Below are 56801 nucleotides of genomic sequence, written 5' to 3'. Positions count from 1 at the left end.
TGTTATAACAAAGATGAGCATTTACTCGTATAATCCCAAAGAAAACTATGTCCCTACACATGGGCGCTATCTTGGGAGACTCAAGGGTGATGATTCCTCAATGCAAGACATCGTTATTGACACAAAGGGATCCTCATTTAAGGTTAAATTCCCCAACATCTTTGTTGACTATGAGTTCCACTCCGGGGCGGTGTTGAATACCTGGCAAAGCCAACCTTTCAGCCTCTGGTCCACTCAGCTCAATCTTGCTACCTACTGCGCAACTTCAGCTTGTGTTATTTCTATGCAGCATCTAACCACATCCCTACCTCTTGTTCGCTTCGTTTACCGTTTCTACGTGTATTCGTAAAATACTTCAAGATCTCGAAGTGTCTCTAAAGGGTTCCGATAGGTTTCGACGTCTCAACAACCCTTTCAACATGCAAAAGTTCCAGTAATTAGCACGTGAATTCGGGGTAAGTAGTAGCGAGCAAGAGTGGAGGAACGAGACTCTCTTCAGTAGCTGGCAAGCTATTCGTGAAGACTACTTCGGCAGTGGATCGAGCTATTTCGATGGAGATTCATGGAGCCGGTGGATTCTCGAAACCTTTCAAGGTCTTACTCGTATAGGCATAGAGAAGCTTTTCCAAAGTGTAAGATTTCATGCTTACCTCATATTTCAAAGCCAAGCTAACGCGAGGTCCAACATCATAGGCAATCATGCTCAACACTTGTACTTGACGACTTTTGAAGAGCTGATCCTCCGGCCTAGTGACACGGGTGAGGCAAAAAAGCGACTCCAAAATGTGCTCAAGTACGCGCGGTCCAAGGTCGATTTCAGCGTTGCTCATGGGGTATACATGATCCCTTCCGATCTGAGTCTTCATATAGGGAATGTCGTGAATTTCACGAACAAGATACTCATCAGCAATGAGTACTTCTCGATTGGTGTTAACCCGCAGATTAACGCTGCCAGACCGCAGAGTTCCAAACATCAAGCAGCAAGGGAAGAAATTGTAGGGGAGGGTGCCACCCTCCCTCTATCATAGTCGCACACTGCGCCAGGAGTTGATGCAACTCAGCATGAGAATACCAAGGCTACCGTTATCACCGTTTGAGTAAGGCTAATCCTCGCTTTCATTTGGATGAAGAAATAGGTCTAATGTGTTGCTCAACATACTAGACTCTTCATCAATTCTTTCCCTTACTCTTCCTGTTACCTACATACGCAACAACAATACCCACAGCAGCAGCCAAAGCCATATACAAGTGCTTTGCTGCGAACTCGACAACTCTCGCTGCAACTCTGAAAAAGAACGAGACCACGCTGCCAATGATCCCTGGTAACGCTGCAACTGCCTTCCCTGCTAGATACTTCAAAAATCTCCCGAGTCTTTCAAGCTGTTTTCGTACAAAACCTTTCCCATCTGTACTTCCTCCAGCAGCTCCTCCGGCAGTGCCTCCACCTCCCAAAACTGCCAGGACGATGGTAGAGACCAGCAACCCAACAGCTGAGACGATGCTCGCGATAGTCAAGCCTTGCTCCCGGAAAAGGGTTTTAAGCTTTTCAAGCAAGGTTTTATCGTCTCCAGCAATCTTCATCAGCTCGGACTTAATAGACCTCAGTTGCCTAAAAACCTCGGAGGAAAGACCGTGCTTACCCAGTTCATCCTTCTTATCTTCCTTCGCACCCCGGGCTTCTGCTTCTTAAGGCCTTTAAGCTTGGCCTCTTTCGTATTTATATCGCTATCATATTGTACAAGTTTATCCTTCACCTCCTTAATAGTCTTCTGCAAGTTTTCGATTTCGACCTTTAAATTTCTCATATCAGGGACCTCGATCTCATCATCGACGCCTGCGAACGAATTATCTACATAACCCTCTACGTCACGAGCAAAATTTTGAATGCTATCAATTGTTTGCATTTCAATCGTCTCACCCTCCTCTTTACCCGAAGCCTCCTCCTCACCTCTATTCAATACAAGAATATCGACCTCATTCGCGAGGCTCTGGGCCATAGTATTACTGCCCTTGTGTGGTGTAGTATAGTCGATGAACCCCATGGCCCGCAAACGATTCGTCCTCAACCTCCGTTGTATCTCGGCAACACTCCTTAATTCACCATTCATTTTCGTGAGCTCTATACCATCGTAAAGAAGCCGGTTCCCGCCGACCTCAAACTCGTTATAGTATCTTGCACTAGGCTCCCCCAGCTTCCCACTAAGTGCTTCGTAAAGGCTATCAACTTTTGATTTTAGTAGCTCCTGCCTTGCCGTGAGCTGTTGTTGTCGCGTCGTGGTATTTCCTAAAGGTGGTGCGGGCGTAGTGCTTGGTAAGGGAATATCCTCGGGTCGAAGGATCTCACTCGCGCTGCTGAGTTCCTCAGGCTTGTCTTGAATATCTTCCTCTTGTATAAAGCCTACGTTATCGTATCCTGGATTATCATCCATTTATTCAACCTCTGCAACCCATTAATAAATGTACGGAACGAAGTTAGATCCTCACAAGGAATTAAAGACTATGCTGGCTATGAAAGGCAAGAAACAGCGTGTCAAAGTCTTCCACAACCCCAGTACGATTAATCAAAACGAAGACTTGTATGTGGACGTACCCAATTTGGAAGAAACCGATGTAATGTTCCCAGGGTCCCTTAAACTCCTATTCGACCTGAAACTTACTGACACCAACACGAAACGCACCATCGTCAGCAACATCGGCAAAGCCCTCGTTCAAATTCTTCGCATAAGCCTGAACGGCCACGAAGTGCAAAACATCAGCGATTTCAATGTGTTCGCAGTATATAGGGAAAGTTTGACCGAGAGATCAATTTGATTCTTGAAGGCATCAATCCCAACGATGGTAGAATCCGCGTGCTGCAAGTAAAAGCTAGTGACCCCCTCCTGTTGGAAATGATGAAGAAGAAGCGATCGTGGTAGCTTACGGCAACACCTTTTGCATCCTAATCGGCAAATTTTTCGAACTCACCAGAGGCTTGCCCTTCTACCAAGCAGGCTTCTACCAAGCACGACTTGCTCCAGTTTGCCATACATATCGCACCCCATGACCAAGTCATCAAAGATGCTGGTACGGCTGCTGATGCTGAAAGCACGGCAGCTAAACCAGTTTATGGCGCTTATAAAATTACCAAAATCTGCTTCGAGTTTGATAAAGTGACAAAGGAAGGTCTCGCGAGTCCTATGATGTCTCAATACTCGAGGCTCGCTCTGCCCTATGAGCGTGTACTTCGCAGCAAGGTTATAACGATGAAAAAGGCTGATACCAGCTATAATCTCCAGACGACACTCCTGCCAAGAGCTTGAAGGGTGTATTACTACTATTCGTGGATCCGGGGAAAGTGAAACCTTATGCTGGCACTAACGAGGTCTTCTACAACCCCTAAGATCGAGAAAATCGCGATCACGGTAGAAGGTGAGCCGAATGAACTGTATAGCCACGCCATGCTCCCGAAAGATCATCTCGAGCAAGTCTTTAAACTTTTCGGGGATGTGAATAGCAAAATGACCATTGGACAGTTCTTTTATGAAAGATACGCGCTCTTCATCGATTTCCGTGCGACACCCGATCACAGCTTGCACGGTTCTGGAATGCCTCTACAGAGGTTGTCGGATGGTGTAACTCTCCACATGACGAAGAAGGCTGACGGAACTGGGGATATCCGCTGCTACGTGTACTTGCTCCAAGATGCGCAGCTGAACATCAAAGATGGCAGATGGTATAGCACGGAGTACTAGAAATAAAGATGGCTACCTTAGCAGTAATGGCAGGAGGAGCGTTGATTAACGCGTTGGCATTTAGCGGGTCTAATTTCCTTTTTAGCAAGCTCTCGGGGCATGGTGAAGCAGAACGTAAGAGGCATGACAAAGCTATTGAACAATTACAAGCAGCTCAAGCACAGTGGGTTCGGGATAGGCAAACGAAAATCGATTGGTACAGCAAGCAGCGAGAGCTTAAGTGTCAAGCTGGCGAAAGCTTGAAAGAGCTCGACGAAGGCATGCGAGAGTACTACATCGGCACGATCAAAAAAGCTCCCAAGCTCTCCGACTTCTATACACCAAGCAAACAGCAACAAGACGGCGAGCTGACGTTCATCGTAGGATCCTTGGCTCTACAGGGTTTTGCAGCGTATAAGTATATGTAAAGAACTTTTTCGACATGTAAAATAAACATGTCGAAAGCAAAACATCCTCACGGAAGATCTACTACACCCCGGAACATCTCTGGACGGGATGGAAAGTCATTAAATTACTCTCCGAGCAGAGTGGTCTTTCTAACAAAAGAGTTACTCACTGGTTGACTCGTCAACTCCTGTGGTTTAGACATATTAAAGGGCCCAAGCGCATCAATTATCCGCATTTCACCATCGCAAAGCCCAACGAAATGTACCAATTCGATTTGCTCTATATGCCTCACGATAAAGTCTATGGAAACACGTACAAGTATATACTCACGGGCATCGACGTGGCTTTGAGGTACAAAGTAGTGAGGCATTTACGTACGAAAAAGGCTAGCGAGGTTGCGGACATGCTCAACATATACAAAGCGGGACCTCTGCGTTATCCGAGTATATTCCAGTTCGATAATGGTTCAGAGTTCAAGTCAGACGTGAGTAAGCTGCTAGAAAGCAAAGGGGTCGAGATAAAGCGCGCAACTACCAAATACCACCACACTTTCACGGCGTTCGTCGAATCGTATAACAAGGTGCTCGCCGAGAGGCTCTTCAAACCTCAAGATGCTCAAGAGTTGGTCAGTGATGAACAAAGTAGTACATGGGTTAAACACTTGTACACTATCGTCAAAAGTTTGAACAACACCAAAACAGCTATGATCGGCATAAAACCAAGCAAGGCCATCAAGCTCGAGGAGGTGCCGCAAGGTAAGGAAAAGCATGAAGAAAAGCCTCTACCTGATGACGGTCCCTATCTTTACCTGCTGCAGCCCGGCGAAGAGCAAGGTGATCAAAAAAGACGCGCTACGGACGCTTGGTGGAGCAAGAAAACGTATAGACTCGAACGTATTGTGACAGGTACACGTCTCCTGTACTATTTGGCTGATGGGCCTGAACGTAGTTTTGTGTCAGAGGAGTTGATGCTAGTACCAGAGGATGTTGAAGTACCTCCGGAGCATGTTAAAGAGTGGTAATTTTCTCGATTCCGAGGGCCATTTCACTGGTTCCCCTGCTGCGGGCGAACCACTCAGTTAAAAATGTTTCGGTGCCACCGACACGTATCAATTTTGACCACGTGGCTCGTGGTTCCGTCAGTAAAACTGTGTCTGCTTGGGTGTACTCCGTGTCTGGGTGTAGGTACTTGGATCTAAATACCTCCCGGAGATCGGTAATAGCGTCCCCAAGCCGTATTTTGTACTTGTTGGGGACATGTAAAAGAGTGGTAAATTTCTCGAGTCCGAGGGCCATTCCACTAAGTGCCCCGCTGCGGGGGACTTGCTCAGTTGATATTTATAGACGTAATTAAAATCTCATATATTGCTTATATTATGCCGATGTCGAACTTTCCCTCGAACAACTCACGTGTATCATCATCAGGTAGGGTAAAGTGGTTTTTGTAAGAGTTCGCAGCACCCAGAGTGTTGTCTCTAAAACGCTTCCACGTATGCACGGCATTTGGGTTGTCACATCTCCCGATTACAGTGCCCTCAGGATATTTTGTCAAACTGGAGGCAATGCTCTTTCCCAGGCATGTACGCTGACATCTGATCATATAGTAGGGATGCTTACCTTTCTTTCCACACTCGTGAGGATCATTCTTTTTAACAACGCAGAGCATATTGTCGTACGGGTATCCTGGGGGACATATCTCTCTCGTAGTTCAATGATTTCTTCGTCCCTCTTGTCTGGATCTTCCTCCAGCATGGTAACGGCAATATCTCTGGCCTCGATGGTTTCCGTAAGTTTTCGAATTTCTCTTGGGAGTAACTCCTCAACAACCCACCCAAAAAATGATTCTGCTTCAGGTCTGCCACACCTCAAGAGGAAGCAATAAAAACCTGCTTCCGTCAGTAAAACTGTATCTGGCCATGGGTGGACTCCGGTTTTCACCCCTTGGAGCTCAACAACAGCGTCACCTTTCCGCATTTTATACTTGTCAGGCACATATCGCTGAATAGCTTTTACTCCCGCATACCGCCTATAGCCTGCAGCTCTCCAAACATCGGAGGCCACGATGCATTGGCCTTTACCCTTCACAAAAAAGGATCGGACTTGTTTTCCCTGAAAACAATCAACTGCTACAAGAGACATATCTACTTGTAATTTTTTTTTTGGATTCGGGGATCATGGTGCGAGGACGGTGCTCGTAAATTTTTGTTGCTTTGATAAACCACAAAACAGCGACTTAATCTTCTAGCGCCGTAACGTCCGGGTCTTAATATTTCATCATATAGTGGATCATGGTAAGAGCCAGCGACGAAACACAGGCGATTAAAGCGATCCGGTCGTTGTATTTATTCCTCTGCCTCATCATCTCATACAGCCCACAATCTCTAATCGCGAGTTCCTCATGACTCGCTTCCAAGTTCTCGATTGTTTCCTCCAATTTCTGGATCTCTCCCTCAAACTCCTCTCGTAATATTTCGATACAAGACATATTTGTTCAGTTGAAAGTCAATGCAAAATGCGTGTCTGATCAGTTGTACCCGCCGGGTACACCTGATGTCCGCGTCACTCCAAAATTTTCCAGGTCCGAGGGTGTTCCAATCTCATATACAAGCACGCATGTTTCGACTTCCTAAGCTGGGTCTTGATCCCTTCCCAATCCGAGATCATGTTCGTTTCCTCATCCACTAGCTTCATATCTGACCTCTCCCGGGGTGGGCAATTGCTTCTTTTGACGTCTTAAGTTCTTAGGTTCTTTGGCAAGGCCGTATAACACTGTGTTAATAACCAGAGACTATGCTTTCTATGCCTCCCACTGATAGCCAGCTCGAGCATGGGTTGACGCTTCTTATCCAGGCTCTCGTCCGATATAAGATCGTCAACAATGAACAGAGTCTTTTTACCCGCTAGCAGCTTCGATAGTTGCTCAATCTAGTAAAAGAGTTGATCACCCGGCTCTATCAAGAACACATAGTCATTTTGCCACAGTGCGGACCTTTCCAAGTAAGTCCTATAAGAGCGGATCGTTGGACAGAGTATGACAACGTTGTGGAAATGGTGCTTGTACTCGTTCTCCAGTACGTCGAGCACTCGTTGGGTCTTACCGCACGAGGTAGGCCCTGTGAAGATTGCTGTATGTGGTTGAAGCACCACATCTAGAGTCATATTTATTCTATCTGCCTTGAGTAGACAGAAGCCTTGGATGTACTTACTTGGGCTTTGGTACTATGGAGGCGGGAATCCAGCCTTTTGGTACCGCCATTTCACGGCTTCCCCATCCTGCTGTGAAGTATACCACCATCTTCATGACATCGTTAGTATCCATCTTGGTGCTGGGGCTCGAGATCCCGATTTTTTCCCAGTCAAGGTGTAAGCGAAAGTAAAACCCAGGTCCACGACTGTTTCATATACCATGTCTATAATCTCCTTCTGTTGAGGCGTCACGTTAAAACTCATTTATTATGGGGCTTAGTGCATGTGAAAAAAGTCGTTATTAGGCTGGGCTGTAGGCTCTCGCTGGGGCGCACCTACCCCTCCGTATCCGCCAGGCGATGGCTCTGGTGTGGTGGGCTGCTGAGTCGCTGCGGGCTGCTTACGAAAAATATAGAATCCAACTCCTGCACAGGCGAGTATAGCAACGATGCCTCCACCAATGTATACACTGCCTGACTGTACAGAACTCATCCCAGAAGAGGTTTTGACTGTAGATTCTACTGTGCCCTCTTGTTGCTTCAGTTTCTTCTTTTCGTCTTCAGTGCCGCCAATTTGTGACCCCACGCGACTCTCCCGGGGTGCTTTGCTGGCTTTGTGAAGACTGTTACTTCTTGTGGTTGTTGTTCGCTCATTTCTTGTAAGTCATGAGACTTACAAAATCGCACCCTCCGCGTTAAGAAGACCCCTTCGAACCAAATCTCCCCTCATACTCTAGTGAATTCTTTTAAGATCTCGTCTCTAGAACACAGACATGTGGCGGGAAGCGAGCCGCTGGAGGTGTTATGATGACGGTATCATGTACACCCAAATTAGCAGATGTACTACACCAATCCGAATAACGCAGGGATGGTAACTTGTATAAATCTAGTGCCATGCTCGTAACGTTCACGATTGTCCATGTGTATCTTTGATAGACTGTTTCCCATTGTTTTCTTGCTCTTCATCAACCTTCTCTTCACCACTATTGGACGTTGAGAGCTGGGTGTGATTAATCGTATGCGCAGCAACTAAAAGAAGTGCCAGGAGCTTCCCAAAAGCTGAATAGTATACCCAAGTATATATATAGTATACCCAAGTCAGCCATACTGTCCCGGATAATGGGATCGTCTTCAATATCCGCCCTTAGACCTTCGGCACTATCCAACTGAACCATACTCCCTCGGCCTTGGTATATAGACTGATCGCCTGTGAGGACAGAGCCTTGGCTGTTTTTTCCCCTTTTTCCTGGAGTTCGCGTTAAATGAATTCAGAGTATACTTTATCGATTACCTCATCTGATGCTTTGTCACAGAAGACTTCTGTACACTTCTTTGGTAGGAGGTGCTGTTTACTTTTACGTGCATCCTTCAAGGCTTGGCGCTTGTCGTGGGGTTTTTCACGTTGCTCAAAGGCTTCTGCTGGCGTGTCGGCTTCATCAAAAATAGCGGCTAGATTAGACATATTTATTAATAGCCTCCTGTACTTCAGATAACAGAGCACGAGAGCCACATACGGTAGGAGTATAGAGATCAGTAACAAGGCTTCCAGCATTTATTGACACCCCTTAGCCGCTAAGCGATAATGACCTCTGGCGAGAGTTGTGATCTGGTCTGGTTGCACTTGCCGTTCGTCATCTGCCCTATTTAGTGCTAGCTTGTTCACTTCCTGCGTGTAGATTTGATGTCCCTTGTTTTGGATCAGCACCTGGCTCTTGTATATGACAACGCCATCCTCTAGGCAGCGCTGATAGTCTTCGAAGGTGATGGATTTTTTGGTTACGCACTTCTTTGCACCTTTCGCTTTGCGATCACCGCCCTCTTTCGCGACGCTCTTGTAAGCATAGAGTTTTGCTCTCAGATTGATGAACTCTATCAGGATTTTACCATTTAACTCATCCTTCATGAGGCCTACTACCTTTTTGTTTTTCCCGATGGGGAGAGGTCTGCCATCATCTTTGCTATAGGTACTCGTATCGAAACGTGTCTCGACATCATCAGCAATGTCGCGGTAAAAGTCCTCTGTTCTGATGTGATAGACGAAAGAATCTATGTCCATATAGCAGACCCGCAGCTCGCTACCGTACTTGGGCTGCATGTAGTCGTAGTGGAAGTCGTACATGACGGTCTTTGAAAGATCTAAAATAGCTTGCCCAGTATACACCGGCTTGTTCATCTTTATCTCAGTCTTACCCATTTCCACGCCCATGAGATGGCTGCTGAAGTAGTTTCCACCCTTGAAGTTAGGTTTCATGACGAGCTTCCCGTACTTGTCGTCGTTGGTAACCAGCTGGATGTTGCGGTGGTTCCTCAGGTTCTCCATAGTCTTGCCGAATACCGAGAGGTTCATGAGCTTGTAAAAGTCCTTCTCGAAATCATTTTTGGCGGCTGTTCTAAGGCCTGTGTTGTGATCGATATAGTCTCTCAGCCAGGGCTTCTGGTTAAACTAGATCACTCTATACACCTTCTTAAGCTCGAGCCCATGCTTTGAAGCTTGATGAATGGCTATGATGTGCACCACGTACCTCCGCTTGTGCTCGAGATTTGGTATCAATTTTTCGACCTTGTGAATCACCTCGCGCTCCGGCAGGAAAGGTAGCTCGTTGTGCTTGTCGTGCAGGCTCTTTGGATAATCGATGTCAACCTCCAAGATGTATCCATGCTTGTTGTCAGCGATGAGCCTTTCGATCTTATTCTCCGTAAAGGTCTCAACGTTCGATAACCATTTGAATCCATGCGTGGGCAGATCTTGACACATAGCCCAGCCGTAGAGGTTGTTGGCTTCGAGGTACTGCAAGTATGACGACTCAACCTCCGGATCGTATTGCTCCCCCATGTACTTGTTGTTGGCTTTGGCATACTTGTGCGCATCTTGGGTTATACCTTCACGGATACCTCTTTCAAACATCAGGAGCATGTCGGGGTCCGTAAGGAGCTCCAGCTTGATTTCTGTGTACTTCAACGCTGCTTTCCATGCCAGGCCTGGTGCGCTGTAGAAATGGGCAGGGTCGAGCTTGTAGTTCTCTAAGCACACGCTTCAAAAGCTCTCGAAGATATCGACCAGCAGCAGGACGTTTGTAGTGAGGTACAGGTCGTGATAGTCTCCCATGGTGACCTCAGCACCTTCTGGAGTGATGCGCTTCCATACTTTTTGAGCATGCTTGTAGTCGTTGTCGCTGATCCCCTTCATGTTCAGCTTGCTATAGAAAGCCTCCTTGGGAGGTAGCTCCGTCTCCTTGAATCGTCGCCAGCCATCCATGTACTCGTAGGGGTAGACGCCTTTTCGAAGCATCAGCCTGGAGACATCATCTTTGTCGATGAATTTGGCCATGGATGGTACGTTTGCCTTTGCCTGCTTCATGTCTAGCTTCTTTGTGGTATTCGAGTTGCAATTTTTACACTAAAAGCTTGCCACATACTTGGCGTCGATGCTCTGAAATTTCAGACATGTATCTGCGCACTGCTGACATTTCATATCTGCCGTGTTTGTACCGATGAGGTTGCTTGCCAATTTGTCCAGGCTCGAGGCCATGAAGCGACAGCTGTCTATGAATCTGATCACTATGGTCTTGTACGTATCACCATCACCGTGCACCATGCCTGCAATGGGCACCCTGATTTTAACGTTGAAGGAGATGTACTTTTCGTTGTTTTCAGCGATGCAACCAATATCCTGGGTGAAAGATAAAGGGCATGTGGCTAGGTATCTTGTATCTAAGGTTGCAAATCGCATGCGCTGCACCTCTATACAACCCCGTGTAGTGACAGCGGTCCCGAACTTTACGGCTATACTCGTCATTGTCAAAAGGTTTCATGCAGATGTGACAAGTCGTGGCGGAGTCGTGCTCCCTCTTTAGTTCCTCCGTTAGTGGTAACATGTCCTGCTGAGTGTAGGTGATATAGAGTCGCTTTACCTCATCCTCTAGATGATCGACGAACCTCTTCACGCAGTCTTCACCCCTGTAGACGGTCAGTGGGTCTGGCACTGACCCGTAGGCAAAGGTACCGTACGTGTATCATCCACATGGTACGTGATTGTTTAGCTTCTTCGTCTTGGTCCCCCTCTTATCTACTACCGGGACTAGCAGGCTTTCGACGTCCGCATAGATGGCGAAGGGTACCTTAAATTGCTGTTGACCATCCTTGTAGTAGAGCCACTTTTCCTTTTCGTTTGGCATCATGATCTTGACCGCTTCGTTGTCCCTGCAGTAGGTATAGTGCTTATCACGCGATTCGATTGTTGGAAAGGCTTGCAAGCAGTTCAGACAGAAGTGCATTTTCGCCGTATTCTTCGATGTCTCGCTGCCCAATAGCCGTGAGAGATTTTTGACGGCTACATAGTGTGTCTTTTTGTCATCCGTGAGGAGTAACAGATTAACCTGTTTCTCGCGTCCGTTGTGTGTAGATCGACGCAGAATATTGAAAGTCTTCCCCGTCACGTACAAGACGTTATCCACAATGTCGGGGTTTTTCTTCTCAAATTTAGAGATGTCCTTGATGCTTGTGGGAAACTCGATGCCTTGCCAGTTATTCTGTTCCATGTAGGGTTTCAGCTTACTTATTCTCTGGGGGTTCGTTCCTATCTCCTCATGATGTAGAGCAGCAATACTGCTGCACTTGAAGCGCTCCTTATCTTCATTCATAGGTTTAATAATGGGCTTTTTCGTGGCTATCCACTTGGGTGCTTCGATATATGAGGAACTCCTCGTCAGCTTAAGCTTGTGAAAGTCCACGTCGAGGTGCATAATTCGACTGATTGTAAAGCCACTTTTGGGCAGCGCTGGGTTCTCTACATGCGTCCTGACTTGAGCAAACATTATTCCAACACTTCATCCACGACGCTACCCGGGAAAACCGATGTCATATTGCTGTGGAAGACCTTATCGACTTCGATAAAACTCGTTCGTACCCTCCACTGGCTTCTTCCATAAAATCCAGAGGGAGCACTGCACCTTCGCAGACCCCATGTCTTTAACCTGCTTCTCGACCAGGGTTTTCACGTGTGATCGCACCATCCACAAGTAACCATCGACATCCCTACCGTCTATGCCAGGGATGCGAAAACTCCTGAAAGTCCTATGATGAACATGCTTATGTTCCTGGAGGGTGAAGTCTTGCTCCGATTGCTGCTTATCTTCAGCATGATCCTCCCTTGCCTCTTCTTTAATTTCACCCATCAGGGTCTTCCTTGCTCCATCATAAAGAGCAAGGATGCGATTTTTTACTGATGCATATATACTTTGCACCGGCTTTCTTATACCCTCTAGCACATAGTTCACAAGCCAGTCAGACCACTCTCGCAGCTTACTCTTCACCACTGGAGGAGTCTTTGTCATCTCTTGGTGTTCAAATACATTCATAGCTTCGGCTGTGGGGAGTTAAGGCTCAATCTTACTCTTAATAGGACGGGTTTTTGCCATCTCTTGGCGCTCGAAAATATCCAAGGCATCTGGTGTAAATGCTCCTGGAGCAGGAACGGGTTGTGGTGGTGCCTCCAGGAGTGCAACAAGGTCGGCTTTGCGTAGCTTGGAATAGCCCGTAAGTCCACGGGTTTTCGCGATAGCATGTAAATGTTTCACGGTGTATTCATTCATTTATTATATGGATTTTTTGATTTCAATCAATAAAATTTCTAGCACGGTCACACCTTTGAGTATGAGAATTTCCCCTGCTCAATTCCGCATGCTCGAAATTTTGTTGATGTCAGCATAATTCCCTTTAGTTGCCTATTGTGCATGCTCCAGAATGTTGGTTTTCCCGGAATTGTCGGATTTATCGGAATTGGGATATCGGATTTTGGGAATTTCCCTTGTCGTCGTCGTCGACTGTGCTAGAACATACATTTTACTATCTAAGTTGGTGTGTTTATTGATTTTAGCCGGCAAAGGCGGAATCTCTAAAATCGCCTGGGGAGATAAATAGATAGAGACGGCCCAGAGCCTGGACGCCTAAAACTTATCCAGGCTAAAGCTTAAATCCTCGTTTTGAGAGATTTTTTTCTGAGAACGAGGCTAAAATGAGTTTTCAGCCAATAAGAATCCTAACAGTGCAACAAATTGTTTTATTATCCAATGAATAAAACTTTACTTTAAAGTTTATAATCGAAAGTTAAAGCTCGTGCAGTGTAGCATAATGAAGATCGTCTTATAATGCGCCATCTTTGATGTTATTAACGTTTCCCTTTAATAATTACGTCATTTCCTTCTGTACAATTTCGCAAGCACGTAGACTAAGGGCTAAAATACACGGTAAGTTTAAACGGACCGTTTAAATGTAAGAAAAAAAGACTTACCGTGTAAACAGCAAAGATGTACAGCTTTTCTCGGTTTTATAAGTTTTTTTAAAAGTTGGACATGTTCAACTTTTGGTAATTTTTTTTTATTGAAATTATCAGAATAATTAATGAGCTATTGTTAAACTAAAGATTTGAGCATATATTTTCGGTTTCTAACCAGTAGTCCGCTTTTTTTCTTCTACGCTTACCCTTTCTGCTGCTATAGCAATAACCGCAATGAAAGATAAACGTGTTTTTTATTTAATATTTATTGTAAAAAAATTTTTTTTAGAAAAACTTATACATATACATTTTAACTTAACGTGTAGACAGGTGTAGTACCTGCAACTGAACTTATAAGTTTTTTTCTTACAACTAAACGGTCCGTTTCAACTTACCGTGTATCTTAGCCTTAAAGGGGGATTTTCACGAAGCAAATTGAACGGCGAATTCGACGGCGAATTGTATCTGAGCATGCGCAGTTTTGTTTGTTTTGATTTTGCATCGAAATAATCGCTTCGCTGAAAAGTAGAAACAATTCTTACTTTTTCGCGGCTAAAGGTTTCGCTGCTAGTTTTTGACCAATCAGAACGCGGTTAATTATTGTACACAATGAATTTGGCGCCTAATTTATTTTGTCATGAAAATTGAAAAGCGAATTCGGCATCGAATTCGCCGTCGAATTTGCCATTCAATTCGCTCCGTGAAAATCCCCCTTAAAGCTATATTCAGTAGAACTAATTAATTATTCATGAATTTTATTTTAAAGAGGAATTGTTAAGGCTGGATATTTTTGGTGAAAGATAATGTATTATAGCTATAAAATCTTGACATGGTGTCACGATTTTATATCATTTTCAGATTATTGCTAATGGCGGAGATCTTAAAGTCGCAGGGCTTCTTGTGTCTCTTTGATCTAGCCGAATAATACATGTCTTACTTGGCAACTGCCTAGACGTTACGGCATATGAAGTCTCTAACTTTTATGTTCAAGGCCTTATATCTTGAAAACAGCTGGAAATAACTGGCGTCTTCTCCCCTATGGGTAACTACTAGGGGGATCACCGGGACCAAATTGAGCGAGTTCCCTTAAACACCTTTTAACCCCAAAATCCCTTTAACCTATACATTTTCTTCATCAGTGCGCATCAGGATCTATATAATGAAGACAACAGGTATACAAATTTCTATAAACAATTTTTTTGTACTTTTGATTTGTAAACCACTGCCTTATATCTTCTTAACCGTTCGTTAAAAGCACATGATCCTATACATTTTCCTATACATTGCTAACGTCATCAAAATTCAAATGACGGTTCTTTTCCATTGTTAGCGGTTGTTTTCCATTGGGGATTTTAAAAAAATAGTATTCGGCGAATTTTAATAGTAGTTAGAGACACAGAGTATTATATGAGCAATATTAGTCTAATACTATACCTCTTAAAAAAGTTGTGGAAAACCAAAACCAAAAGTGTTTATGCTAAAAGAAGTTAATAGTGATCAGTATTTATAACTGAAAAACAACTGAAATATAATGACCCCTAGGTAATAGAAGAGTTATAAGAAAACTCGTAATGAAATCAGCTATTTGAAGCTACTTTCCATAAAAGCGTTCATAACCGAACCTCTTCAGGGTTTTAGCTCAATATGCTCAATTCCCGTGATAGTCTGCCATCATGTATTGGCTTTTAAAAGTTGTCCGTCAGTAACTCCTCAAATTTGATCAATTCCGCATCTAGTGCGCTTGAAATAGATTTGAACATGCGCAGTTCCTTTATTTTTGTTTTAATTTTTCTTTGAATTACTAACTTCCGTATTCGTAAATAAAGTAGAAATAGACGTGAAAAGGAGTGACTGAGAGTAGTCTGAATTGAGTTTCAGCGTCGGCAGGACACTGCTGCATCAATCGCACTCAAGTAGCTTGTCGTGGTGCATTCTTGAGCGATTACAGGTAAGTATCAATGATCCGACAGATCACATCTTTTACTATAGCCCTGTATCGCTGTCAATTCCACACTTCTTATTTCGACCCCCATCACGGGGAGAAAGCGACATTTGTCTCAGACCTTCCCGGGAAGGACAACTTCCTTAGATGCACTTCAGCCACAACTGCACAAGGCTCTCAGCTTTTTTTAATACCACGATATTTTCTGGAAAACTCTGCTTATGGGAAAGCCGCTAACAATGAAAATTGATTTTCGCAAAAGAAGTCGCAAACTAGCAATGCGAGCAGAACAACAGCTGGGTTGTCCTGGATATAAACGCCTGGCTGACATCTTTTTCGTAAATTAAATTACCTAAACTACAATTTTTGTTAATACTACTAAGACTAACTGCATAAATAGATATAAAAATAAATAAATGAAATAAAATGAAAATCTACAATAGAATATAATAGAATTATTAAACAAAAAAAACATAAATAAAAAAACTAAAAAAAAACAAGAAAAAAACTACGAACCTTCAATAAGGGTCGAACCTTCGCACATTTTTTTTGGAACTGAATTTTGTCCACCATGCTGCAACATTATTCTTAGTCATAATTGTGCCCTAAATTTTGATTGTCGATGTTCACACCGTTGGGATAAGACCGTTCAATAGAGTTGAAACTTGGAAAACAAAGCTCCTGAATCTTAGTGTAAGTAAATTTCCCTGCAGCTTTACTGTAATTTTATCTGTTTGATGACATTGGAGATCATTTTGGTAGCTAGGATATAAGCTAGATAGCTAGGTGTGCATATTTTACATGGCTCTAGCTAGCCTCACAAATATCGAGGGATATAACCTGTCTGTCATTTCCAGGAGGGGCAATGGCTTAGAAGGGAAGTCCTAGAGTATAATGCTTATTTTACGCTACGTTGACCCTATATGTTTTTACAGAATTAGCGTGCAGCCATACTTAATTTTTCATGAGTGGTGTAAGTTGGACTTTGAACCCTCCGTTCTCCTCAGTAGTGAAGCATACATAAGGTGCTAAAAAGGAGAAGCTCTTTATGAGAGATTTATCGCCTATCTTTGCACATTTTTGTTTCCATTTGAGCACTAGTATTAAATTCTGGACCCCTTCTAGACCTCGCATAATGTGATAAGCTATATACTTCTCAAATTTCCTTGGTTTCGAAATGTGTTGGAACTTTATATAATTTTTCTATAAAACAAGACCTGAGAGGCGTAAAATAAGTTGCTGATATATAAGATGATAGATATACCCTGTGTGTTATTTCCAGGAGGGGCCATGGCTTAGATCAGGGATCCTAGAGTATTTAATGCTTATTTTAATCTTTACCAGACAACTCAGTGCAATATTCAGTGGCCTACATGGTGTGCCATCTCCCTAATTTCCCTTACATGGCTGGAGTTAACCAGAGGCTATGGTAACATTTACTTGCCCATATTGAATTGTCACTAAGGGGAATCGAACCCCAGTCTCTTGCACAATATGCGAGAGTTATAACTACTAAACTACCACACCTAAAAGAATAAAAACATAATATAAGAATAAGAAAAAACATCCCAAGATGAAATGTAAATCTCTAAGCAGAGCCACTACATTTTGACACTGTTTTATAGGTTTTGCTACCGAGAACAGAGGGTTTAAAGTTCAGCTTGCACTATATACTCACAGACAGCTCTTAAAATTAGAATTTTTTGACGTGAGATACATTTCAACTGATTTGTGTCGGCATTGCGTTGGCAATATTTTTTGTAGCTAAATTTTTTCAGCTGGTAATAACTTCTGTCGTTCACTTTTTATTAGAGCTTGACCTCTCATAACTCGATGAGACGGGTGACATGCTTCGAAAATGCTTGTCACCGGCACAGTTTAATATGAAGCAAAACTGTACAGGAGACTCAATTGTTAGAGTCTTAGCAGAGCATTTCTCCTAACAAAACCGAGGGCAGGGCTGACTTATGCCTGCTGTGTCGTGTGGAATAGAGAACTTCTTTTTAATACGATATACAATTTTTTCGATTATTATAACGAATCAAATGGTACCACAGTATTTCAGTAGCCTGAGTGATTTTAGTTAGTGATAGTGGCCTAACTTACTAAAAATCGAATGTAATTATTTTGTAGTTGCAATGAGTGGGAGTAGCTCAAACAAAATCAAACTATTGTTATTTAAAATTTTCACAACAAAATTACGTCGGCAATTTTTTTGCCAACACAACTACGATTTCTTCGTATTTTACGTCCGCAATTACGTGCGGCAGTGCCAACAACTTGTCAACAGGACTATAGGACAGGAGCTTTTGTCAATGGTATGTTTTGTTTATAGCGGGATAGTTGGAACATATCAAATATATATAGTATACTGGTAAAAACTGTCTGTCAAATATGGGACATTGCCACTGATCAGTAAATTCTGTAGTAGAAAATTCCATTGAGCTATTTTTATTCTTTTTTCTTAGTAAATAATATTTTAAGTCTATTTCTTAAATGAGTGAGGGTTCTTTTCAAGAGGTGAGGGATATCTTCAAGGGATAAGGGGTATCCTTGTGAAACAAGAGATCAGTTAAATTTGCTCCATCATATACTTTAGTTTAAAGATGTGATTGTAAAGGTCCTGTGACAATAAAAATGGCATGCAGCTTTAAAAAGTATGCTAAAACTACATTAATGGCCATGAGAACAGTTGACCACACGAATTGGGTAAACAAGACTGGAACTCTAAGAAGTAAAGATGTTGCACACAGTTTAGGGCAGATTTTAGGTCTCACATTGACTGATACCCAAGTATCAAATAGATAATGGTAAGTAAGCAGGTAAAATAGTTGAAATGTTAGAACACAGATTTGTTGATACGTATTGTGTTCAGGTCATGTGCATTAGAGCTTCAGTGAGATACTTGAAGTTATATTGACATATTTGTAACAAGAAAGTGGGTAGACAAAGTAATATAGATGTAATGCCTGTTTATAATTGTGATGGTGATAAAGTATAGTTTATCTTCCAATTTCTGTTTACAGGGTGGTACAAAACTTAACGGTGTTGCTGCTTAACAATCCTGCCTTTTTGAACATTCAATTTGGTCAACAAAAGAAATTTATTTAGACTTTGTTTTTAAATTTCCAGGGCAATTTTTGGAGAGAAGTATTTAGGTAAACGAGTACAAAAAGTCATCGAATATCTGCACTTTAAAGGGTACAATTGCCTCGCGGTAATGAAATTTTATAGTACATAAATTGCATCGGTTTTGAGGATAAAACAGTTCAGTTTGCAAAATTCCTGCCTATTAAAGAACCTTGGGTAGGCACTGTATCACTGTCCCACCTCTTTCATGCAGTGACTATTTCTCTCTTTATTTTTACAATATTTGTTTTATATTTAGTTTCAGAGCAATATAGAACGAAATGTTTACATCTGAATTATCTCTCCTTTGCAGCCATGCAAAGTTAGAACGAGACAAAGGAAGACTGGCATTAACAGCCGAGTTAACGACGTTAAAGAAACAGAAGACCACAACTTTACACAGTTTCGAAGAAAAACTTATTAATTTCTTGACAAATGAAGCAGAGCATGCGCAGTGGGAACAGGTATTTGGATACTTACAAGCCTGTAAAGTGCTATTAGAAAGTGAAATGTATTCTTCTGAATACACGTCGAAACTTCTTTATTTGGGATTGAAATTTTTGGAGCATGATGAATTTCGTGTTCGAATTTTATCAGGAGAGGTATTAGGTGCATTGTGCCATCTTGTGGATTCGAATATATACAAAGAATGTGAGAGCGTACTTATCGAAAGTATTCGAAAGAATTTGACACGTGACATGCCATCTGATTCGCCAAAAGGTCAGCGAGACGCAAAAGATATATTTCACGACACAGCTGGATGGAAATGTTTGGAAACAAGCATGAAGGGATTGCAATGTGCTATCGAAGGATGTGGAGAAGCGTTCATTCAGTTTATCAACTTGCAATTGTTGGATCTAATATTCGACACTCTCCACCACACGAATCGTTTCGTCAGGGAGACTGGATACTACCTTTGTGCGTCTCTTGCTCGGTATGGCGTTACATCCAAAGAAAAAGCGAACAAAAATATTGCAGATAAGCTTGTGGTGCATTTACATGCAGGTTTATCTGACAACTGGAGTCAAGTCCGACTTGCTGCATCGGTTGCTACGCGTCAGTTTTTTCAGGACCTTAGCGACGACGACAAAAAGGTTCATTTTAAAATCCTACTTCCACCAATGTGCTTGAATCGATACTATTTAGCAGAGGGCGTAAAGCTCTACAACCAAGAAACATGGCGGATGGTGCTAGGAACAGAAGGAAAAAAATACGTAGAGACTTACATTGAACAGATTGTAGAATTTTACATACAGCAAACGGAGAGTGACAATCATGCGGTCAGAGAAGCTGCTTGTCATTGTATGGCGGAATTAGGCTCGAAAATCAATCAAGAGGCTACGCGTCCGTTTGTTCCTCGAATTTTGGACGCACTTCATGTCTGCTTCAAAGATGAGAGCTGGCCTGTTCGTGACACTGCCTGTGTTGCTTGTGGCAATTTTATTGCTGCGTTTCCTGAAGAGAGCAAGCCACTCCTAGATGTCCTATATCCGTTATTTTTCACAAACTTGCAAGACCCAATTCCATCTGTCCGGCAGGGTGCCGCTGTAGCGCTTACCAACGTTGCGAAAGCCTACGGTGAAGACGCTGTCAGTGAGATATTTGGGAAAGTTACGATCGGTATAAAGTCAATCGAAACGCAAAGTGCTAATTCTGAAAGGTACGAAGGTTTGGAAAAAGGCGTTGCAACTTATGGAGTAATCAAACAGATGCGAGATAACGATTATGATTTGCATTCCAACCAGCAAATGTACTCCTGTGGTTCACTTGCTCCCAAAATGAACCGTGGTGGTTGTATGGATCATTGCTTTAAGCGTGCTTCTGAGCCATGGGAAGTAGCTGACGGTTGCGTTTATTTAGTCAGTGAGATGGCGAGTTATCCGAAAGCTCATACTAACGTGCAAAGCTGTGTGAAGTTAATAGCAGAAGCAACTCGTTTCAAGCATTATACACACTATTTGCATTTCTATGAAACTGTTAATAAAATCATTCCAGTTATCGCGAAGGGATTGGGAAAACGTGTATTCAAACAGTACGTTGAAAGCTTCTTCGAGATGATATTTTTTTCACTCACTTGTGAAAACGCACTCACGAGGACTGCTGCGGAGGAGTGCTTGCGAGATTTAAGTCAAGCACTTGGTCCTAACATTTTAAAAGGTCGAGTAGAGCAGTACAACCCATCATATGTTCGCAATTTAGAAGATGCGTTGAAAGAAACCAGTCCTCATATGAGGTTTGGTGGGATGTAGAAACAACCTTTGTGATAAGCTTTTATTTTCGCTAAATTGGATTTTTATATTTTAAAACAAGTTGTTTTAAGTCTTAGTATAGTATCTGCCTGATGTTTCGGAGAAAGACATCATAATAAATTATGATATTTACGTATACTAGTCGTTAACCTGTGGTAAAAAAACCACAAGTTCACCGGTCCTCAGATTTTCACCCATCGTATATACTTTCTGTATCGGTATTTCGTGGAAATCCGAAGTCACTGTCTTGTTATTGAAAACTTAAGGGGCCTGGTGCGAGTTAATTAGCGCTATTCTGAGAGTGGTTTTAATGGTTTCCATATTTCTCCGTCACTTACCTACTGCTGTTTAGGATCCAATTTAAATCTAAAAAAAGTTTCTTATGAAAAAACTGTGACGACTAGTACGTGTATGATATCATAATTTATTCAGAATAATTATCTCATCATCTTAATTATGAATATTTCCAAACGAAAGGCCTATTCAAAAATATTGATACCAATTGACTAATTCATAAATTCGATTTTGTTACCGCTAATACTGATTTGATGTTTCTTGTGAAATTTCTTTGGTTTATATTTGTGTATTCTTTCTTAAGAAGCGTCCGTATGGCACTTGTTCAGAACAGATATTTGCAAAACGATCTTGTTCTCAAGTTTTTCCCATATTCATCAAAAATAAGGCGAATAAATTTTAACATGGAGAAATTTTAGGGAAGTTGGCGAATATTTTTACACGCACAACACTAATTTTAAAGTATTCGCCAACGCTGAATAAAAAAACAACGTGTCCAATGGGAAATTTTTGATTCTCCAAACCTCCAAATTTAAAGCACGCCAACTTTCCCCTTCTCAAGGTATTATTTTCGCGAAAATTAACTACTGATTATTATAAAAAAAATTATACTTTGAGTGACAGAATTTTTACGATTGACTTGACACGCAAGTTAATATATTAAAAAAAATAGTTTATATAAAAAGTAGCTAATATTTTATGTTTCTCCACGAATAATCAGGAGGTCTTGAATTTGTCGAAGGTCTACCTGGCTCTCCAACGTAGGTACTTTTGTACATCGTGCGTAAATGTTGGGGCGTGGATGCAGCTGAAAAAATAAAAGTCTATATACATGAGTTTGTTTTGACAACTGAGAAACATTTGTATTCCCAATTTTCAAATGACGATTTGTTTTATATTTTTTTGAAATACCTACTCTCTATACACGATCGACTTTTTAATTCTATCCTGTCCCCTCTCTCATCTAGTTGACTATGAGGCTTGTTTCTATGTTGTTGAAAGGGTTGCAGGCGTTTCGTGTCAAAGTAGTTTTGATAAGTTGTCTGTGACGTGGTTTTCCAGTTGTTTTCATTATACTGGCGAAGCAAGGAAGGGGCGCTGTATGGTTTGGATTGAATGTTGTTGGTGTCATCAAGAACTTTTGGTTTCCAAATCATATAAGACTACATGACAAAAAACAAAAAAAGGTTCGAATTTTATTATTCTGCTAAAAGCGAGTTTGTAATACAGTATTTCCTCGATTATCCTTGCTTCAATTGACTAAACAGTATTTTAAAATGACAAAAGTTTTGGAGCTTTAAATTCCTCCATACGTCAGAATCTGTAATTCATCCCTTAAAACACAACAGGGACAATTTAAGTCTCATCTATATTCTTATTTAATATTGCTCTTTCCCAAAATTTTATCCAAAAACAATTTTTACATTGTTTACGTAAAGTTCTAATAGTGTTGCCAGGAAATTGCTGGTATTTTGGAATACCCAAACAGATTTTTAAAATATGTTGATCCTGGGCATTTGAATAGTCGAGAAAATACCGTATTTGGTCATTTTCTTCTGTAGTAAGCGAGCTCATAAATATACTTAATTTGAATAATTTTGTATGGGTTAAAGTAAATATTTACTTTATTTGGTGCTAGTGGCCAAATTATGTGACTAGGGTGCGGTCGGTGGTTGCGGTGTGGAGAAATTTTATCGATAACGTGTCGGCTGAATGGTTGTGGAGTGAAAAATGTTTCGCTGTAAGAACTCCGGTGACGCCAGTTTTGAGGGTCGAAATGATTTGTCGTGTTATTTCTAAAAAAAAGGATGTTTTTACCTGGATGTTAAATACCAATGTTGTTTGAAAAAGTCAATAATCCCTGGAAATGACGTTGATAAGCCCCCTTGCGCTTACGAAATCTTACTAATTTTACGTGTAATAATTTTCGCGCAGTGAAAAAAAAAACATTTTACGCGTAGCTACTACTTTTCGCGCAGTATGATCGTATTAATTTGCACAAGTTATAATTATTCCACAAATAATAAAAGAAAAGGTAGTAAACATTAGGGTTTCAAACAATTACGGTTAAAAAGCCTGTTCGCAATCAGTTCGGTTCCTTCAGAAAGAAAGTACAAAATGTTTTACATGTAATTTATGTAAGATAGTCTTGTTTGTTTAGAAAAATAGAGAAATAAGAGTAACTATTAAAAATTAATAAGCTCGAAATCAACCAGCAAACTTTGAGAAGATGTAAATCATAAAACTATTAATTTTGCATAAACCAATCTCGTTCCCAGGACTTGTAAGGTTTTTATATTCAAACTTTTCAAATAAAAAAAATCTTAACAAGTCCTGGGGGCGAGGTCGGAGGTTTCTGCCAAGACGTACCTAATTGGTTGGGCTGGCGGTCCCGCCAGTCCTTGAAACATCAATTTATTGGTGGTCAACAAACCGCCCCCTAGAAAAGAAATTATATTTACTTACTGTAAATGCTTTACTTGTTGTATTTATTAGAAATTTCAACCATGGCGCTTATTCGGCAGAGGAAGTTTATTCACTTAATTATAATAAATTGTAACTGTCATTCAAGCAGTTAGTACATAGTTTTTCCGAGTTTTTGTTGTTTTTCGATGCATATGAACTGAAAAAAAACTTAATATGATCGGCTGTTTCGTGTCGTAAGACCATTAAAAAAATAGTACTTTTAGATTTCGTATCCTACCCTTTTGAGTTTTTTCGAATCCCCATGGTGGCTCTTCGCCTCTTCTTTCTTTTCCATGAAAATGATGGGAAAGGTACGGCATCACAAATAATGTATTCTTATTGCATCTACCATTTTGAAATACTTCATAATAAACAAACTCTTATTGCTATGACAACTCCGATTTGTCACTGCAATTAAATTTTGAAATTATTCAACAAAAAGAAACGATTTCGCGTGACAAAAACGATTGTTAAAACTTTAAAAGGTAGAATCAACTCTCTCCGCAAACAAATATGTTAAATACTTAAAATGGAAGAGAAAAGTGAAAGTTCTTTCAACGAACGAAATCTTAGCACAAGATGTTTGTCAACACAGCAAACAGAGTCGTCAATAAAAAGTCGCACGTCACGACAAACCGGTACGTCGACATTTCTACTTGTGTTTCATTTCTTATATTTTAACTAAACAGTTCTACATATTCATTTAGGTGAATCCAGGGAAAGTAGTTATGTTACAGGCGAATGTATTAACAATACACGAGTTCGAACTTTATCTGAATTATATCGCCCAACCTTTCACAAATATCCCACTTTTCCATCGATCTATGAGACAAAATATCAACGCGATTTTCGGTATGCACCATTTCCTGTCCCACACAGCTGGAAGTAAGTGTTTTTAATACCTTTAGGGTCACATTTCTTGGAGTTGGTCCTATAATTATAAACAAGTTCCTACATTGCACAAGTGGAGTGCTTTTCAATTATTTTATATTCGCAAGTAGGTTTTTTTTCATGTAACTGCAAGATATAAAATATATAAGATATAAAACTGACAATACTATTGGTATGACGTAGGGAGTATAGGGATAATGTTTTGTTTTCTAATGCACCCTAGCCGTCCAGGATGCATTGCGAACCGGGAATTACAAAATGGTAAAGTTAAGGCCCAAGTATTATTGGGGCTACCCTAGAAAATTAGAAAAAAGAGCTCCGAGACTATTCAAATTCTAATTTTTTACTGTCTTAGAAGGGAGGAAATAGCGCTCTCTCTACCTTCGCGATTTCGTCGACCTTTTTTCCTCGCGCCAATCTCGTCCCTGTTTTTTTGCTTTTTTTGCTTTTTCTGATCTGAATGCTGGCGCTAACTATATATTAGAACGCGAAAAAGAAATCTTTGAATAGAAACGAGATTGGTGCTAACGAATCGTAAGTATATTGAACTTGTGTTAAAATTGAAATTTAATAAAGTGAAATAGTTTAGAATATCACTAATGGAACTGGGACAGCTTTAAGTGACTTTTTATTGCTTGATTCATTTCAGGGATGCGCCAGAGAGAACTCAATATGTAGGATGTGGTTTTGGTCAAACGACGTACAAAAATGAATTTCAACATGCAAACACTGAACTTCGCAGAAAACCACTTCCTTTCTCACCCCACCGGAAGAATAACCCTCAACCAAAAATGACATTCACACATTATCCAAATCAGGTTGAACAAATGTTCTTTTCGTGTTCTTGCAGAATTTATTACATTTGATATACGATATCAAAATAGGATAGTTGGCCCTCAGGCGGATCATTGAACTTTCAACCCCCACTTCAAAACAAATTTCCGTTTAAAATACCTGTATAATAAACATTACTTTCATTAGAAATTTTCGCAACCGATGTTTTTACAAAATTTCACCATAACTTTAATCAAATTAAAATATTATACGCCCAACCTCGGTCCAAGGCTTTTTGCGGGACAAGGTGCTATACGCAATCGTTAGGATTTATTTCTTTTAAAAGAAAGCAGAAAAGAAAAACATGCTACAGACAACGCTGATGACTATAATAACTCAACCTCGATCCCAGGGCTTTTTTTTATGAAAAAGAGAAAAAAGCCCTGAAGTTAAAGTTGGATTATAACTGTGAATTATTTAACACACACTATGTAATTAAGAAATAAGGATATATAAAAACATTTCATTTCGTTTCTTTATTGAAAAAACTATAAACGTCGGTAAAAAAATTGAAGGTTTAGAGTTCCAAAGTTTTTTTAGCACTAACACATCTCATCAAAAGCCGGACCTTTTCGAAACTAACTGCATCTTCAGGTTCGAAACATGCTCACGGTATGCCTGGACATTAAACTCACGTTACGGTTACTTTTAAGTAAAGTTGAGCGTAAATATGCTGTGAGTACAGGTGTTTTTTTTAAAAGAAACCTACTTCTTGGGTTCAGCCTGGATTTGGGGACAATTTTGCAAATTGAAAGTACCTGTAATCTTAGCCCCAAATTAAGAAACATTGTGTTTCTTATATAAAAATGGGATAAGTGATAGAATAGGAAATAACGCAATAAATGGCAATTTCTCTCCATACTTGTGACGATTTTTTCACTTGAAAGTTTCAAATTTTACATTGCCAAGTTTTATCTTATAGACAAGATGGGTATGGAGCAAACTTGAAGGAAAACAAATAAACAACACGGGTAATTAAATCCTTTATGACAATCTCGTTTTCAAAAATATATCCCCAAAAAACTGATTTTAGGCTTCTCAATCGTAAAAATCAGTTTCAAAAGTTTCTTCTTTCAGATAACACAGACAATAACTTGTTTTTTGTATGTTTTAGAAATCCTAAAGAGCTTTCCAAAGATTCATCGATGGAATTCAAGATAAAGGGAATCATATATAAAAGACATATCTACAAAATGAATTTACTTCTCAAATAACATAATTATTAATACATTTTTTTAATTACCACGCTCGTTATTATTATTTTTTATTTTTTTTGCAATAGCATTTATATAAGAAAGTGAATACAAAACTGGTGCAGGAGTGTGAGGTTCCAGCAGTTGGTTCAGAAACCATATTTTCAACACAGTTTGAGTAACTAAAAAATAAAAATAAGAAATATTAAAACTGTCAAATAATTTGATTGTACATATCTAAAATATAAAAAACTGACTAACTTTGCAGACGCGATCTGGTTGGATCTGTTGAACGATAAGTTTGATCAATTCATTGCCATATTCTGTGATCAGGGCGTCACACTAATAAAAAAACGAACCAAGATAAATCATGTTGCTTCTAGAATAATGCTATACGATCGTAGAAAAAAGATAAAAAGCTTCAAACCTCATTTTTGAAGGCTTGTGGTAGCTCTCCACACAACTTTTCTACAACAGTCTCAATTTCAGCCTCCGTTGAATTTTTAGTCAACAAGCCATCAAGGTATCCCATCGCGAACTCACAAGCTTCGCAAGATACTCCCTTTAACGATAGTCGCATGGCTGAAATAAATACAAATCTTGAAGTCCTGATCGCTGGTATATATTATATGGTATAAATATATTAAGTGAAGTAAGGCATACCTAACATGTATTTTCGGTTGGCTTTTCCTTTTTCCGCCTTACACAAGCCTATTGTCTAAATCAACAAGATAAAAAGTCCAGAAAGTACGATGCAAAAATAAAATAATTATAAATAATTATCCCGTTTTTACTAACCTTACACACAACGGATGGATCCATTTCTTGAGCTAACACAGTAATAATCACATCGGCATATTCATCCACCAAAGTTTTGCACTGCAAGAAAATTCATCAATTTTTATTCATCCTTAGTTGCTACAGTAGAATTTTGATTTTAGCTTCGAAGGTGTGAAAGTTAGTAAGCGTGGTATTTATAATTAATTTTGCAAATTTTAATTTGCAAAAAGTTGTTAAAATTTAACTTACTTGGCCAGACGCTGAGCGATTTCTTAGTTTTAAAGTCAAAATATTTGATCTGAGCAACTTGGTTACATACGTAAGAACTTAAAAAAAATACTTACTTCGCCACTAAGGTATTGTGGTAGTCTTCCACACAGAGAGTCCAAAGCTTGTTTAATTTCGGCTTCCGTCGACTTATCCTTGAGAAGGGAACTAAGTTCCCCCATGGCAAACGTACAAAATTCACAAGTCACGCTACCGGCAACCGACTGTTTCGCTACTAAAAACAAGACATTTTATTAGTGTTCCAGTTTTAACATTTTTGAAACATGAAAGTTTAGTAGGCGACACTTTCTGAAAAACCTCCCATCACCGGCCAAAATAAAATTAATATTGAATCACTACAGAAAATAAACTCACTCTTTCGTTTTTTTGAAGAGCACAATCCAATTTCCTAATATTATAAAAATAATTAACGGTTAAAAATTTTCGTTAAATTAGCAAAAATAAAACCCTAAAAATAAGACTGCATATTTTTAGAGGTCTTACCGTGCACACAGTTTTAGGATCGCCCAATTCCGCAACGATGATCCGAACAATCTCATCAGCGTACTCATTTACCAAGGTGGTGCACTAGTTTGAAAACATAAAATACAAATAACAATAAAAATAATAATAACAAAATAAATACAGGGAACAGTAATATTCTACCTCGCTTTGAACTTCGGAAGGCAGCAGACTACAAACTTTATCCAAAGCTGCTTTTACAGCAGCCTCTGTTTGGTTCCCCTTTAACAAATTTTCAAGGTAGCCCATGGCAACAGTGCAAACTTCGCAGGTAATTGGATTTCCAGGCTGAGACTTAACGACACCTGAATGTATTGAAAAGATACTATCACTTGAAAGAGAAGAAAAAATGAATACTTTACAAATAATATCATCGCTACTAGCTTGTTTCAAATCCCCACGTTTGAGTGCCAGCTAAATTTCTACGTTCGAAGTAAACATTCGTTCCTACCTTTGCTTGCGCTGCATAGTTTTATTTCCTTAAAATACGAAAAGTTATAATTATTATCCATAACAAATAAAAATCCTCTCGCTTAACTCTAAAAAATATCGTCCTACCTTGCAAACAATAGCTGGATCAGCAAGTTCATTAACCAGTAGATTAATGATTTCATCTGTGTACTGGCTCACCAAGTTCGAGCACTGAAAAAGAGGGTTAACGGATTCGTTATGGAAGCATTTGCTTGATATTTAAAAAGAAGCAAACGTTACTTACATCTACTTGCAAGTAAGTTGGTAGATATCCACACAATTTATCTAGACCTTCTTTAACAGCTGCTTCAGTTCGCTTGCCCTTTAAAATACCCTCCAGGTAGCCCATTGCGACAGTACAAACTTCACACGTGACAGCATTATTAGTTGGCGTCTTAACAACTGGAATGGCTAAAAGAATAAAAAACACCAGTGAACAAAAGCAATCCATTGTAAGGGAAGAAGTTTTCGCGGCTAATTTTTTGTTAGGGTTTTTTGAAATTATTGTGGGAATAAACTTTCGCGTATGCAAGTATTTCGCGATAGGTTCACATTTTTTTTCGCAAGAATTAATGTTTGCATTTTTTTCTCCTAACTTTTGAAACTTCGCCGAAATAAACTTGCGCGGTTGATCACCTTAGGCTTGTATTGCTGAAGAAGCTCCTGCGAAAAATGAGATTAAATTACCGCTAAACTTTTCCTTAACCCTCTGTTTTGCTTTTACTGCAGGGGCGAAATTGATGTCATTGAGGCCGCAGTGTTCATTTTGGTTAATAAAAACACCGCTACAAAAAATAAACACCAAAGAAATACCAGGAACTTAAAAAAAATACCTTTTTTCTGCGATGTACACAATCCCAATTCCTACAACAAAATAAACAGACAAGTTACTTTTGATCGCAAATTAGCATTGAAGCTACATAAAAGCAGGCAACTCCTCACCTTACAAACTTGAGCAGGATTAGCAACTTTTGAAACAATCAGTTTGATGATTTCATCTGCATACTGGTCAACTAGACTGGTGCACTATAAAACAAAAACTAGTCGTTGGTCCTTGAAAAATCCAAAATATATCGCATTTGGCCTAAAAAAATTTGATGCATTCTTAACACGACATCAGCTCATGTGAAAGACACACAACAGGTTTTATTAATATAGAGATTTAATCAGCCATGCTTGCTTATGTTGACATGACCCTGATGTAACGGTGAACAACAGTGAACACATAAAACTACCTCAGATTTTAGAGATGGTGGTAAATAGGCGCACAACTCGTCTAAACCTTTCTTCACTGCAGCTTCTGTTGTTTGATCTTTTAAAATATCGTCTAAGTATCCCATGGCAACTGTGCAAACTTCACAAGTAACCGTGTTTGATGGCTGACTTTTCTTTTCTACTTCCTTAAACATCTCCTTCTAAAAGAGGAACAATACTCTGGTTCACTTTTTTTTTAAAAAAAAGAAACGTTCCACAAGCATCTTGTTCCTAAAAACAATCATACGTGGTGGCCAACCAATTTAAATATTAAAGATTTCTTTTTTTATCTTGTGTCTATTTAAAGTATTATTGCCCCATTTCTTTTAGTAACGATAATTGCAAGTTGTAAATATTTAACAATTTATTTATTTACATGTGACTTGCTGTTCCTTGTAAAATGATTGACTTTATTTGGATTTTGATTATTTCTTATAAAAGAAAACACCAACAGCGTCGTACATTTGTATACATCTCAGAGTTCTCAGGTGTAAACGCATCTTTTGGTTTTTCATGTAAATTTTGGCCCTCACCTGATATTCTATAGAAGTGCAAAGATGATACTTTTGACAGACAAATGATGAATTGGAAGTCTCCCATGCCAAAATATACAAGATGGAAGGTACATAGATATCAACAAAAGCCTTGCATTGTCCATTCAACGGAGAAGGTAAAAGACCACAGCCACTATCTAATAACGACGCAATTGCTTTTGTTGTTGAATTTTTGTTTAAGAACAAGTGCAGTTGGGAAACACCATATTTACACAAAGAGCAGACTGGTGAAAACTAATAACAAAAAAATGCATATAAAAACATAGGTATTTTTATTTTAGAAATGTAGGTTAGTTGATGTTGAACTGAAAAGCATGAAATGATGATGAAAACAATTGGTATGGTTTTTAAACTGCTTTGTTAAGGTTTAAATATGAAATGCCATGTACGTTCAAGCCAGCAAAAGAAAAAGAAAAACCTATAGTTGTACCTGAACGAAGTTTTTTCTTGATTCACTTTTAGGATTAGAGGCGCACAAAGTCAGATACACACACGTTTTGTTTGGCTGAAGTTCTCTGATAAGTTCATCATAATATTTTGGAACTGTGTTGACCATGTATGCCATGCAAACAGAAAAAAAAGCTGGAGGCAGAAAGGAGCAAAGATTTTCAAATGAATCGAGGACCACTTCTCTTGTAAAATTATCTTTTAAGGCCTCTCGAAGAGATTCAACAGTGCTCAAACAAAGATCGCAAATGGGGTCGGTGCTGAGAGGATGATGGTGCTGAAAAAAAAGTGACTTCAGTTGTATTGATGTGTAACTGTTCATGCGGGATTATTTCTGATTATTATCAACACATGATGAGCAAGACATCTGTTACAAATAAAATGCTAATTTACCTCCAAGTCTTGTAATTTGGGGTATTCACGATGGAACTGTAATACACCACTTGCAGGACGTTGTCCAACAATTGGAATAGATGAATGCCCCTTGCATAAGCCAATCATTGTACAGAATTTACTTGGATCAGCTGTGTAACTGACAAGCCATTTGATTAATGTTGGTCCATACAAAGTGACGAGAGCATTGCACTAAAAGTAATGTTCATCTATGTTAAGAAATTTTTGAAGCTTGAAAATACATGCTAAGATGAGGAATGTGAAATAATTTATTTTGTATACCTCAGTTGCAAATGTGGAGGGTGCTAAACTGCATGCAGACTTCAATGCATTCAATATTTCAGCTTGTGTTGCATTGTTTGCAATCAACATGTGAAGAGTGCCAAGGTATTGTTGACAAGTTAAACAATAATCAGTGTTGGTCTAAACACAAATTATTTATTGGATTTTCTTTTGCAGCAATGAAACAAATTAGAGGAACATTCTTCAAATAACAAAAACATACTTTGACACCAATTAATTTCTTAATCATCTGGAATCGCTCAATGTTCAATGTGGTTGAATTACATAAACCAATCAAAGAGCAAAACTGCTTTGGATTAGCGGTGTACTGCACTAACATATTAATGATTTGTTGTCCATAAAGTGTAACAACCTCTTGACACTATGACAAAAAGAATTAAATAATATATCAGTACCTTGTGCTATATGCATTTTTCAGCAAAAGGTCAAAAGTTTTCGTCAAATCTCAAAAGTTCACAGGATAGGATGTATTATATTTTCCTTTTTAAAGAATTTCATGAATACTAAGCTGTTTTTATTTGCTTGGATTAAATTTGGCGAAAAAAATGCAACAATTTCCAAAATGAGCAAAAAATACAAGCAACCGAATAATTTTAGCAAGGACATCGTTTATTCTTAAAAAAAGGGAAAGATTGGATTGAAACATTCATATGACAATTTAGAAAAAACTTACAGCAGGTTGGTAAGCAGTTGGAAGAACAGAGCATAAAGCTTTCATTCCCACCAAAATTTCAGCTTGTGTTTCATTATTAGCAATTAACAAGTGAACGGTTCCAACGTATTTTTGGCATGTTGTACAAAGGTCATTACTCTAAAAATATAATAAATTACAAGTTAAAAAACTAGCTTTTTTCTTTTTTTTACAACGGCATTTAACAATTAGGAAATCTCATAATTTTAATTCTTTCAGACCTAGACACCCACAGTGCAAAACAAACAAAACAGACTGAAAACAAACAAAAAATCCGTTCTATGCATCACTTTTCATTAAATTAACATATTTGTTCAAAATATCAGTGTGCATGCAGTTATGTTTTAAAGGATGTTTGCAGAAGAAAAAAGCTATACAAGTTAAGATCACATGACACCATGTTTTAATACTTAGACTTGTTGCAGGGTATCTAATATTCCTAACAATGAGAAAAGAGTGAACATTTCAAGTAAATTGAATAAGTAAGGATTATAGTTTATCAATGTCAGATACTGGAATTGAAAGGGTTAATGTAACAGCAGCATGCATTTTGAATTTTTGGCATGTATAAAACAGTAAACAAACAGGCTTAAACATTCTGATCGTGAAGGGAGTTTACCTTTTTATATACAACTGCCTTTAGAACATTAAGCTTCAAGGTACTTGCATGAGACTTTTTAGAACTACATAAACCAATCATGGTACACAGTTGTTTGGTATTTGCTGTATACTGTACCAAAACATTGATAGCTTGCTGCCCATATAAAGTTACAGCTTCTTGACACTATTGTAAAGCAAAACTTTTTATTTTTCACAACATTATAAGTAGATCACAGTTCTGATAAAGTAATATAATAAGACTTGCTTACTAAAGCTTGGTAAGTAGTTGGTAAAATGGAACATGCTGCTTTTATCCCTCCTAAAATTTCAGCTTGTGTTGATTTATCAGCCAGAAGCTTGTGAAGAGTTCCAACTAGTTGCTCACAATCTTCACATATACCATTGCTCTACATTAAAAAAAGAAGTATGATCTTACGGACATAAATTGTTGCAGACGAATTATTGTGCATAATTTAAGGTGCTTTTTGCTCCAAATTGCAATAATTTGTGTTGCGAAATCATAATAATTAGTTCCAAATGTAAAAAAGGTTTTTAATCCCTTATTTTGTGAAAAATAACATTCAGGGGTCAATTTTTCTGATTAAAACTCATACAAATTTCAAACGAAAAATGCAGGTGTAGTCATGAAAAACATTGAGAAAAACTGTATGGAAATGCCAATAGAAATTAATTTAATTGCAATAATTTATGCTACAAAATCATCAAATTATTGTCAAATCGAAATACTTTTGTGTGCAATGATTTTGCACTTTAGGTAGGAGTGAAAAAAGGAAATTACCAAGCTAAAAATATGTTGTTTTTCTGAGCTAACCTTCATTGGTATATACTGCTCTGACTACAAAACTTTTTGTAGGCAGTCATTTAAATGAAATACTTGGGCATAAAGGAAATGTTGTAGTAAAATTTGTTAGCATTTTTTCTGTTACATCATTGGAACACTATTTTTTTTTCCAAAATACTATAATATTGATTGCAAAGCGACATGCAGATCCCAAATTAAGAGGCCTGGAACAAGCAAACAAGTGTCATCTTGGCAAAAAAAATTTCGTTAATCAATTCACCTTTAGAATATATATATGCATTAATAGAGTTTAAGTGCACCTTAGTGGCGCCGTAGATTAGTGGTTATAGCTCTCTTACTCTGTGCGGGAGACCGGGGTTCGATTCCTCTTGACGGCGATTCAACATGGGCGAGTGAATGTTACCATAGCCCCGGGTTAACCCAAGCCATGTGAGGGAAATTGGGAAGATGGCACACTGTGTGGGCCGTTGGATGTTGCCGGGAGTTGTCTAGTAGAGCGCGGGCTCTAATTGGGTCTGCGTAGCTCAAAATGAGCATTAAATACTCTAGGACTCTCCATCTACGCCATGGCCCCTCCTGGAAATAATAGACAGGGTATATCCCTCGATATTTGTGAGGCTAGCCATGTAAAATATGCACATCTATCTATCTCACCTGCCTTAACACGTCTACAAATTACTCATGACAAAAAATGTAAAATTTGCTATTGCTTATATATGACATCATAATTTTTGCAACATAATTAAATCTGAAATTCTTCAAATGTGAAATCTTGAAAACAAAAAGAGCTTTTTTAAAAATTTAAAAAGACTTGTTAATCAACTTTTAAGCTCTAATATATAAGTCAAACAACATTTTATACCTTGGGTTCCCTGTAAATATGTTGCATCGTTTTCAAGAAAACAATAACTTTATTAACCAATCCGCAAAAAATATAAATTTTGGCACAGTATAATTAAAAAATTATAAAGTATAATTTTTTAAAATTTGTTTATAATTATAACTATGTTATAAAATATATCTTTTTAATGATATGTTTACAATACAATTATAACTATGTTATAGTGTTCGTCATGAATGGCGTGCGATCACACCCGCACACACCATGTGAAATCCGGGCGTGCTCTTTATCACACGCCTTGTTTAGCTGGCAAAAAATTTCGTCATTAACCTTGTATTGCTCTCCTTAAGACGATGAGAAATGAAAATGAAGTACAAGTGCTATTGACCTAACTACCCGATGGTGTACTTCTTAAGTTAATAGTTCTGTCCCAACTAGCTCTCTATGTGTTAAGATGAACTGATTAGGAAGTAAGTTGTACACTTGCTATTTACGAAATGAAGGTCAGGGCATCATTATGTTGAATATCGCAGAAGTCGCCGGTGACATGCTTCGAAAATGCTTGTCATAGGCACAATTCAATGCAAAGCAAAACTGTACAGGAGACTCAATTGTTAGAGTCTTTGCTGTGTCGTGTGGGAGAGAGAACTTCTGGACTTCTTTTTAATACCATATACAATTTCTTTGATTATTATTACTAAACATATTTGATATTTCTCTTTTTTCCTTTTATTAAACTTTATTGAACATGTTTTTTCTTTGGTATTATTACATCACGAGAAAATTCGTCCGAAAGCTGTATTAAGGTACAAGACACATGGGTGCATGGGCATGGGTGCGCACTCTTCTCGCAGTATTCTCTGTGACGATGAAGGTCGGACCGACTTGTGGCATGGTTCCAAATAGCAGAATGAATGCATATTTGTTTCAAAAACTTATTTATGTACTTAATTCATGTACCTTTTATTATGTTGTCATGGGTAGCGAAAATTGTTGAAGCCACCAGGATTCTTGTTTCAAATTTAAATTTGAAGTTTTTGATTAGAAATAAATTTAATTTGACATTGTTTTCTGATTGGTCAAATGTCAAAACTTTTTACATAAAGCTTTCTGCAGCTTTATAACTTTTATTTTTACTGTGAAACCTATACTGTGTTCTTTGAGTTAAGTAAAGTAAGAATGGACTTACCTTTGTTTGTTGTTTTGGCCATACATGCTCTGCACAGTAGGCTGTAGCTTGACATTGTTTGGCAGTAATTTCATCTTTACACCAAAATTGTGGGCCTCGTATGTAGCATTCTTTTTTATAATCAGCCTCTTCCTTGCATGAGCCTAAAGTGCAGAAAACAGTACACAGTTCCTTAAAAAGGCAAAATGCAGCCATAAAATATATTCTTGTCAAAATTTAGTGTGAATAAATAGCAAATTATATTTCAATATAATTTGCTAATTGGCTTAATCTAAAAGTATACCTGGGGAAATTTCGACAGGCTAATAATCAATCATCACAACTATTACTGCTTATTACTATCACTTTCAACAAGCTTAATTTCTGTCTTTTAAAAGTAAAAGTGACAGAAGGAAAACAAAACAAGGATATCTAACAGTATTCTCAGATCCAGGTTAACGTTCTTAAAATTTTTGATCAGTTTTTAAAAAAATGACTAACATTTAAATTTAGCATTCCAATTTACAAAAACACATAATTTTTCAAGTTTATACACTGAGCACAACTGCATTTATTAGGAGTCAAACTTGTGATGCTTTATAAAGAAATGACCATGCAAATTAAGTGCAGTAAAAATGTTTTACTGCAGTTGAATATTACGTTCAAACTCTTAATTCAAAACTTAAATTATATTAAATTTTGTTCTAAAATCTCATGCTTTCAATTTTCCTATCTGCCACTGATTTCCCTAACAAAGTTTCTTGTTTTTTTTAATATTTGAAATGTTTGTCCAGATCCGGGATTAAACAAAAAGCATGTCAGAAAATAATATTCTTTATTCAGTCCCTTGAAAGTAGTTTTGATAGTATATTTTTAGCTAAAAAAAATTGTGGAGACTATGCAACAGATACTAAAGAGTTTATATAGGTACTCAACGAACCCACAACATATATAATTAAGAATAAATATATATACCTAGTACAAAAAAGGCTACCAGAACTGTAAAGAGAATCATCTGTTCCAATATTTTTGACAACGTTCTATATATTAAGATTCTATGCAGGACTTCTCTGTTTTACGTGGTTGGACAAGTGTTTGTTGAAATATCGTTTTCTCATTCATCATACCATAGTCACAAGACCTCCAGCATGACTCGTTTCCCTGACTAGTTCTCCCCCGTTGATTCTCTGCCAAAAAAAAGGATTTATATCCAGTGCGAATAACGTGCAAACCTTGCTCTAAGTTACACACTGTCCTCACTGGAGGACAGGTTACTTTATTGTATCTACGGTGGAGAAAGACTAAATACAGGACCAACAGCCCCAGGCCTGTTCGAGCTTCACATCTCATAAGGCTTACCAAGGAATTTAGCACTTTGATTGGTTTTGGCGGGAGCGGTTTAAAAGTAGAACTAGATAGAAGGATTGCTCTTTTCTTTTAAATGGCGAAAATTTCTGCCAGCCATTAATTTTCTGATTATTTCACACCGCAACCGACTTCACAAAAAGGGAGGGGTAACGCATAAAAATTTCAGACTATACGAATCATTACATTTTTGAATAAAAAAGAAGTATTTGGAACAGGGTTTGTTGTCTCAGCGTTTACTTAGAATTTAGCTCTGTGTTTAAGAGCTTTTTTTGAAAATTAAAGAGCTGCATATATCGGTAAACATTATTTGCGTAAAAAGTCTTCAACAGCGTTTACAGGATTCAACTAGTTAACGTTGAAGTAAACACAAAATTTAAAGCAAATTCGTCAAGTTAAAACCTTTTTTCAAGTTGAAAAAATTCAAATTTTTAATTTTCAAGTCCCTTCTTAGCTTTCTGTTCTCAGGTAGTTGAATTGATGAAAAATTCTTTTTTTTCGTTTGTAAAACGTTACATCGTCAAATATAATTACTTACAATATAATTACTTATAATTACTTCAATCAGAAAAGGTCACTAGTATCAAACCAAATCAAGAATGACAAACAGTATAATAATTTCAGGCGTTCGTTAACCTTGTTCCCAGGGTTTTTTTTCTCCTTCTGACAATTTCGCGTCCGAGATTGTCAGAAAAAGAAAAAGAGCCCTGGAGACGAGGTTGTCCTATAGTATTAAAGATACTTACTTATTGACAAATTTCAGAATTCTTATTAAAGATAATCCTTCTTAGTTTTTAGTTTAGATTTGACCTATTAACACGAGTTGCTATAAATAACGTCACTGAAATTGATCAAGGTAAACTTGCACAGTTTTCTTTCAGAATAAATTTATAAAAGGGAAGACTGAACACGTTTATGATTAGAAATAAGCTAAAAAGCCCTGCAGACGAGGTTAAGCTAAAGTAGTACAGGGTAGTTGTTACCACAAAACCAGTACGGTAAATTTAAAGGAGAAAGTCAACGCATGCTAGTTGAGATTTTATTAAAGGTTTACAGTAACGACCGTGTGTTTACACTTTACACAGATCTCTCGTCTAATCAAAATAGACGATCAAGCGATTAGTCGAATCTCATTTTAAGTCACTTGATTATGAAACATCGAAAGTCGCTGATTTTATACGAAATTTAGAGCAATTGTCGTCAAAAGAGAGGTCCGAGGGTTCAAATTTCACTTATCTTCGCAGCACTTGGGAAACTAATGTACAGGTTTTAACAAAAACATTCTCTATATTGTTTCTTTTTAAATATATTTGAGAAACAAATATTTCCCATCACTTTCAAAAGGATTAATTCACAGCTATGAATCATGCAAAACTTACTAGAATTGTCAAATTATGTTTTTAAGAGTTCTAAAAATAAAACTTAACTTAAGTTAATAGGGAATGGTTTTTGTACAATGCAGTTATTTCTTGTAATTATTGTGCACATGACTGTTTTCTTTGAAGACATTTAAAGAGAAATTGAAACTAGTAAATTTAATAAGCAGATTATGTTTCTTCGTACTCATTGGTTAATTCTTGATCTAAATCATTTTAACTGAAAGTTCTCACATCTAGCAAGATGTTAAGGTGGATTTCCACTTACAATTGTGCTTCCTGGAATCTAATGTGTTGATAGAATTTTTCGTTTCGATTCAAATTAAAAGTTGAAATCATTTCAACTTTTCTTGCGGACAGCAACGGAAAAAAAGAAAGTGGAAATCCACCTTAACTAGTTCAAGCAGTGGACTTAGGATGGTTTTCTCCTTTTGTTTACTTCACTTTTAATCTCTTGCTCATAATGTTAACACTATAAGATTACACAATATTTGTCAGTTTCAATGCATCATTATTTTTAATGCTAATTGGACTGACAAAAACACAATCAATACGACACTCCCATATCAAAGTTGAAAGAAAAGACAGCTTTTTAATTGTTTCTTCTTGGAAACATAAAATGAGAAAAAGGCTACTTCATTTGTTGCTCCCGCGACAGTCGAACGAGAATTAAAATCCCACACAAGATCATAAAATTTACCAGCATTGATAATTCGTGTCGGCTGACGTAAATAAATCCAAGCAAATTTTGACCGCCAAACGGTCGCAAAACTACCTATTTTAATATAACATAAAAGTTGGTTTTATAAACCTCTAAGTTGATATTGTTATTATTATTTATTATGGATAGCCTCTTCCGTGCCTATTGGTACTGTTATCAATGAGGGCCGTTGCAATTTAAGGCTCTGATTTGAGCAACGAAATCCGTCTAAGCACAGCTAAATAACCGTATGAAATATCAATTCTATTGTCATGTTGAACTGTAAGTAGAAAGGATCAATTCACACTTTTCATAATTTCTAGAATTGCTCGGCCAGGTTTTGAACCAATCCAAATATCAAAATGTGCGAGAAATCTAGCTGCAAAAAAAATGTTTTTTCAAATTAGTTTAAGGTTTAAGGCAACAAACTCATTAGCAACATTTCCCAAGGAAATTTTGTGAGTCAATTTCTTATGAAAAGCTAGTATAGACAATGCATTGAATCGTTTTTGACATGGTAAATCGATGCTTTGGTTTGGATGTAGTACTTGTAGCTGCATCAACAAGGTCTAGCATCGTCAGATAACTGAGATGACTTGCTGTCTTTACACAAGGAACACTAAGATTTCAAAAATAGGAAACCATAAACCATGGTTTGTTTCAGTTTCACTCTTACCTTCGTTTCGTAAATTTGAATTTTTCTCTCTCAAAAAAAAATTTTTTTTGCAAAAAGGAGTAGGGGCATGGCCCCCGGTCCCCATGGCCCTTTGATAGTGTGGACCCTGATTATAGTCGTCTTCAGGGTTTGTTGCCTAACGGTATAACCTTACTGAAAATCCAACTTACTGAAAAGAAAAAAAGAAAAACAATATATTTAATTTTTAATTCAATCTAAGTGTGTTACCGTTGTACACTAGGTGTATATTGGACGAATGCAAGCTTAATGAGAGTATGTACAAACGTGTGAGCTGTGTTACTGAACAACCGATTTATCGAACATATAAAGGGTGGTTTGGGATCATGATAAAGTTACGACTATGAACAAATTAGTAGTCACAGTAGCAAAGATGGAGGAAGATTATCCGAATATCGTGTCGCTTCACTTTGAAAGATTACTGAACGAACTCGTCAGTAATGTGAAAAGTTTTGTTGTTATTATTGACGCTTTAGCTGTCTTCGTTCACGATTTTTCCTTGTCTCTTTTGTAAAACTCGTTTGGATGCATGACCTATGGATATAAAAAATTACACGTTAACAGGTGCCGGGCAACGCTACAGATGAAATCAGCACATATTACACAGAAGTTTAGAAATTGTCTTAGAAGCATGCAATAGTGAATGCTCGCTGACACCTCAAATGATAGTATCAAAATCACACAAGTATCAACTTAGACAGCGTTTACATGGAGCCCATAGTGAGTTCTTCATATCGGTTTGAGATCTCAGTACGATGTATGATCAAGTCCCTAACAGCGTTTACATAAGTACGAAAGTCAAACGGTTTATACATCTCGTGTTAACAGGACCTCACTGATCGATCAATTTTGTAGGTGATAGAAAAATACCTGAATTCTGAAGTAGTCTCTTTAAGAATTTGTTCACATGATGATGTACCTTTGATTTACCTTCTGAAAGAAAACAACAACAAGGTTAATGCTATAAAAAACACCCGGAAACATTTGTATGAATTAACAATCTGTAGTGTGTGTCTGTGCGTGTGTGTGTGCGTGGACGGGGGTATCTTTATTTACCTGGAGTAGTTTTTATTAAGTCTACTTTTTGTTTCGTCGTTTTGTTTTTTTCTATATTATTGTTAGTTGAATTGAATTTTGTTGCCGTTGAATTGCCATCTTTAAACGTATCTTTTTCAGGCTCTGCAGTTGCGTTTGTAGTTCCGTTGTTAGTCGATACAGCTTGGACGGTTTCGTTTGCTAAGTAAGAAAGAGTCTAATAAAAAAATGTAGTTATGGGAACTAGTTTGTGCTAAATTGATTGATTTCTGACAGCATAAGTTCAAAATTACTCTTGTTTTACTGCAGATGTTATTAGTCTAATACTTTCTCTTTATTTTGTCAAAATGTTTACAAGAAAATAAAAAGCTTGAGTCGACAAGCCAAACTTACCTCTGTCTAAGGAAGAAATGTCATAACTAGCAGCTACTTGTTTTGCATTCTTCTGCTCGTTGCTATCGTGAGCATTTCCTGAAAATGGTGTATCGGGCATCATGACATCATCTGTGCTGACAGCTGTCAATGAAGATCTGTCCTGTCCTTTACTTGGTGCTCCATTTACCGAAGCTGTCGTCAAACCCGATGTGGTTTTCGAATTATACGCTGATGATGATGACGATGATGACGACGATGAAGATGAGGAAGAAGATGAGGAAGAAGAGGAAAGGGAAGAAGATGATCCACCAGTAACTAAATAAATTTAAATATCTTAAACCAATCAAATTTTGGCACACTTTTCACTAATTAAAATATGTACACAAATTTACACATGACTGCTCAACTCAAATTTTTTCATGTCAATGATTTTTATTGTTTTGTTCGATGAGGTTTGTTTTCTTTGAAGCTGCTTTTTCCTTAGGCATTTATGGCCGCAGTTTACCTGTTGCTCATAGCAAAGATTTTAAAGATCAGAAGTTTTGTGAAATTTAACTGCAATTTTTGGTTGAATTAAGGTCAATTTTAAGGTCAGGGACGGGGAAATTTAGTTATTTTCATACTTTCAGCGTAATGAGCAGACCATCCTCCTTCAATCCTTGTGTTTTCTCCTTGTCGACCAAACAAAAGTTGTGCTAAAAAAATTATACATTACTTTCACATAATTACTTATGTATACATTGCATTTTTTTTCAGATTTGCCGCCCAGTCGACACAACGTCGAAATATATTTCAAGATTTAAAATTTACCATCAACGTCGAAATATATTTCAAGATTTAAAATTTACCATTACTTACCGAAATACTGTCTCATTCTTTTCGCTACTTGAACTAGCTTGGACATTTCAGCGTGAGAATGTACGTAAAAGTCATCAGAATCACTGGCAACTTTTGCTAAAGCTTCTTTTCCATTTTCTGCATCAGCCTACGTGCATTATATCAACGAGGACAAAATTTAATAAAACATTTAAGCTTATACTCAAATAGTGTTAAAAAGGCATTAAAAAGTAAAAAAAATATTAAAAACACAAGATTTTTTTGTTGTACTATATTTTCATTCTTTTCTTTACTTAAAAGCGCCACAGATTAATCAACTTTGAACTGAGGGTTCTTTCGTATCAAACAGGGTTATCCAAAAAAGAACTCGAAGAACAAGAATTACAACTGCCTAACACTTTTGTAACATTTATTTATGCCAGATAAAAAACAAATGTTCTTTATCTGACATAACGTGTTTAGCAGTCAAATAGAAAAATAACATAAGGATAATCCTACATCTCCCCAACCAACAGCATGCACTATGACACCATGGTCTCTGAGTTTTTTACTAGCATCAAGATAGTCACCATCCAACATGGAATCAGTTATAACGACGGTGACATTGATGTATCTCCAAAATTGACCTTTCCTCGGTTCATTTTTTTCTTCCAAGTAATATTCTAAATAATATCAATTTACAGTCTTTAGTTTCATTTAAGTATCGAGTTGAAATTCTCTTTTTGCTTAATTCCAAAGCGGGAGTTCTTCAGTAGACAATGAGCGTTTTTCCAAGACAAAAAAAAAGCCCTGGTGATGAGATTGTGTTTTTCACAAAAACAAAATTCCCTGCTGTTGACATTATATGGTGACATAAATATGGTGCAACCCTTAAGCCATTTGTTTGTTTATTTTCTATTAGCGAACAAATAAAAATAAAATAACAAACAAATAAAAAAAACATACTTAACGCAGTTTCCATAGCTTTTCCTGAATCAGCAGTTTTTCCAGCCTCATCCTCCAATTTGTCGACAGCTTCAGTAAATTTTTCGCGTTCCATTTTGCTACAAAATCCAGTGAAAAGTGAAATAACCTTTGCTAAATTTTTTGCAGTTAATGTAATGTACAAGATCTTACCTCATTAGGTCCCAACCCTCTTTGCTTCCTTGACCTCCATACCCCACTACAGCGATGTGACTGCCCCATTGCCCCATTCCAAATTCTGCTGTTGAATCCTTTATAAATGATTTAATCGCAGTCATTCTATCTGCGTCTGGTTTTTTCATGTCGACCACGAATATAAGATCCACTATAAAAGAGAAATAGGTTACGAAAAGAAGAAGAAGAAGAAGAAGAAGAAGAAGAAGAAGAAGAAGAAGAAGAAGAAGAAGAAGAAGAAGAAGAAGAAGAAGAAGAAGAAGAAGAAGAAGAAGAAGAAGAAGAAGAAGAAGAAGAAGAAGAAGAAGAAGAAGAAGAAGAAGAAGAAGAAGAAGAAGAAGAAGAAGAAGAAGAAGAAGAAGAAGAAGAAGAAGAAGAAGAAGAAGAAGAAGAAGAAGAAGAAGAAGAAGAAGAAGAAGAAGAAGAAGAAGAAGAAGAAGAAGAAGAAGAAGAAGAAGAAGAAGAAGAAGAAGAAGAAGAAGAAGAAGAAGAAGAAGAAGAAGAAGAAGAAGAAGAAGAAGAAGAAGAAGAAGAAGAAGAAGAAGAAGAAGAAGAAGAAGAAGAAGAAGAAGAAGAAGAAGAAGAAGAAGAAGAAGAAGAAGAAGAAGAAGGAAAACTTACTCCTGCAAACTTGGTTAGGAATAACACTTGCTAAGTGTTGCGGATGCTCAACTTTTTCCGTTGTTCCCAATAATTTTTCTGCGTCAACTTGGAATACATGATGTTTATCTAAGTCAGTTCCAATCTTTTCCATCTGTCCAATATCTGCTTTACTGTCAGAGTTAGCCAAGCCTGGTAAAAAAAAAGATTTAGATAACTCATCGCTACTTCACAAGGCAATTAACAAATAGAATATATTTTTTTTAATTGATGCAAACGATCAAGACGGGGATCTCACGCTCTTACCAATGACATATATGTTGACAGTGGAGTCACGGAGTTCTTGTGCCCATTTTTCAAATTCCCCTTCCCCTTTTGAGTCAGTTAATATAATCAGTGCCTAAAAAAACAACAATAAACGCATTATAAAGAAAATTTAAGAATATTTTACAAAGTCTAAAATTCAACATCAATTTTTTCTACCTGGTACACCCAATCTCTTCCAGTTTTATCAAACAACTGTTCTTTAGTTACTTTCAACCCGTCACCTAATTGTGCGTCTTTGTCTTTTGGATATGGAGTTTTTATCTTTTCCAACTCGCTCATTACACCACTGAGTTCGTATGATCTAAGTGTTAAATTTCATCACGGTAGCAAAGTTACCATCATAGAATTTTCAGAAGAAAGACTTAACTAACTCACTTTTCAAAATCAAACTGAAGCTCTCCGCTCTTGCTGTATGCAACTGCTCCGTAGTGAAATCCTTCCAATGATGGAGGATTGCGATCTACCACTTGTTTTGCGAATTCAATGTATTTTTTGAAATATTCTCCCTTCTTTTCACTGATTTTGGAGCCATCGAATAAAAATGCTACATCAGCAGGAACTGTGCAACCTCCCCCACCGTCTCCGCCAGGCAAGCCTCCGATAGAAACAGATCCACCATGGCCAATAGTCACACCACCAGTGCTTGTGCCACCAGTACTGCCAGTTTCTAAATTTTAATATTCCTTGTAAATTTGATCATCTTGAAACTTTTTTTTTTACTGTTTAACTTAAATTATCTCACAGGAAAAGAGTTCCTTAACATATTCTCACAACTCTTTTGGAGAATGAGATTAAGAATATTAATTTAAAAATCCTAATGTTTTACCTTCCTCCTAATTTTCCGCAATTTTAAAATTCCCCCTAAAAAAATTGCCTGATGAACATACAAAGACACATACCAATGTGAATTCACTATCAGTGCAATACTGGTACCTTAAAAAACATACCTTCCACTGTGTTATTAGCTGTACTATTTTTCTGGAGTTGTCTCTGCCATGCAAGTCTGTCGAAAGGACCTAGCGTATGTTAGTATTTGTGTGTGTGGTGTTGTGAGTGAAAAAAAGTCTCGTTAGTGAAGTATTTTGGCAAATATTGATTAGTAGAGTATTTAAAAAAAATTAGTTTTTGTTAGTAAAATGTTTTGAAAAGTATATAATTAGTAGATTATGTTAAAAAAACATTTACTAAGAATGAGTCAGGTAATTTGACCTAAATGGCTTATATTTGGATTTTTAATTTTCAAAAAAGTCTTTTAATTAGTTATCATAAAAAAAATAAAAAAATGATAGTTGACTTTGATGCAAAAACGAAGTGGACTTTTTTTCTCTGATTTTTTCACTGGGACTGAATGTGATCTATCTATTTTTTATTGAAACTGAACGAGTGAGAAAGAATCAACAAATAAGTTACATTCAGAATCATAACGTTAATCTAACCTTGGCTACCACCCCAACCTCTTGCGTCTTCCCAAATGCCCAATTTTTTAAGATAAGCTTCGTCATAAAGTCCTAAGAGTAACATATTGAAGTTAGTTGCAGTCGTAAAATAGATGTTGTCCATGCCAAAAAATGTTTGTGTATGAAGGTCTATGCTGGTTGAAAACGGCATTGTCAAGCAATAACGAATATACCTATTTTCTTTGCCTCTCTTTCAGATACAACTGAGCCGTGCACTGGCAGCTCGTAACTTGGGTATCGAAGCTCATCATGGTATGGTGAAAATGTATGATGGTGATGTAGATGGACGTGAGCTGGCACTCCATAGTGGTTATCCCCGTGACCATAATCGTCCCAATGATGGTCACCATGATATCCATCGCCATATCCGTCGCCATAGTGCGCACCATATACATATGGGTGACTTGCCCACCCACCGTAATCATGGCCATGATCATGACCCTGCACGTGCACGTCATCGTGTCCATGTACGTGCGTCAAATCGTGACCATGCGTCATGTGTGCCACAATAGAGCTTGTTGGGTCATCATGATCAACAGGTGTCTAAGATGTGCATTATACAGAATGGTTAAAGAGGGCATTGACAATCAAAAGGTAACCCTTCATGCAAGTTATGTGTAGAATGTTTCTATACCGTGCTGGTATAATGGGTACACAACCCATTTTTATGCAGTACAGCAATTATCATATCTTGTTGCTTTAAATATAGCAATACCTTAGAATGCAGAAAACCTACCATTAAACTATCTCCATCCCCTGGTAGTAAAGGATGTGGTCCATGTTCGCCTTCTTCACCATCAAAACTATGAACATCATCATACGCTCCCATGTGATCACCGTGATGGATCATTCCGTAATCATACGGAACTCTCTGATCCAAGTGACTCGCGAGGTTGTTTAACGCTGCGTCATTGTCCTCGCTATTGGTGTCTGTTATGCGTTCAATCATGCCAGCAGCTTCAGAATCACCACCAACATCGTGTGCACCTACCGCAGCCAGCGGAAAAATATCATCAAAGTGGTGGCCATGATGATGGTGGTGCGGATGTGGAAGCATGTGGACACTGTGGTAATTTACTCCGAACGGTGCTAGAAAAGAATTTTGGCATTTATTTATATATTTTTAGAATGCTTTGTATTTTTTAAGGTCTAGAAATATGACATTTGAACACAACGCTACCTAGCCCTGCATGTCCGTAGCCATAACCATGTCCATATCCGTCTCCAGGAATACCTGCAGAGTACTCTCCACCTAAAGTTGCGTAGCCTCCTGGATGATCGTGATCCAGTACTTCAGCATATCCAGGTGCAGCTAGATCTGGACCATGGTTCCCAAGCACTGAATACCCTTCACCTACCATACTGTGCCCGTGCTCTCCGAGGACTGCAAATCCCTCATTTCCATAATAATGACCATGATGGTGATGATGGCGGGAGTAGTGGACCTGCAGTAGGATCAACAAAAAAAGATTTATTATGAATCTGTAAGTGATTATTGTCATCTACAATTAATCACATATTTCCTGTTAAAAAGTATACGGAAAAACATAGCTAAAGGTTATCACTATTGTTGGTTAACGTTTAACAAAAAGTATTTAAAGTAAATCCATAACTTAGTAACAATTTGATTAAAATAACAATTTTTTTTACCGGCAGAGGATCTATCATGTAATGGTGAGGATGATGAGTGTGAACTGACAAGTGACGTCGTGAAGGAAATTCTTCAGTAGCTGGTGACGTTTGTAGCACGTTTCCTAAATATGGCAAGTATTAAGAAAACCCTGATATCATACACCCTTATTTCAAGGCAGTAAAAAATACCCTTGTATTGTTAATTGAATGTTGATATATGACTGGCTTTCATGTTTTTCCATAACTATTTTTTCCTTAGTCAGCACTTTTCCAGGTCAAGATTAAATGGCGCATGAAGCGCGGTGATCGATTAGTTTTTGTACACAATACTTCTATCTCATATTAAACAGGCAAAAATCCCTCGGAACACGAATGTGATATTATAATGACTAATTATAGATTAAGACATGATTTTAAAAGTGCTGGGTCGGTAAATTCTCTATACGGGATATTTCGGTCTTTTCCCAAATATCTTTACTACTTAGCAACAAAATCATTGGAGGATTATTCCCCCACCATCCCAAGTTCCCTCTTCCCCCGCTGTCGTAGGGATTGCTAAATTTTATTTTAGTTTTTGAACTAGTTTAACTTCTCAGAATGCTTTACTTTTGTCGCCATTTTTTTTACAGGAAAATTATTTGAATATGTTTATGGTTAAGCTTTTACCTTCCCCAACTTAAAATTGCAGACGTATATAAATCATACTGTCTAGCGCTGTGGGAGTATAGGAAAAATATAACAGATTGAACATGAAGAAGTTACAATGGCCGTCAGAAATGTCATCCACGTTCACGTGTTAAGATATTAATGGTGTATGGACAGTCTATGTTGTAGTAGTACAGGTAACGAACCTTTAGCCGCTGCAGTGGGACTGTCAAAAGGAGAATCATCTGCGATATTTTGAGCAGTTTTCAATTCACGCTGGTCATTCAGCGCTTCTTGTACTGCTTCCCCCTGCTCTTTTTCGTTTAAATTATGTAATGCTTTTTTAACCTCAACGTCTAATTCTTTCTCTTGATTTTTCGTTTCTATAAGCTGACCTAAATTTTCACCATTTACACCAATCTGTCCTAAATGTTCCCCATTAGTTTTATCAGTTGCCAGGGGTTGTCCAAAATGATCACCTTGATTCCCATATAACATATCATTGGGAAACTCTTGTGCGTTTTCAGAAAGGCTATCAGTTTGTTTATTATTTTCTAGTCCTCCTATTGGTGTATTGGCTGCATGAGATGGATTAAAAACAATTGGAGATGGTTTCTCATGCATTGCTGCGTATGAGTCTTGATTTCCAAGCTCGTTTAAGTTTCTTGATGTCGGTTGTATGCTAAAGTCGTCACGATTTGAAACAAAAGATGACAGCGTCGGATCGCGGCTAAGTTGACCTGTTTGTTGGTCAAAATGCATGTTATTTGATGCAGGGATAATGCCCGCATCTTCTCCTAGTCTATTCTGTGGAGCCATATTATTAGGTATTTGTCCGTCAATTAGTGAATGAACTTCGTCATTAGATACTTTACCATTTATTAAGTCTGGGTTCATGTCGTATTCGTTTGTGACGTGTCCGTTGGTGAATGGTGGAACGCTAAAACGTTTGTTGTTTTTTTGTCCTGGAAAAGTAATACGTCAATTTTGTAATAAGTCTAAAATTGGTTTGTTTATTTGTCAACTAAGAAATGAGAAAAAAGAAGCTCCTATGTTTTAAAAATTGAAATTTTACCTTCAACATGCGATTTGACTGCGGCATTCTTAGACTTGCTAGTCCAATTACGTCTTAGACCTAAAAACAAAAACGAGTCACAGTTGTTAACTTTCTCACCTGTTTTTTTCAGACTAAAATTGTTGGATAATTACCTTTGTGTTTGGATGTTACTAGTACCAAAGTCGCTAGTAAAAGAGTAAACAATGTAGGTCTTGATAACATCGTGGCTAAATGAATGTTAAAGATAATTGAAATCAACAGGCTTGTAAAATCTGAAACTAGAAGGTTTTAATTTTAGAATTCGCAATCAAAATTGGATCCTTGTTGCTGACGTCACATTGTCCCGATTCTTAAACATGAATGTTAATTTATATATACACAATCAACGTTTCCCTACACATCATCTGAAATGGCTATACCAAATAAAGAAGACAGAAGAACACTCAGTAAGTGTTCCCAGAAAAGAGATAAAAGGTATTCTAAGGCTGTCAAAGAATTCTCAAAGGATAAAAACGAACAAAATCATTCCAGCTATTGTGAAGTTGTTCTATTCAGCTTTCATATAAACAGCCCTTTCCTTAATACTTTTTCTTAGATAAAGTATACTTGTTAGAGGTTTTAAACGTTTTTTCTTTCATAATTACAATACCCTCTTCCTAAATATGTACCTTTATTAAGGAAAACACCCGTGGAAAAGTGACCGATTTAGTGCTCATCTTCCGCTATTAACTCCATTTTAGTCCCGGTAAGGTATGTTTGCATTAGCCACAGTAGTAATTAACTCTTTTAACACGCAAAACACGGTGATACCTTATCTACCTAAAATTTCTCCCGACTAATAATTTTCTCCGACTAACTTTAACCGACAGAAATTTGTCGACAACTTTACTACCCGCCTATTTTTCATTAAAATGTTTCTAGTTATCATATTAACTAATTAACTTGAATGATTACATAAAAGGAAAAGATCACAAGTAAGAAAATACACAGCAAAAGTTCCTTAAAAGGATTTTCATTTTTCTCTGTGACAGACAGATAGCAATGATTGTCCTGGCAACGAACAACAAATCAGTGATGACGATAATGAAATTGATGTAGAGATATAAAGAAGATATACAAAAATAATTAGATATTCTTTTCTTTACTTAAGACCCAACTGTTAGTCGGGGAAAGTGAATAGGTCTATGCATTGGTGATTCCACCGACTATTAATTTTTCCCTGAAAAACATTTACTCCGGGACTTTTCCCCAAATAAGGTATACCGTGAAGAATTAGGCGAAAACAGCCCATTGCTGAAGCGCCGTAGCGCCAGAGAAGAAGCTTATTATGAGGTACTCCTCAAGTTTTAAAACGAGGATGAATTAGGCTACCAAAAGGTATCAAACATGAACTATCGATATCTTTTCCTTCGCCAACAATTACTTTTTGGCAAAAAAGGTTATTTCAAAAACACATTCTAAGGGCTAATATTTGTGCTTATCCGAAAACTATGAAAAATATATTTTCTTGTATCACGCCTTTTGATCACGTTTATACATGCACTTGTACATCGTATTCACAAATTATATAAATTTTACAAATAAATTTGTAAGCAAACTATTAGTATAATTTGAAGAAATGGCGCCTTAAACACAATTTGTAAACAAAACTGAAAAATTCAAACGAAAAATGGTAATACATTTTTTTCAGACATTGTTTTTGCAAATAATTTGCAATGGGTAGTGAAGAATTTGTCGTTTTGAACATTAAAAATGTCTTGTTACAATTTTTGCTACGCGCGAATAAACATTTGCAATATTTTCTTGAATATATTTTTGAATATCTTCCCTAATATTTTCTTACCTTCTATATTTCACCTTGCGTGCATTTTATTGACAAAAATAAACACCCAAAAACTCCTTGGTAATTTGATTAGCACCTTGATAATTTGATATTTTGCCGAAAGCGATGATACAAGATGTTAAGTGAACCATTGTTTTACGCTTGAGTGGTTTGCGCGGTACACAACTCAACACTAATCTATTGAAAGATTTTCAAGTTTAGGCAGTTTTGCAACAGCTTCGAAATATTGCATTCAAGTATTTGTACAATATTTGTCAGTGTTTAGGCTATTGTACAAAAAAGAGAAAAGATTCTTTAAAATAACGAAAAAGGGAATCTTAAGGCTAAAAATTTTTAGCTACTATCGATGGAATATGCAAAAGTGAGCGAAACAATTTTTGTTTAACTATGTTTAAATTTGAATTCACTGAGAGAATCGAGCAAATAATTCTTGAAGAAACCCACACAAGCATGTCAAAAACTTTTTTTTTTTCGTTTTACTTTAAACAGTTTTTTTATTTGTTATATTTGTTATTTGTTTTTGAGAAAATTCTCCATGATGAAGGGTCGACGGTGCCCAGGGACTGCAGATGCTACAGGGGTGTGTTGCTTACCAAACATACTTATTAGGAACGGCTACTGAACAATAGTTAGAAAAACAGACTTGTATTCCTAACTTCTTTGTTTTACTTATTTCTATTTCTTTCTATTTCTTTATATATCTATTCTAAATTATATTAAAAATAATAAATTAAACACTTATAGTAGGTAAAGCAACTTTATGGTGAAAATATTGATTTAACTATTGTTTAGGAAAAAGTTGTGTCATGCCATATTTGTCAAAGCCAAAGTGACATAAGATATGGTGATCAGGATAACGAAAAAATATTGGTCGGAATTTGGAGTACGCCATCGTCAGTATAATCATGCTGCCTAAACTCTAGACTCTGATTCTAGATTAAGATGCAAAATTTATGTCTTCAGCAAAAGTAACCAAAAAAACTCGCCCAATTTTGATCTTGCGGAACTTTAACTCACTGACTCTCTCATTTAGTCACTTTTCCCGGTTTTTAGTAGCTTTATTTACTTCTGCATTATTAACTCAAGTAAAAAAGAGGCTAGGAAGGATCCTAAGCTTTTAACAGTATTAGCTTGGAATTTATTTACAAGGATTTTCATTTCAAGTTGCAACAAAAATATATTTCCGCAAGATTAAGAAATGGACAGAAAAAATGTCGGCGAACAACTTTAGGTTTCAATATATAGGTATATTTTTTAAGCTAAACTTTTTTGGATTAGAATATATGCTATTACTTATAGTTAACGTTTTTTATATGTGTCTAGGAATAAGTTTTCAAAATTTTAAAAGGCTTTCTACGTCAAATCCACCAGTTTTAAGTTACAGAAGTGTTTGCAACGTCATGTCAGGGCTCGCCCCTTTTCGAAGAAGAACTTAAACAAGCGAAAAGGGGTCCAGGGAACAAGGTTGAAGTGTTATGTAATGTCATACAATTTTTATTACAAATATCGAGGTTGTTATTAACACCAATGTTTCTTTTACATTATTGAATGTACTTCAAACCTTATCATTTGTGGGCTCGTTACATTTCCTAGAGTTTTTTTTGTATTTATTTATTATGATTAAAGACCTTCATTTACTTTCAAATAGGATTCCGTGCAAGCAAACTGACCGTTCAACTAGACAACAGCCAAAGATATCATGCTTAGCACTCGCTGAAAGGATCGATTTACAATTGTCTAGTCACTGGAATGTCTTTTTACACTGCAAGGATAAGGTCGCTAGGCTAAATGTTTCCCAAAGTGATTTATTTTAAAACAATGGATGTTTCGAAAATCTTTTAAATTTTTTTTTAAATAATCAATTAACGCCTCAGGGGTGACTTTCAATGGAAATCTACAATTGGCGGTGTATTTCTTCCGTTTAGGATGATGCCTTCTAGATGAAACATAGTGTAAATAATAAAAATTATCAGAAAGCGCGACATATCAAAGGATACGGCACGTTTTCTTCAATACACGATTTCTTCGATTAGAATAATTTATAAAAACATGAGCTTTAGATTTTGCCTAAAAATAAAAACGAAATAATAACTCAAGTCATTGTTTTTACAAACTAGGGACAGCAAGCGTTATAAATGTCGATATAAAATAAGCACCATACAGGATGTAAGTTCTCTTGCGATTCTCTTTTAAGCCATGGGGGGCAGTTAAGAATTTTTGAACAAATCAAGGACAAATCAGGCTGAAAAAAAGCTAAAAAAAAGAACAACCAGCCTCAGGTTGGACTTTTCTAGTTCTTACAAAAAAAGCGTGTATTTGTTTCGAAGCAAAGGTATCATTCATTATCTAAAATTGTATTTCTCGTTTAAAAGATTAAAAAGAATCAGGAAGTGAAAGTGCATGAAGGATAAGTGATTGCCTGTTTAAAGGCCCTTAGTGGCCACCTTTATAGCTCTTTTTTTTTCCCTTTCTTAACTTGCGTAAAGCCGTTGTTTTGAAAATCTCCGTGATTAAGAAGAAATAAAAATATTCTTTTCTTTTTTCTGTTTATTTATAAAAGAGGTCAATACGTGATCCATGTGAAGCGGCAAAGTCACTTAATTGGCAGTTCGAATTATTTTATTTGTTCTTTCTTCATTTTAAAATAATGTCAGAAAGCGAACAACATAGTGTTCGTGTCGTGGTATATAAACAACGTGGGGACAAAGTGCAAGATGCGAAATTTGAAGGGTCACGAACATGTCACCTGCAGCGCTGTTTAAGTTGATAGATTTTGTATAAACATTCAGGATCAAATGTTTTGGGGGTGTGTTTGCTTTGGCCCGCTTTTGATGATTTGTGATTATCTATTTTTTTAAGATTTCGGATTACATCTGAGATCTTATTAAACGGGCGACATTTTTTCTCCTTCATCTTCTTCTTTTAGACCACACAAATCCGTGAGTACTGCAAATAAACATAGCAGAAATGTTGTCAAAAGCCGTAATAATATTTCACTGAATATTAAATGCTTCATGAAGTTATAATAATAGAGTAAAGGTTATCTATCATAATGTTTCAAAGGTGATGTTTGCTAGCGTGGCTGACTTAGCTAGCTAGTTAGCTGATAAAAGTGGTAAACAGGTCACAATAAACAACAAAGCTAGCTAAAAGACATGAATGGAGTTAAGTTAGTTACATATAGATTTAATCAGTTTATTTCAAAGAATTTCAGGGTCAACATGCATACTGTCAACTTGCCACATAAAACGTCCAATGGATATTTGAACCACCCATCCAATCTAAGAGCGCCCATGTGTAGCTACTATTCAATTAAGTCACGCAAAATTACTAGACCACCTTAAACATTTATGTTACAGTTTCATACTTTTGACATTTGCATTCCAATTTTTTTAAAATGGATGACTTTATGTAGTTAAACCGTTTGAAATTTATAAATACAAAAGCAAAATTTAATCTGCAGCTAGCTAATTGTACGTATAATTAAGCGGTAACATTCCGTGTAATTAATCAGTATGACCTGTAGCAATAACAAAATATGCACAGATTTTAGCTGGTCAGATCATATATATCGTCTTTGGTCCATGCAAAGTTTTTAAGACATTTTTAAAAAGCACACACAAACGGAAAAAACATAATCTACTGTTGTCAACATGAGAAGAAGTTCCTACTGTTTAGTTAATAGGAACTTTACCAAACAAGAACGGGGATTACATGCAATAAAGTTGTTAATAACTTTCATGAAAGCCTGTCATATAAAAAGCGCGCCAAAAATTGATTACAAAAATTAAATGAAAGCGACAACGTAGAACGAAATATAAACAAATATGGCTGCTGTTAAAATTTCTACAAAATTCGAAGCTAACAAAGAACTGATAAGAAGCTGTTAAACACAAAATTTTATTCGCTTTATTTGCGTGTTTTTATCAGTAAATTTTCCCACAACTTTAAATTTATTCTTTTTGAGTCACAGAGAGAACGACAACTTTGTTTTACGGGACTTACCCTAATCTGCACATGCGCTTAAAAAATATAATAATATTTTCTCTGTCGTACTTATTTCGTAAGAACACTAATAATTTATAACTGATGTCTTGTAATTAGTATGTGTTGTCTAATTAATCGGTGACAGATTATTATTATATATATACAGGCTTTCCCTGACTTTTAGAGTGACCTGTCAATTTGCCTGCACCTTAAGAGGATTAAGATGGACGCCATAAAAGATTTGGTGTTAGAGTCACTTAGCAGACCTATTTTCCAATCGATTTTTTATATATATATAAATATGTAGAGTTTGATAAGCTAAAATGACAAAATATGCATTTGTAAGTCTTCTACTATTATTATTTTGCTTTGGTTTAAAATGCTAGCCGTGAGTGGGAAGAGTTCTAGACACTAGTAAGTTCGTGCGTAAAAACTCCATTCCAATAAGGTGTGTGACCAGTTGAACCAAATGCTTTTTTAGGAATTTGGGAATTCAGGATTTATTTTTACTAGTTCGAAATCTTGTTGTTGTAAGCTCAGTTGTCAACCTCGTTCCCAGGTCATTTTGCCTTGTTGATGAAGTTATAGCGGCAAAAAGGCTATTTCATAATGACGGCTCCAGGGGCCACAAGACCCTGATGACAAGGGTTGCTAAGCTGTAAAATCGAAGTGATTTTAAAAGCAATCATATGGTTTCTTGTAAAGTGTAACTATAACATGGAATATGTAAATGTTTCTTTTTATCAGTCATATAATATTTATTTTGATAAGAAAAGGATTCAAAACAATCATTAAAAGTCAAAGATTCAAATAGATCGCTATTTGGTTCTGAATTTACACTTAATAACAGTCTCCCCTCTATTTATATCTTTTGTGATGTAGTGAAGTTACAAAGGTTGTCTAAAAAAATGAAAAATACCATCTTCAGTGTACACTTTAAAAAATGCAAAATTTGGTCTTTATGCAACAACCTCAGTACCACCGTACGAAGACAAGAGCATATGGAAATATTTTTTAGGGGTATAGACTATTTCTTCAAAAAACGTGCGAGGGATAGTAGTAATATAACGAATTTTTAAGCTTGATCACGAGATTGCTCAAGCGAAGAATTGCACAATCATGTTTCTAGTATTTTTTGTTTCTAACAAAAAAGTTAAATAAAATAAAATCTTTTTTACACTTTCTATCCTCTACGCGACCAAGAATACGTTTTGTGCTTGCCTCCACTCCAATTAGCTAAGCATCATCTCTAGATTTTTACAATAACATTGCAATCCAGCACGTTGTTAATAATTTGGACATTATCATAATTTGGTGCAAAAAATGATTGGAGTCGAGTAATATTGTTTTAAAAAAATTCTAAATTTTAGCTTTTACCACGTGGTTGAATAATTTGGACATAATTTATACCTTGGTACAAGCAATGTTATTTGAATGAGATAGAAAATTATTTCAGATGAGATTATCGTTGAATAACGTGCTCGAATAACTAAGAACAATAGAAATAAAAACAAAGTATACTAAATGAGAATTTATATTTAGAACACGGTCTTCTACAGAAGAAGCGTTTATTTGCAAATTATTTACGGTCCACACCAGAACGAATGACGCCGTCGTTTTAGAATTGCAAAGAAAAGGAGATAAACGGACATGTGTGAAAAACGTCTCATATTCTGAATTAAGCTTAATTTTCTGTATTTTCTTTTTCAAAACATCTTAATTAGTTAAATCTAGGAGAATAATACAACAGTACTAAAAAAGAAATACAATTTGTTCTCCTTTTTTTCTATCCGCCTTAAATAAATGTTGAACATTATAATGACGAAATTAAAAGAACTTTAAATGATTCTTTTTTTTGTCCTCTTTTGCAGATTTCACTTAAATTATTAAACAATGCTTCGAAGCGGAATTAAAAAGACGGATATCGAGCCATTTAGTAGGTTGCTTGCCGAAGTCTAATTTTAAGTCAGCGAAAAAAAGAGACGCTTTCGTGAGGCGACAGTTGACAGTAACACATTGACGTGTATACGTTTAGATTGACATTAG

The 56801-nt window shown here is 37.3% G+C and overlaps 5 protein-coding genes across 11 annotated transcripts; 2 read left to right on the top strand and 3 right to left on the bottom strand.

The window, feature by feature from the left end:
• The first annotated feature begins 15396 nt into the window (after window positions 1-15396).
• Window positions 15397-22116, top strand: LOC130653964 (uncharacterized). Of its 2 annotated transcripts, none has more exons than XM_057456464.1 (2): window positions 15397-16211; window positions 18961-22116. In XM_057456464.1, exon 2 carries the CDS (start codon window positions 19157-19159, stop codon window positions 20894-20896), a length of 1740 nt encoding a protein of 579 aa, XP_057312447.1. In that variant the 5' UTR covers window positions 15397-16211; window positions 18961-19156; the 3' UTR covers window positions 20897-22116. The 2 variants fall into 2 exon arrangements, with proteins under 2 accessions (XP_057312447.1, XP_057312446.1); XM_057456463.1 differs by having other exon boundaries at window positions 18907-22116.
• LOC130653709 (uncharacterized) lies at window positions 21880-23976 on the bottom strand. The gene is made up of 5 exons (XM_057456225.1): window positions 23895-23976; window positions 23561-23630; window positions 22815-22986; window positions 22107-22353; window positions 21880-21998 (listed from the first exon to the last, which is right to left on the bottom strand). Exons 1-5 carry the CDS (start codon window positions 23974-23976, stop codon window positions 21880-21882), a joined length of 690 nt encoding a protein of 229 aa, XP_057312208.1.
• A 125-nt stretch (window positions 23977-24101) lies between these two features.
• On the top strand, window positions 24102-26624 carry LOC130653965 (uncharacterized). Its single transcript, XM_057456465.1, has 5 exons — window positions 24102-24294; window positions 24364-24541; window positions 25197-25365; window positions 26304-26352; window positions 26496-26624. Exons 1-5 carry the CDS (start codon window positions 24186-24188, stop codon window positions 26540-26542), a joined length of 552 nt encoding a protein of 183 aa, XP_057312448.1. The 5' UTR covers window positions 24102-24185; the 3' UTR covers window positions 26543-26624.
• LOC130653962 (prosaposin-like) lies at window positions 26569-36824 on the bottom strand. 4 transcript variants are annotated; one of them, XM_057456459.1, is made up of 25 exons: window positions 36664-36824; window positions 35710-35852; window positions 33126-33263; window positions 32876-33040; window positions 32239-32376; window positions 31768-31926; window positions 31545-31685; window positions 31263-31454; window positions 30853-31146; window positions 30402-30656; window positions 29850-30029; window positions 29557-29640; window positions 29448-29478; window positions 28859-29025; window positions 28702-28785; window positions 28595-28622; window positions 28288-28448; window positions 28126-28209; window positions 27997-28030; window positions 27699-27856; window positions 27373-27453; window positions 27238-27292; window positions 27002-27156; window positions 26836-26916; window positions 26569-26756 (listed from the first exon to the last, which is right to left on the bottom strand). In XM_057456459.1, the coding sequence occupies exons 1-25, from the start codon at window positions 36701-36703 to the stop codon at window positions 26739-26741; spliced, it is 3066 nt and encodes a 1021-aa protein (XP_057312442.1). In that variant the 5' UTR covers window positions 36704-36824; the 3' UTR covers window positions 26569-26738. The 4 variants fall into 4 exon arrangements, with proteins under 4 accessions (XP_057312442.1, XP_057312443.1, XP_057312444.1 ...); XM_057456460.1 differs by lacking the exon at window positions 30402-30656; XM_057456461.1 differs by lacking the exon at window positions 30853-31146.
• Window positions 36825-39975: 3151 nt separating this feature from the next.
• Window positions 39976-50899, bottom strand: LOC130655941 (uncharacterized). 3 transcript variants are annotated; one of them, XM_057458760.1, is made up of 23 exons: window positions 50769-50899; window positions 49078-49152; window positions 48944-49003; window positions 48075-48833; window positions 47242-47345; window positions 46772-47036; window positions 46328-46680; window positions 45765-46134; window positions 45571-45642; window positions 45082-45150; window positions 44510-44801; window positions 44291-44435; window positions 44114-44207; window positions 43829-43999; window positions 43187-43358; window positions 43016-43113; window positions 42569-42732; window positions 42092-42218; window positions 41857-41928; window positions 41252-41548; window positions 40880-41059; window positions 40694-40756; window positions 39976-40357 (listed from the first exon to the last, which is right to left on the bottom strand). In XM_057458760.1, exons 2-23 carry the CDS (start codon window positions 49145-49147, stop codon window positions 40296-40298), a joined length of 4059 nt encoding a protein of 1352 aa, XP_057314743.1. In that variant the 5' UTR covers window positions 49148-49152; window positions 50769-50899; the 3' UTR covers window positions 39976-40295. The 3 variants fall into 3 exon arrangements, with proteins under 3 accessions (XP_057314743.1, XP_057314744.1, XP_057314745.1); XM_057458761.1 differs by lacking the exon at window positions 40880-41059; XM_057458762.1 differs by lacking the exon at window positions 48075-48833.
• Window positions 50900-56801: the final 5902 nt, after the last annotated feature.

Source organism: Hydractinia symbiolongicarpus, chromosome 8 (assembly GCF_029227915.1).
Source record: "Hydractinia symbiolongicarpus strain clone_291-10 chromosome 8, HSymV2.1, whole genome shotgun sequence".
Lineage (NCBI taxonomy): Eukaryota > Metazoa > Cnidaria > Hydrozoa > Anthoathecata > Hydractiniidae > Hydractinia > Hydractinia symbiolongicarpus.
Note: the sequence above shows the minus strand (reverse complement) of the source record. Positions and strands in the feature narration are given on the sequence as shown.

Coding starts and splice junctions, on each gene's coding strand:
- LOC130653965 (XM_057456465.1), top strand. CDS start 24,186: ATGGAAGAGAAAAGTGAAAGTTCTTTCAACGAACGAAATCTTAGCACA. Junction 24,542..25,196: donor CCTGTCCCACACAGCTGGAA/GTAAGTGTTTTT, acceptor GATTCATTTCAG/GGATGCGCCAGAGAGAACTC. Junction 25,366..26,303: donor TCACACATTATCCAAATCAG/GTTGAACAAATG, acceptor TTTATCTTATAG/ACAAGATGGGTATGGAGCAA.
- LOC130653709 (XM_057456225.1), bottom strand. CDS start 23,976: ATGCCGTACCTTTCCCATCATTTTCATGGAAAAGAAAGAAGAGGCGAA. Junction 22,354..22,814: donor GGCCACTAGCACCAAATAAA/GTAAATATTTAC, acceptor TTTGTCATGTAG/TCTTATATGATTTGGAAACC. Junction 21,999..22,106: donor AAGTCGATCGTGTATAGAGA/GTAGGTATTTCA, acceptor TTATTTTTTCAG/CTGCATCCACGCCCCAACAT.
- LOC130653964 (XM_057456463.1), top strand. CDS start 18,929: ATGTTTACATCTGAATTATCTCTCCTTTGCAGCCATGCAAAGTTAGAA.
- LOC130653962 (XM_057456459.1), bottom strand. CDS start 36,703: ATGATTCTCTTTACAGTTCTGGTAGCCTTTTTTGTACTAG. Junction 32,377..32,875: donor AGGCAGTTGTATATAAAAAG/GTAAACTCCCTT, acceptor TTATATTTTTAG/AGTAATGACCTTTGTACAAC. Junction 30,657..30,852: donor CAAGAAAAAACTTCGTTCAG/GTACAACTATAG, acceptor TTTTGTTATTAG/TTTTCACCAGTCTGCTCTTT.
- LOC130655941 (XM_057458760.1), bottom strand. CDS start 49,147: ATGTTATCAAGACCTACATTGTTTACTCTTTTACTAGCGACTTTGGTA. Junction 49,004..49,077: donor AGTAACATCCAAACACAAAG/GTAATTATCCAA, acceptor TTTTGTTTTTAG/GTCTAAGACGTAATTGGACT. Junction 47,037..47,241: donor ACATGATAGATCCTCTGCCG/GTAAAAAAAATT, acceptor ATCCTACTGCAG/GTCCACTACTCCCGCCATCA.